The sequence below is a fragment of the Coenobita brevimanus genome, chromosome 98, assembly GCF_032717465.1.
Source record: "Coenobita brevimanus isolate Jiangsu-jjx chromosome 98, ASM3271746v2, whole genome shotgun sequence".
NCBI classification, from domain to species: domain Eukaryota; kingdom Metazoa; phylum Arthropoda; class Malacostraca; order Decapoda; family Coenobitidae; genus Coenobita; species Coenobita brevimanus.
Genome location: NC_137051.1, coordinates 5025023 through 5097111, shown reverse-complemented (window position 1 = coordinate 5097111; position 72089 = coordinate 5025023). Strand labels below are relative to the sequence as shown.

General features: G+C 41.1%; 2 protein-coding genes and 1 non-coding gene across 3 annotated transcripts in view; 2 read left to right on the top strand and 1 right to left on the bottom strand.

The window, feature by feature from the left end:
• Positions 1–24928: 24928 nt before the first annotated feature.
• On the top strand, positions 24929–50346 carry Sec63 (translocation protein Sec63). The gene is made up of 14 exons (XM_080283546.1): positions 24929–25052; positions 31102–31195; positions 32286–32400; positions 33966–34071; positions 35883–36106; positions 37620–37748; positions 38008–38195; positions 38622–38822; positions 39133–39299; positions 42545–42705; positions 44749–44899; positions 46071–46219; positions 49185–49379; positions 50047–50346. The coding sequence occupies exons 1-14, from the start codon at positions 24929–24931 to the stop codon at positions 50344–50346; spliced, it is 2304 nt and encodes a 767-aa protein (XP_080139672.1).
• LOC145414344 (5S ribosomal RNA) lies at positions 47521–47639 on the bottom strand. Its single transcript, XR_013899876.1, has one exon. It is a non-coding gene; the product is annotated as a 5S ribosomal RNA (ribosomal RNA).
• Positions 50347–71046: 20700 nt separating the features above from the next.
• LOC145414277 (anti-lipopolysaccharide factor-like) overlaps positions 71047–72089 on the top strand; it is a 2297-nt gene continuing 1254 nt past the window's right edge. The window contains exon 1 of the mRNA XM_080283879.1: positions 71047–71191. Within this exon, the coding sequence (XP_080140005.1) occupies positions 71055–71191 (137 nt within the window). The 5' untranslated portion in view covers positions 71047–71054. The remainder of the gene's footprint in view (positions 71192–72089) is intronic.

Here is a 72089-nt window from a genome sequence, read left to right as displayed (position 1 = left end):
CTGGATAGGATACGAAATAATGTGATTCGTGAAAGACGCGGAGTGAGGAAGTCTGTGGACACCAGAACTGGAGGGAGTGTACTGTGATGGTATGATCATGTGGAGAGAATGGATAACGAGAAAGTGATGAAAAGGGTACATATGAGTAAATTTGAAGGAGGGAGGAGGCAAGATAGGCCAAGCAAAAGGTGGAGGGATATGGTGGATGAGTGTGTGAGGAAGAGAGGTATGGAAGTTGGATAGGCTAAGGGACTGACAAGAAATCGAGCTGGCTGGATGAATGTTGAGAGAAGTGCACAATCGGGGATTTGACACTCCATTTTACCGTGACAGCATCTGGTTTTACTCTATCGGATACGTTTACGTGAAGCTACAGAATGTGGTGAAAGGTTATGGTATATCAGATAGAGCCAGGATCCTGGGGGGCTTGAATGATGAGTGAATGAAAGTGTGGCCCACTGGATCAGGCAAACTTCAGCTGTCTGGACATTGCTACTCCCCACCCTGCCCTAGGGTAGGAAAGGAGGTCTAGATGATGATGAAGAATGTATGGTAACCAGGGTCACTATAGTTCACTGGTTGATTAATCCAACTTTCAGTCACAATAAAACAGATCCTTCGTCATGTCTGGATATTCTATAACACCTGTTAACAAGCTATGGCTTGAAGCCAAATGCAGTTCTCTTTCAGATTCATGCAACTTGTGGCTCATGCTTTAAATTATATGAATAATAAGGTGCAATAGAGTTTGCTGGCTGATTAATCCAACTTTTAGTCACACTAACACAGATCATTTGGCAAGTCTGGATATTCTATGGCAGCTGTTGTCAAGCCAAGGCTTGAAGCCAAATCTAGTTCTTTTTCAGATTCGTGCAACTTGAGGCTCATGCTTTACATCATATGAATAATAAGGTACCTTCAGTCAATCACTCAATTCACATCCGTCGATTCTGATGCTGGAGTGTTGTCTTCACATGGTGGCACCAATACACCCCATTACACATATGTCCATAATATCCTAACTTGTCCACCAGAAGGAGGATGGAGGACTGCTTAAGAGGGGCAAATTCAGCCTGCAGTCTACCAGGTTTACATCCAGATTAGCCTGGTGCCACAGAAACAGCAACCTCAATTCTTTTGATCCCTCAACTTCCATACTTTGCATTTCTTGCACACACACTTCCTATATCCACTTACGGTAATCTATATTTTTATTTTCTACATTCAAGCTCTGGAGACAATTTTTTTTTTTCCCCCAAAAAAGAATGATTCTTATTGTCTACTTGCAGATGACTGCCCCTGGTCTAAAGCAACACAGGTGAAATAATTTATTTATTATACTGTTTGAATAACTTTTCTATTTCCCCTCACTGATCTGAGGAGTCCCCAGCAACTGGTCATGATCACTGAACCTGATATGCCGATCAGGCTCTTTTTGCTTCTCCAAACTGGCATGAGGATTAGCAGTATTTATGGGTTGCTGGGTGATGCTGGATGGAGTTTGGCTAACTGCAGAGCTTGAGTTAAAACTGGTAAGATCAGGAGGAGCCCACCCTCCATTATCATTTGCCTGAATATTGAATTTTGAAGAACTGTGAGGTACAGGGTTCTCATTCTGTGGGTTTCTACCATATGGGGCATATCTCTGTCCAGCGGTGAAATTCCTCTTCCAAGCCCCACTAGAATTCTGCCACCGACCCCGGCCACCATTGCCTCTGCTCCGAAATTCATGCCTTTTATTGCTGCCGTATGATTTTCTGGGTTCATTGTATCTGTTTGTATCCAACGGGCTACTATAGTTTGTAACAACAGGATTCTGTGAAGATGGAATCTTCCACTGCTTCCCTGAGCTTCCTCTTGAAGTATCATGTGTCCTCTGAAAATTAAATTTCTTGTCTTTATTCATTTGGTTGCCTGAAGCTCCCAATGACGGCAAATTCTCTTCTGTATCTGTAACAGACATGGAAGCCCAATTGGGAGCAAAAAAAGATAAGTCAGTAGTCATGGATGCCTCTGCAGATTTACTTACTGTTTGTTTCCCAGCAGACATCTCCCCTGCGTGAGAAGCTGAGGGGTACGAAGTAAGTACATGACTACCCCAGTGGTACTGAGGATTTCCTGTTTGAGAATAGTTTGATTCATGAGAGGCAAAACTACAAGAGGATAAGGGCTGGATAACTCTCTGGCACCCACCTTCAGATCGACTGCTGCTGTGAGCAGGAAAAGTTGACGATGAATTCTTTCCTGTGCTTGAATTGGACATTGATGCCCATCCAGGAGCAAAGGCAGACAAATTATTCCTTGTAGCTGCCTCTGTAGGACCATCTCCACTAGGCCTACTTGTTGAACCAGACACTGATGCCCATTCAGGAGCAAAGGCAGACAAATTATTCATTGTAGCTGCCTTTGTAGGACAATCTCTGCTAGGCCTACTTGTTGAACAGGATATTGATGCCCATCCAGGAGCAAAGGCAGACAAATCATTCTCTATAGCTGCCTTTGTAAGACCATCTCTGCTAGGCCTACTTGCTGAACTGGACATTGATGCCCATCCTGGAGCAAAGGCAGACAAATCATTCTCTGTAGCTGCCTTTGTAGGACCATCTCTGCTAGGCCTACTTACTGAACTGGACATTGATGCCCATCCTGGAGCAAAGGCAGACAAATCATTCACCATGGCTGAGTTTCTAGGACCATCTTGGCAAGGCCTACATTTTTCTTGGGAGAGGTGTGAGAAAGAGAAGGACGTCTGAGCGGATGAGGCTGAAGTTCCTTGATGGTGTGTTGGATTTACACTTCTTGAGGAGCTGAATCTGGAGGAAAATGCTGTTTGCGGGGCACTCCACTGTGAGCCTGCAGACTTAATACAACTAGATGCATTTGAAGCTGGGAGTAAAGTTGCTGACTGCACAGAGCCACTGGTATCCTCCTCAGTGGACTTAGCTCCTGATGCATCTTCTTCATTATCATCATCATTGTTGTCATCATCATCATCATCATTATCCCTCCTGATGAGGCATGAGAAGTGGCCCAAAAGGTGCAGAGGCAGGGACGAACGAGGAACCTGTTGTGAAAAAATTAAATATAAATTTCATCATTTCAAATATAATTCCCACTAAATGATGGAACACGGTGTGATCCAGAAACAAAGACAGAGAAAGCACAAAAGTATAAAAAAATATGAGAAATCTCAGACAACATCAAGTGAAATGGGCACAAATAAAATAATAATCTTAATTCTAATTCTCTCCTTAAAATAAAGAGTCAGGCAGGTACCAGAAACAATGAATGAGAAAGCATAAAAGCGGGATAAATACCAATGGCATACCCAATGAAATGGGTCACACAATAATTCAACCCTTTGGAATCCTGGCTCCACTTCACATGCATAGCCACGTGCATATATTTTCCTTTGCATTAACAATGCACATCACATCCACACACCGGACGGAGTCTTTCCAATGATTATCATGTTTGAAAAAAGGAGTGCCAAAACCTTGTCATGTGCTTCTCCATACTGGCACATATAACTTACCTATCTAGCTTTGTATAACCAGACAAAATAATCTTGGAGGAGGCAGTCACAAACAAATCACCTCCATGTCACCCTGTCCTCTGCCATCAAGCAACTCCTCCTCCCTCTCACACCCCTATCACTCTCACACCTGGTGTATCCCACGCCATCCCTCAACCTCACCCTCAATCTCCTCCCCCTTTTCCCTACACCTCTCTCACATAAGACTTTCATAGTCAACCTATCTCACTCGTCATGTGCTCCTTCATCAGTTAATAGAAATGCATCAATAACGAGTACTGGTACATAAGAAGATTTCACTAGAAAGAAATTATAAGACGGTACCTCAACCTCAGGTGTTAGAGGTGGAGGGTTCCGTGTAAAGGTGCGTGGGGTGGAAGGGGATATGGCCAGGGTAGTCCTCCCTCCATTTCCACCCTCCTTTCTTGACATCAACGTGGAAGGGGCTGGTGTATTTTGGTTAAGTTTCTGCTCACCACCACTCTGGTTTCTTGATACTGCTGTGGATGGGGTTGGTGCATTTTGGTTTACTTTCTCCATACTTGCACTCTGCCTATTTGCTTCCCTTGTTGGTAGTGATTGGTTTGCAGAGTAGCTTTCCATTCTTGAATTTCCATCTTCCCTGTTTTTTTGCCAAGGATTGGGAGTCAAAGTGAGAGGAGACTCTTCATTCTCTGACTTAATAATCTGAGACTTTTTCTGCTTCTGAAAGCTAGCTCGATTAACTTCAGCCAACACCATCACTTCTTCTGAGTTATCCCTCTCCACGTCAACCAAAATAGGAGCATCTGAACATGTACCAGCTTTATTGGTAATCTTGGAACCAAGATTCTTCTTGCTAATGTCATTTGAAGTAGCACTGGAGAAAGTAGCACTGAAGTTGGCAGCACTGGTGAATTTTGTCTTACAAGAGACCAAAATAACAGTACTTAAAGTACCCGATTCATCATAAGCTCTTTTTGAAGCTATGGAGGAGCCAGTCATACAGGTCCCACCAGTCCTATTCCTTGAACTTGGCCCAGTTTCTGATGTAGAACCTCCAGCTTCCAATGTACAGACTCCAGCTTCTGATGTACAAGCACCAGCTTCCAATGTAAAGGCTACAGCTTCTGAAGTAGATTGTTCTGTATCCATAAAACCTGAGTAACTGCTTGAGTCTTGAGTGCCTATTGGTGTGTTCTGTGGCTTTGGGATGAACCTGAGGGTGACGAGGACTAAATATAAGTTTAACCCCTTCCATCAAATGGCATATTTTTATTTACTTAAGCTACCTCTGGACAATTTTTTTTGACTATGGAATTACCTTTTGTAATGAAGGTATACATGATGACTTGGGGTGGGGGGGAGGGGGGGGGAGTCTGATGACAGAAAGAATAAAACACAATACGTCAACAGACAAGAGTAAATGGTTTTTCTCCCACGACTAAAATATGTTTAACTGTCAACCGTGCACATGCCTTTCTCAAAATGATTCACCCTGCAATATCATCACCATCCAAATGAAGTTTGTTACATAATTCATTACACAATATAATGCTGTACTGGTCAGTAAAGACACTGAACTCAAACTTACAGGTTGTCTTCTTCTACTCTTTAGACTGATGAAATTTCAAACAAAACTTTACATTTGGAAAAGTATTTGCTATTTTTTTTAAAGTACATGTAAATTTTGAGGAAATGCTAAAATAATAAAAGACTAGTCAATCAGAATGAAAGTCAAAGGCATACTGACCTAAGTTCCCTGTAAAGGCGATAGTGTTCTTTCTTCATGGCAGCTAGTGCAGACTCAAGGTACTCACGCTCTTCCTTAATATTCCTCAGTTGACTATTCAGTCTGAAACAGTATAAGCAGAATAAGAGGAGAAAAAAATAAATACATACGACAAAGTAACCATATACCAGTACATATATATTTATCATCACCATCATCTTAATCCTGCTTTCTATTAAATATAAGATGGGATGAATCCAGTAACAGGAAATCATAAAACTATCTACAAGAATAGGTTACATACTAATTTCCTTAGCATTCATGCCACTGAAATTCTCTCCTCCATCTCCCAGGTAAAACTATTCATGCCTTTTCTTTTCTTCTTTAGCTATATTTAACACAAACTTGTAGGGAAGTCATCCTGCCCTATGCCAAATTTAAAATGATGGGATGCAGCCCATGTCCTGTGCATATCCAAATGACAAGGGTTATATATCACTGCATTTGAAACTATATTTACAGACGCTCTTCAATTTAAGTAAGGGATGTGTTCCAAATAAATTAATCCCTCCATCCATCCATCATCCAATCCTACGTTGCCCCATGAGATGCGTAGGAGCCAGGGGCTAGACAAGTTGGTCCTGACATTTAAGATGAGTGACCTGCCTCACTCATCCCTAAGTGGCATTACAATCTCTGCTAGGAAGTCTGGACCCTCTAATTCATACCATATATTTGGTAGGGTCCAAGAAATATTGTAGGAAAATTCCTGTAGTCAGTGGATTTTTTTCTGGTGGCTTCTAGCACCTTTACAGGTTTACCACCACATGCTGTGAGATTATTAGCTCAGTGCCTGCCTGACTTTGGGTGGGAGAGCACGTCAGATTTTCTTGTCCTGCCTGGCCCTTGTTAATTTCAAAGCTCTCGTTTTCACACCCTCCTCTGCCTTAGTGAGTCATTGGAGATGGGTCCGAAGCCACTAACTGATGTAGGAAAAGCCCGAATTTTAACTATGAGAGAGGAAAATGTAAAAATTAAGGAGAGGCTTCAGTGCAGCAGTATGGCTGGGGATCTTGAAGTCTTTCTGAAGTCGATGCTGTATGGTTCTTTCAGACACATCTTTCAGCAATTCTGGGTACATATGAGGAGTCTCGTGGACAAGGGGCGAATGTGCAACGCCCATCAAAAATGAGTTATGCATGTTTTCCGATAGATGGAAGCACTGAAAATCTCGTGGTGAAGAGCGTTTTCCGATTCTGACCCATGTGGGTTCAGAATTCTCGGTTCAATCTCCCTTGTTTTGCACACGTGGAGGGGAGGAGGAGGAGGGTGGGGAGGGTCTGTGATTTCAGAGCTGTAGGGGCGAATGTCGGCATGCCCCAGCCAATGGGCGAGCGGCTCCCTCTGTCAGAGTTAAAGGGCCGCCTCTCAGCCAATCAGACGCGCGCTAGCACCCCCGCTAGTCATCCCGCCAAGCACGTGAATGAAGCCTGGCTTTGTTTACACTCCGATGACGTCCTCAACTACTAACCATTAGGCCCCCCCCCCTCTTCATCTTGGTGTGCGGTTGGAGTTGTAAATACTTGGTGAGTCTTATAACTTCATTGTGTCAGTCACTAACAATATAATGGTTATCATACACACAATAAAACAACCTGTTGCCGATAAGGAGATGAAAATATTTAATTAATAATTATAGGAAAAATATTAATTATGGGAATTTTTGGCTGAAAATTTCACAGTATCTTAGTTTCATGTACATCTAATACAGGAATGAATTTCAAGTTGATTGAACAATAATTATTCTATGCTGAAAAAACACCATCGCGTGTTTTACTGTGTGTGTGTGCGTGTGTGTGTGTGTTTTCATTTTTTCCTGCAGTATAAATTTGTCTCTTCCAGAGGATTCTAATGATATATAATAACATGCTATTCTATAATATTCTATGTCTGCCACCTATTCCTGAACTTTAAACGCTCATAAAAAAAAAAAAAAAAAATGGCGCATTCGCCCCTTGTCCACGAGACGCCTCATATCTTTCAGCTGTCTAGCAGTCAAACGTGGGTCTTTTATCACAGCTTGCTTCAGTAACCTGTCTGTAGTTGGTGATGTCTTCCTTTTAGGTCCTAACCTGTCTTTATGTTGGGGAATTGTGTTTTTTGGCAGGTGGCGGGCAGCAGCGAGGAGTGCCATAACGGTAGATTTTCCTCGCCCAGTTTGAATATAAATATCCTTAATTTTTACATTTTCCTCTCTCATAGTTAAAATTCGGGCTTTTTCTACATCAGTTAATGGCTTGGGACATATCTCCAATGATTCACTAAGGCAGAGGAGGGTGTGAAAACGAGAGCTTTGAAATTAACATGTGCCAGGCAGGACAAGAAAATCTGACGTGCTTTCCCATCCAAAGTCAGGCAGGCACTGAGCTCATAATCTCACAGCATTTGGTGGTAAGCCTATAAAGTTGCTAGAAGCCACCAGGAAAAAAATCCACCGACTATAGAAATTTTCCTACAATATTTCTTGGACCCTACCAAATATATGGTGCGAATTAGAGGGTCCAGACTTCCATTGCGCCGACTGTATATATATATATATATATATATATACCAGTATATATATATATATATATATATATATATATATATATATATATATATATATATATATATATATATATATATATATATACAGTACGAATGAAGAAGTGAAGGAACGTTGTGGGGTAGATGTGGATGTGGTTGAAAAGATTAGGAGAAATACACTGAGGTGGTTTGGACATGTGGAGAGAATGGAGAATGAAAGACTGACTAAGAGGGTGTATGTAGGTGGGGTGGAGGGAGGGAGAGGGAGGGGTAGACTGAGGATGAGGTGGAGGGATGGAGTTGAGAGGTATATGAGGGAGGGGGGGGTGAGTTGGGGGGAGGGAAGTCAAATGGTGGGTGACAGAGTGACTTGGAGGTGTTTTGTCTGCGGCCACCCGTTGCGGGATTAGGGCGTCGGGCTATAGATAGATAGATAGATAGACATATCTCATCTCATTTCATCAGCTGTTTGAGTGTCCACTGCAGGACCAGCCTATCCCGACTGAAGTGGGGATGATACAGCCTATGTATCTCTACCAAGTAGCTTAGGCTGTCCAGTAGAGATTGTACTGTATGTAGGGTGAGAAGTGCTTGGAAGTGTGACTGTAGTGTTGGACGCAAGCATACTTTATAATACGTGACACTGGTTCAACCACAGCACCCCTTATATCCGTCAAAGCAGTGCGTGGCCAAAAGAGTGCTCCCAAAGTTTATTACCCTTGCATGGTGGTGAGAGAATGGAGAGTGAAAGACTGACTAAAAGGGTGTATGTAGGTAAAGTGGAGGGAGGGAGAGGGAGGGGTAGACCGAGGATGAGGTGGAGGATTGGAGTTGAGAGGTATATGAGGGAGGGGGGGGTGAGTTGAGGGGAGGGTAGTCAAATGGTGGGTGACAGAGCGACTTGGAGGCGTTTTGTCTGCGGCCACCCTTTGCGGGATTAGGGCGTCGGGCTATAGATAGATAGATAGATAGCATGGTGGGAACCCTCTTTCTCCCATGAACGAAAATGCACACTCTACCACTGTACCGAAGAGGCACCACATACACAGTGCCATACATATATATATATATATATATATATATATATATATATATATATACATACAGTAGGTTCGCATTGTGCGTGAGTGACCAAAAATCATAACCAAAAACCCTTGAATGCGCGAGTTTACCGCACAGAACGCGAGGCAGAGGCAAGGAGTGGCTCAAAAATGCCATTTTCTATTAGTGCGCGACCACCCCTCACACAGCGCGTCACGTGTCGTCATGTTGATGCACAGAAATTCCCGGGCATTCTACTGCGAGGCTGAGGCAGCAACACTGACAGCAGTACAAGCTGTACCAGGTTTCGAGGATGTTACATTGGCAGACATACAAGAAGTGCACACTGCTACTGAGGAACAGCCTCCCGAGGAAGTGTTGCAACGGATAGACGAGGCTGACTCAGAGCCTGACGCCAGGCAGAGTCAAGTTGAGCAGCCTAGCGTGATGGAAGGCAGGACTGAGCTGTGTATGTCAAACATTAGCAAGATCCTTGCTGCCATGGATAAGCTCAAGGAAGAGGTGAAGGAACAGGAAGTGAGCAACCTAAGAACGGAACTTCTGGTTGGTATTGACAAACTCTTCCTTTTCTACACAGACAGGCACAGGGAAGAAATAAACAGGAGAAGACAGACGCTCATAACAAGCTACACACAGCGGACTCAAGTTGGTGAAATTGAGGAACCAGCGACATCGTCTGCTCCTGTTCCTGTTGAGGATGAAGAGGATGCAATGTCAGAAGTGTCAGCATTGGACTTTGAAGGGTTTATGGCCGAAGTGAGTGACTTTGATGCTCCTGGGGAAGGTGCTCAAGAGGAGTCTGTGGAGGGAAGTGTTGGTGCAGTGGGAGGTGCGGTGGGGAGTGCGGCGCTGTAAATGTTGCCGCGCCTCGGAACCCCTGTTATTTAAGGTCATCAGGCCTGTTGTCTACTGTTGTTAAGGTGACTACCCATATTTTTGTTATTGTAGCTATAGCTTTAGTACAATGTCTGAAAAATATGACCTTTATTATGTCTCTAAGGGCCAAAAAATGTCCAAGTATGAGAGGGTACCGCCCATATGCAATTATTCCCATAAGATTATGTATTCCCGGTGCGCGAGGTCGTGGACCGCCCAATCTCTCGCGCACTGTGCGAGCCTACTGTATATATATGTATATATATAAATGTATATATGGTGGTAGGTAGGGCACTCACTATCCACTCACTCGATGTAGTGCTGCTTTGGGTGTCTGCCCTTTCCTCTCTTCCTTCCTTCCTCCTTTGTCTTTCTTTCCTTCATTCTTTCCTCTTCCTTCTGCCTACGGATGACTCTACACTGAGTGATAAGCCAAATGGTTTCCTGTACACCTGGAAACCATTTACTATGCTGGGTGGTAACCATATAACCAAATTATGACACCTGGTGGTTTAGTGGGTAATTAAGGCACTCCAATTGGATTGAGCCTATGTAGCTTTATATCCATGGGGTGGTTGGGGTTTACTGCTCACATAAAGCCACTCAGGGATGTGTGAGGCAGGTCACTATCAACTTAAATGTCAGGACCAACATGTCTAACCCTGGGCTCTTACACTCTTCATGGGGCAACACAGGAATGGATGATGGGTGGATGGAATTTATATTCAGTATATCCGGTAAACACATTGTTATGTTTACAAACCATGAACTGTGTGAGCATGCATAGGTCTTTTTACATGATGGCACGTAGCTCTCCATATGTCACAATCTTCAGCCACTGCCCTTTCCCTTTTCCGAAGGTCTCCATATAACACCTCACTCTAAGCCTTTTTCTATTTACTCTGGGCAAGTGTCCCTCCAGCTTTGCAACTGTGACTTCCTCTGCTGATACTGGTACTCCTCCCTCTTCCTCTCAACATGTCCAAAGCATCTTAATCTACCAGTTCACATTCTAATCTATCTATCTATATACAGTAAATTTTTTTAATGCAGAACATTAAAACTGTTCACTTACATTAGTACCTAATAATAATTCAAATTAGCTGCTTCCTTTAACTCATCCAATTCACTGACATCTACTGTGTATTATTTTATTACTGCACTAACAGATGATTTATCTGATACAGGAGAAATGATCATGATGTAAAAAAGTCACTGCATGATAGTACTGTGATACCAACACTAACGTATGGAAGTGAAGCTTGGACCTTGTTGGGCGGACACAAGACAAGAGTGAGAGCAGTGGAAATGAGTTATTTGAGTGGAGCATATGGAGTAACATGGAGAGACAGACTGACAAATGAGGAAGTGAAGGAGCATTGTGGTGTGGATGTAACAGAAATCATTAGGAGAAATACACTGTGGTGGTTTGACCATATGGAGAGAATAGAGAATGAGGGATAACAAGGAGAGTGTATGTGAGCAAGGTGGATGGGGGAGAGGGAGGGGAAAGCCAAGGATGAGGTGGAGGTATGGAGCAGAGAGGTATATGAGAGAGGGTGGTGTGAGCTGGAAGGAGGGCAGGGAAATGGCTGGGGACAGGGCAACACTGAGGCAGTTTGTTTGTGGCCACCCCTTACGGGATTAAGGCCTCTGACAACAGATAAGTAGACAGAGAGAGAGAGAGACATTTTTCAAACTACAGGGTTAATCCTTTATTGACTCATCATTCATTGATCACCTAATTCTGTGTTGCCCCATGAGGAGCTCCCCTTAGTTTAATAAAACTGTCCCCTGATATCAAGATGAAAACAAGAATAGTAATATTTCTGCTCCACTTAAAAACTTCTCTCCAAAGCTAAACCAAGGCATCTAGAAGCAGCAAGTATAAAATAAAATGATGTCCTCAGTGAAACAGATTATGGTGCCTCTCACCCTGACCAGCTCTAAACAGGGTCTCACACATGCATTCAGAGTCAGGACCATATGACTGAAACCAAGAGCAGGGAAGTGGTGACATGCGGAGGTGTACGAGAACTACTGGGCCTTGAGATAGGCTACTGCCCCCGAGAAATTGGCCCTGAAGCCTTTGCCCAGAGTCGGACATTTAAAAAAAAAAAAAAAAAAAAAAAGTTTTGTACAATAATTTCTGAAGAACATGATGATGACAGAATAGGTCAGGCTTTTCTGTATTGCCAGTAACTGCATTCTAAATGTGGCATGCAGGCTAATCACATAACAATTACAGAAGTTCCATAAATAACCAACAAAAATTGGGCATCTGCTTAACCCCTAAAACGCGGATCGTCGCGTTTGCGACGCTCGGCCATAAGGGCAGGACGGCGGGTCGTCGCGTTTGCGATTTTAGTAAATTTTGAATAACCGCGGGCAAGCAGGCTCCAGCTGGTATTGTCTATCAGTACCACCATCCTCTAGCTACAACTAGCATACTTTACCTTTGTACTACTGACCTCAGTTGTTGCCAAATATCGCGTTTTCCCCCCGTACCCCCCCTACCACGGCCCGGCCAGCCTGGCTGTGATACATGGCAGCGCTCTGAGCGCTCAGAACTGTAAATCTGCGATCTCCTCTCACAAGCAGTTTATGCTACTAGGAAACGCTTGTTTCCCCAGTTGTAACACTAGCTTTTGCCTCTGTTTAGTGTCAGTTTACTGCAGGCTTTCAAAGTGAGATTATGGCGAGTTCTAGCTCTTCCCAGTCAGTGCAAGCGGCCGACAGGAACGAGAATAAAGTGGCGGACGTAAGGCAGAATAAAAAGCGCGCCGTGGTGATCTTTTGGGAAGTAATATGATTGAAAATAATGTAGTATACATGTTTTTAGCTGTGAAAATGGAAATGTTTGTTGAGTGATGGGAAGACCGCTGCCACAGTGCATGTCGGCCGTACGCTCCGTTGATTTTAGCCTTATTTTCAGTGCTTATTGTACAAATACGGATTCCTAACTACCTTTACGTTGTAGTATAAAGTTTACTGTGACAGAATGAGGCTGTGGTAGAGGGGAAACCGGGTTGCTGGAGGTATGAAAGTGAAAATTTGGTTACCCAACTTTGCAAGTCTCCACAAGTCCTTGGGTAGTCCACGAAGGCTCAACACCTGTCTCTGGAGAAAGCTGAATGTAAGTACTATCTGCCATACCAAGTATAATGTTCTAGGGTTAATCTCTGATTTTTGGCGAATATTTTCCTACAGGTACTCAGACCGCGATACAACCCCGCCACTCGGGGGGGATCGACTGTAAACACCCGCGTTTTAGGGGTTAAACCTTCACACTCTCAGTTTTCATAATACAGTATGGGCATCAGTCCCAAACTATAGCCTGGCATTATCAAACTAAGGAACTACAGGAGAAATACATACGTCTGAATGGGTTCAGTTGCTGATGAAGCAAGGTCATCCCTCCTAATCTGAGATGATTTTACTTGCCGTTTAAGGTCCACCTCAGTGGTCCTCATTCCCCGAAGGAGGCACTTGTTATTTTCCTGTAATTCTTGCTTCTCTTTTTGCAGCCTTGTTTGCTCCTGTTGATTATCTTTCTGCACTTTCAACTCTGGGAATAAACAAAAACATACATATACTAATACTGAGCTACTATCAAGTATCTATTCGTGCCTCATGGTCTACTGGTTACAATACTCCAGGTTGTGATGACCCAGAGTATGATGAAGCCCCAAGAGGTGACTGGAGGTTTTCAAACGTGTAATGTGATAAAAAGACCCAGCTGGTCAACTGCCTTCATCATGTGCTGGACTACAGCAATCTAGTCTTAGGCCCCAACACCTCAGTGGGGGTAATATGGAATTGATTATGACAGTACTATATACAGTTATCTGCCATTACCCCATCATGCTGATTCTTTGTACGGTTGCTTACCTCCCCTGAGTCAAAGTTTTATAACCAATGTAAACTGCATATTGGTGGCGACCATCATCCACTCACTTGACATAGTGCTGCCTACTTCTTCCCTTTTCTGTGCCTGCCCTCCTCTCCTCCTATTTCTCCCATGTTTCCCGTCACTTTTTATTGCTTTTTTTTTTCCTTTTTAGGTGGCTTTACATTGAGTGACAAGCCAAATGGTTTCCTGTAAGCCAAGAAACCATTTACAATGCTGGGTGGTAACCATATAACCAAACCATACGTGCTCCCTACATGTTAACAAGTGGGTTGGCGGGGGGTTAGTGCCCCTCCCTGTAAAACAAATAACTCAAAGTCAAATGGCCACCTCTTACAGGATTAAGGCATCTGGCAATAAACAGACAGACAGATAGTAAACTGCATCTCATATGAGGCTTGCAGCTTTACCCATCCAGACCTTCACTGTGCCTCATTTCAGGTCTGCAGCTTTACCCATGCAGACCTTCACTGTGCCTCATTTGAGGTATGCAGCTAAGCAAGGGTTAAAACTGCGATGAAAGGGGATTGCAAGCATCACCTCTTTAAAGAAAAGCTTATCCCACTGCAGATAAAGCTCTTCAGAGGAAAATAAATGAGTCCATGCTTTAACATCATCTCATACACAGTACAGTACAGTACATAATTATACAGCAGGAGGTCAATTTAATATATATCAGTTTAAAACAAAACCATAAATTAACTCACAATCAATTCTGGGCAACTTCCTTCTGTTTAAGCCAAGTCAAATTTGATGAATTATACTCCCGCCAGACACTACAAAAATGCTTCCTCCCACTCTCTTGACCCGTCTGCTGCTCTCCCTGCTGTGCATATCCTCATGTCACATAAACTAACCTGCTTAACTAAGTGGTTATATCCCCACAGCAAAGGAAAATAAGTAATTCTTCTGTCTGTCATTGTCATCAGGTGGTTCTGAGTGCTAATGAAAGTGCTTTTAACTTACAAAGACATTAAATTTTGTGTGTGTGTGTGTGTGTGTGTGTGTGTGTGTGTGTGTGTGTGTGTGTGTGTGTGTGTGTGTGTGTGTGTGTGTGTGTGTGTGTGTGTGTGTGTGTGTGTGTGTGTGTGTGTGTGTGTGTGTGTGTGTGTGTGTGTGTGTGTGTGTGTGTGTGTGTGTGTGTGTGTGTGTGTGTGTGTGTGTGTGTGTGTGTGTGTGTGTGTGTGTGTGTGTGTGTGTGTGTGTGTGTGTGTGTGTGTGTGTGTGTGTGTGTGTGTGTGTGTGTGTGTGTGTGTGTGTGTGTGTGTGTGTGTGTGTGTGTGTGTGTGTGTGTGTGTGTGTGTGTGTGTGTGTGTGTGTGTGTGTGTGTGTGTGTGTGTGTGTGTGTGTGTGTGTGTGTGTGTGTGTGTGTGTGTGTGTGTGTGTGTGTGTGTGTGTGTGTGTGTGTGTGTGTGTGTGTGTGTGTGTGTGTGTGTGTGTGTGTGTGTGTGTGTGTGTGTGTGTGTGTGTGTGTGTGTGTGTGTGTGTGTGTGTGTGTGTGTGTGTGTGTGTGTGTGTGTAGCCTACAGTAGGATGAATAAGGATGGGAGTTTGGAGGGTGAAGTGCTTGAAAGGGTACAACAAGGAAGAAAGGTGGTTGGTTCTTTGAAGGCTGTGATAAAGGCTGTGATAAGAAATGGGGAAATGGGCTTAGAAGTGAAAAAGTTACTACATGACAGTATTGCAATACCAACTCCAACGTATGGAAGTGAAGCTTGGATCTTGTTGGAGGGACAAAGTCAAGAGTGAAAGCAGTGGAAATGAGTTATTTGAGAGGAGCCTGTGGAGTCACAGGGAGAGACAGACTGACAAACGAGGATGTGAAGGAGCATTGTGGTGTGGATGTGGATGTGATAGGAAGCATTAGGAGAAACACACTGAGGTGGTTTGGCCATGTGGAGAGGATGGAGAGTGAGAGACTGACAAGGAGAGTGTATGTGAATGAGGTGGAGGGGAGTAGAAGGAGGGGGAGGCCAAGAATGAGATGGAGGGATGGAGTTGCGAGGTATGTGAGAGAGGGGGGTGTGAGCTGGGAGCAGGGCAGTGAAATGGTGGAGGACAGGGTGACATGGAGGCGATTTGTTTGTGGCCATCCCTTATGGGATTATGGCATCTGGCAATAGACAGAGAGACAGACAGATATTATCACTTCATCTCAAAGCTGGTTCTTTCCATTTATGTCTTACTTCCCTGTTCATCTCATAAATTTCCTTCTCACAGTACATCCCATACAACTACAGTATTTATCTCCATTCATAACTCTCCTTTTCCTTCAATTCCATACACTATTTTCGTTTTCTCATCTATCAACTACTCTCAATTCATCTCTTCTATCTATCCATTGCCAGATGCCTTAATCCCATAAGGGGTGGCCACAAACAAATCACCTCCATGTCACACTGTCCCCTGCTATTTCATTGCCCTGCTCCCAGCTCACACTCCCCTCTCTCATATACCTCTCCACTCCATCCTTCCATCTAATCCTTGGCCTCCCCCTCCCTTTCCCCCCATTCTACCTCACTCACATACACTCTCCTCGTCAGTTTCTCGCTCTCAGTCCTCTCCACATGTTCAAACCACCTCAATGTGTTTCTCCTAATGCCTCCTATCACATCTACATCCACACCACAATGCTCCTTCACAATACTGTCATGCAGTAGCTTTTTGACTTCCATGCTCATGTCCCTGTTTCTCATCACTGCTTTCAAGGAACCAGCAACCTTTCTTCCCTGATGCACCCTTTCAAGCACTTCACCCTCTAAACTTCCATCCTTACTCATCACACTACCCAAGTACTTTAACGCACTCACATTTTCCATTTCCTCCTCATCCAGCCTCACTGTACATTCACTGACTTCACTTCTCTCAAAGACCATCACTTTACTCTTCCCTACATTCACATTTAGATTCTGTTTCTTACACACTCTCCAAAACTCATCCTCCAAGCCTTGCAGCTCCTCTTCGTCTTCACTTAACAACACAGTATCATCTGCTAACAACGGTACAGGTAGTTTCCAAACACTGCCCTCTCTCACTAGGGCTGCTCCAACATCCACTGCCTTACCTTGTACCTCTTTTATAACCCCATCCATATACAGATTGAACAACCATGGAGACATGACACATCCTCGTTTCAATCCAACTTTCATATAGAAAAATTCACTCAGTTCACTATCCACACGTACTGCAGCCTTAGCACCCTTATACACACTCTTCATGGCCTTCAACAACTTCCCATCTACTCCATATATTCTTAACACTTTCCACAATCCTTGTCTACCCACCCTGTCATATGCTTTCCCCAAATCCATGAAGGCCACATACAATTTCTTTCTCTTCTCTAGAAACTTTTCCACTAAAGATCTAAGAATGAATATCTGATCTACACAACCTCTTCCCTTCCTAAAACCTCCCTGTTCTTCTCCAACTAATTCCTCTGTTATTTCCCAAACTCTGTCAATAAGTATCCTACCACATACTTTTCCTATTACACTAAGAAGACAAATGCCCATATGATTACCACACACTTCTTTTTCCCCTTTTCCTTTGTACACGGGAATAATTATACGGTACCTGACTTCCAATCCTCCAGGACTCTACCTTCCTCCCAGGCCAATCTGCACATCTCCCACATCCATTCTACTACTATCTCTCCTCCATGCTTCAGCATTTCACCACACACTCCATCAATTCCTGGGGCTTTCCTCATTTTAACTTTCTCCATTGCTTCCATATATTACTGTATCAAAATTCATCTTGTACAGGATAGCTAACTTTTCCAGGTTTCTCTCTGTCTACAGTATCTGTTTGGACTGACCACACAAGAGCCGAGTCTCCTCCAGTTGCAGCTGCTGCTTATCTTGACTGATGGCTTCCCTCTTGGCCAGTATATCAGGGTTGTCCAGTCGTACTTTCATATGGAAATTCTTGACCATCATCACCAGGCCATCTGTCTCAACCAAACAACTTGCTCTCTCATCCTCCTGAAATTAATATTTTACAATCACACTCAAAACTTCACCAATACTTCTCTGCTGGCTGTCGTGAGGCAAACTGTTAATTGAAATATTATGTAATATTAATACAAAGCACACAACAAAACAGCATGAAAAGGAAGGATACTCTCTGATGTTTAAAGAAGAAACAGAAATCAAGTATGGAAGTAGGGACATAATGCTGGTAGGGGCTGCTGATAACGCACACAACAAAGCCACATGAAAAGGAAGGATACTCTCCGATGTTTACGGAGGAAAGAGAAATGTAGTATGAAAGTCAGAACACAATGCTGTTAGTGGCTATTGATAAAGCACAAAACTAAACTGCATGAAAAGGAGGGACACTCTCTAATGACTAACAAGGAAATAGCAATACAATATGAAAGTCAGGATACAATGCTGACAGGGATTTTTGCTGAACCTTTGCTCATGACTGTACATAAAGCCACATCCATACCTATGATATGTTCATCCCATATATGGTACATCATTTTATTCTGACCAACCAAGATAACGAATGGGCTAAGGCCTTTGGTTCCTTCATCCTTGCATTTAAAAAAAAAAAAAAAAAGCAATGAAGCCTCAAGGAACATACAACTCCATCCATCTAATGTCATTGTGTGACAGCAGCAATCATGTTAGTAAACAACCATTCGTGCTGTCTTTTCTTGTAATTCAGTAACATACATCTTCACCTCCTCCATGGGTGGAAAAAAATAAAAAAGAGGTCTAGATGATGATAAAATTTGTACATGTCCATATTAGTGATAGGGGATGGTAACCATCATCCACTCACTTGATGTAGTGCTGCCTGCATCTTCCTTACCTTTATCAATCTATTTCTGTGGCTGCCCTCCTCTCTTCCAACTTCTTCCTTTGTCACTCTTCTTTCCACTTCAGGTGGCTCTACATAGACAAATCAAACTGCGTCCTACAACCCAGGAAACCATTTACACTGCCAGGTAGCATATAACCTACTCATGGGGTGAAGTGGAGCCTAAAGCCTACTATGGTGCCCCTGTTAACCGGGTGGAGATGCAACTGAAGCATCCACCCAGGAACCAAACCAAATCTCCACACTTCTCCCCACACCCCATTGTGGTGAGGCTCTGTCAACTGCAGGGAACATCACTGCACATGATATGGCCTTACAGGGGCCATTGCTTGCCTGTGGTTGATGGCTCCACTCTGCCATACAGACTGGGGTTAATCAACACCATGTCTGCATTCCTGATTTCAGTTAAACAAATACTTAATCCTCATGAACATCCTCATGCTTTTAACCTCTCTTCCATACCATTCCACAACTTTTCCCTTTCTCTTTCTTTTTGAACCTCCTCATCTTCCTCCCCCACCCTCTCTCTCTCTGAATCCTTACCAATTATTTCTTTCATTCTGTGAACTTAATGGCGGATTATATCTATACATATAAAAAAAATTACTAAAGAAAAAGCTGAAGAAGAGATCTATCCATGTTGTGAATGTGAGAAGCATGTGGTGAGTAGGTGTGCTGTGGTGTCTGGGGCTGCAATACAGTGAGGGCATGGTAAACCATTCGTGAGTTGTATTTTCTGTTGTAGGGGGTGAAGTGCATGAGGTGGGCAAGTTTGTTGGGGTGTGGGAGGCTGCATTATGGAGAAGGCATGGTAGACTGTGACATGTAGTTTTGTTGTTAGAATAAGGTATGAGATGAGAAGCCTAACTCTGTTGTGGTGTGAGAGGCTGCATTACAGTATGGGCAAAGTGGATTGTCTGTAAGATGCATTTGTGTTGTACTGAAAAAGTTATAACCATCATCATCACCAACATTATCATTTTCAGCTTTTTGTCTATTTTCCAGGTAGGCTAGCTGGGTCAGACCATTGCACCTGACAGCACTCCTCCACCCTGCTTTGTTCTGCATCAGCTCATAAGTCATACCCCTAGATCTAAGACCTACACACACCAAATCCTCATCAGCTACTGCCTCACCAAGTCCTCCCTGGCCTTCTTAACCTCAGCCATCCACTTATCCGCCTCAGCTTCAAGGTGTTTCTGGTGAATCTGGCTGGCCTCCAGCTGTGCCTCCAGGGTAGCCTGCTGGTTCAGGGATGCCATGAGCTCGGCCTCAATGCTGTCATTGGACTTCTGCAACTGCTGCAATTCCACGTGCTCTTTGTTTGTCCTCTCTTGAACTGTGGAAATATATAAGCTACAGCAGGTCCTCATTGCATATACCCTTTTGTTATGTCCTTTTCTACTGTAAATCCTGGCACTCTAATAATATAATTTCTGTTTTATTCTTGCTACACTGTGACAACTTTATGGAACTTAAAAAAAAAAAAATCTATTAATGACTACATTCCTGTTCAGTCTCATTAATTGAACAACACCATCTGAGGATAGCAAGTATAAAGTAAGAAATGCACCATCCAAGTGAGGTGGTTAATTCCTCAGTAAATAACATGAATACTGCCATTCACAAGTTTCACTGATATCTATACAGCTGACTTGCCAACTCCCTGTGCTGGAGAGGGAGGCCTTCATGCCTGGTTATACAGGTATCCCTCAACTTCCTCCCTAGCCTCACAAAAGGAGAATAGTGGTCTGCAGGGGAGACTAACTTCTGTCTGCAGTCCACCTTGTTCACATTCTGAGATGAGACTGAGGTTGCAGCTACTGCCAACTCTGCATTTTGATGCTTCTGCATCTAATGTATAGAAAAAGTAGTGACATTTTGGTGCACTTACCTGACACATAATGAGAGCCACCTGTATCTTCATACATTCTACTGTAGTGTGATGTGGAATGAACAAAATTAATGATAAACACTAGTATGGTAATAACACATGGACTTGGGTCCCTCTCTATTCTGACCTACCGTCGTTAAAAATGTTTCTGCCACCTTGATTGATCATTTTCTCATTACAATAAACATATGCTTTGTATTGCAATAAGCCTGTAAGCCAACATTCAGAAAAAAATATAATATACCATTGCTCATCTAACCAACCGTAAGCGTACCATGGGGCACAATACAACAGCGTTTACTGTTTTAAAGCCTTCAAAGATAATGTTCACTTTCAAATTTTGATGATTTAATGGACTTAATATCAGTCTTCATAATAATAATACCCATATTGCCATATGACTGATCATGGCTAATTAGTGGCTACCATAACTGCGTCACACTTCGAAGTTTCATGGCAGGTCTGTTCCCCCCTCCCCCGACTTTCAACCACAATATTTTTTTCTTACTCCTACATTATAATAATTCTTTCAATTTGATAACTTGTTCTTTATACGGTGATAATTATCCTTATCTATGGGAATCTTGTACTTGGAGTTCATGGTTTAATGTAAACATCTAACCCTCACCAGTTAGTAAAATCTCTCCAGCTGATTAAATTCATCTGCAGGACTGACACATAAAAACACGTCACCATACTGGTGGGATTAAGGATATCACTGACCAGTTAATCTACTACCATGACAAATTTGCAAGCACGCCACATGCAAAGTACCAGCATCATATTCAAGCATACAAATACCCCACTATTACCTTCAAATAGTTTCCGCCTATGCTGCAATAAGTACTCTTCAGATTCACGGATGTTCTTAATCATACCGTCAAGCTGAGCTCCCACCTCATCCATTGTCAAAAATCTTACAAAAATATCTCACAGCAGAATTGCCTATCTCTCAACCCGCCATCGGTGGTGTGACTGGCGTCGCAACTCTGGTGGGAGACTTCGGAGCAGTGTCTTAACAGCGATTTATTTTGTGTATTATACCTTAATACCCCCCATATGCTATTGATGTAACTCCAATATCAACATACTTTGAACCTGTGGCATACAATAAAATATTTGTTTATAACAGGAAAATAAAATCGCTTAGGAGTTGCGAAAGCCCCATAGCAAACGTGAGTGACGTTCCCCACTATCCACAGCGCAGTGCAGTCCCTGTGGATCACAGTGCAGAGACTCATCTACATCCAACAACCTACTCTTGTACCCAAGATATTGTAATGGGATATTCAAAAGATAAAGAAAAACAAGAAGCAATTAGTAATAGAGCATTACAAGTGGCAAATGTGAGAAACGCCTTGTCTCGAAATTTGCAATCGAAGAAATTTTTTTGTGAAAGTACCATCCGAGCGGCAGCAGGGTGCGGGTGTGTGTTGCAAGCCTGCAGTGCCCTCCCGCAGCCGTCGCCGTAAACGCCGAGAACCTTGCCCTTCTGACATACCTACAGGCTACAGCATTGTGGGTCAGGCTGACGCCAGTGATAGCCTCTCGACCTTGGAGACTCCTCAACGTAATATATCTTATAAAATCCATTTACATTTCACAGCACGTACTATAGCTGATATTTACTAAAGGAATTGTGGCTACACCCACGATTTTATAACCTATCTATCTATCTATCTATTGCCAGACGCCTCAATCCCGTTTGGGGTGGCCACAAACAAATCGCCTCCAAGTCGCCCTGTCCCCCGCCATTTCACTCCCCTGCTCCCAGCTCACACCTCCCTCTCTCATATACCTCTCCACCCCATCTCTCCATCTCATCCTCGGCCTCCCCCTCCCTCTTTCCCCCTCCACCTCACTCACATACACTCTCTTCGTCAGTCTTTCACCCTCCATCCTCTCTACATGGCCAAACCACCTAAGTGTGTTCCTCATAACGCTTCCTATCACATCCACATCAACACCACAACGCTCCTTTATATCCTCATTCGTCAGCCTGTCTCTCCATGTGACTCCACAGGCTCCTCTTAAATAACTCATTTCCACGGCTCTCACTCTTGACTTGTGTCCTTCCAACAACGTCCAAGCTTCACTTCCGTAAGTTAGAGGTGGTATCACAATACTGTCATGTAGTAACTTTTTCACTTCCATGCTCACTTCCCTGTTTCTTATCACTGCTTTCAAAGAACCAGCAACCTTTCTTCCCTGCTGTACCCTTTCAAGCACTTCACCCTCCAAACCTCCATCCTTACTCATCACACTACCCAAGTACTTAAACGTACTCACATTTTCCAATTCCTCACCATCCAACCTCGCTGTACATTCACTGACTTCACCTCTCTCAAAGACCATCACTTTACTCTTCCCTACATTCACCTTTAGATTCCGTTTCTTACACACTCTCTCAAACTCATCCACCAAGCCTTGCAGCTCCCCTTCGTCTTCACTCAACAACACGGTATCATCTGCAAACAACAGTACAGGGAGTTTCAAAACACTATCCTCTCTCACCAGGGCCACTCCAACATCCACTACCCTACCTTGTACCTCTTTTATTACCCCATCCATGTACAGATTGAACAACCATGGAGACATGACACATCCCTGTTTCAACCCAACTTTCAAAGAGAAAAATTCACTTAGTTCACCATCCACACGCACTGCAGCCTTCGCACCATCGTACATACTCTTCACAGCATTCAACAACTTCCCATCTATTCCATATATTCTTAACACTTTCCACAATCCTAGTCTATCCACCCTGTCATATGCTTTCTCCAAATCCATGAAAGCCGCATACAACTTCTTTCCCTTCTCTAGAAACTTTTCCACTAAAGATCTGAGAATGAATATCTGATCTACACAACCTCTTCCCTTCCTAAAGCCTCCCTGTTCTTCTCCAACTAATTTCTCTGTTCTTTCTCTAACTCTGTCAATAAGTATCCTACCATATACTTTTCCTATTATACTAAGAAGACAAATGCCCCTATGATTACCACACACTTCTTTTTCCCCTTTTCCTTTGTACACGGGAATAATTATACGGTACCTGACTTCCAATCCTCCGGGACTCTACCTTCCTCCCAGGCCAATCTGCACATCTTCCACATCCATTCTACTACTATCTCTCCCCCATGCTTCAGCATTTCACCACACACTCCATCAATTCCTGGGGCTTTCCCTGATTTAACTTTCTTCAATGCTTCCACAACTTCTATCCTACTGATTTCTTCCTGTCTTCTCACCTCCCTCCTTCTTCCAGCCATTCCCCAGCCACTTATACTCGCATTACTTCCATCCTCCACGTTCAACAATTCCTTAAAGTGTTCTCTCCATCTGCTCACTTTTTCTCCCTTCTCCACTAGTAATCTACCATTTTTATCTTTCACTCCCCTGCTAACTCCACTTCCACCCTGTCTTACTCTTTTCACCTCTTTCCAGAACATTTTCTTACAGTCCCTCCACTTTACACTCAAATTCCTTCCAAATTCCTCATCCACTCTCTTCTTACTCTCTCTTACTAATCTTTTCACCTCTCTCTTTCTTTCTACATATAACTCTTTCTTTCGCCTCTCAACTTCTTCCACGCCCCTATTTCTCATCCATTCATTGTATGCTTTCTTCTTTTGTGCCACAGCCCGTTTCACCTCTTCAGTCCACCACGCTGTTCCTTGCACCCCCCTCCGTCTTCTCTTCCTTCCACACACCACATCACATGCTGCACATATTTCTTCTGTAAATATTCTACACACACCTTCCACGTCCCCCATCTGCTCCAACTCATATTTGCCCAATCGTTCCTCCACTTCTCTTGTATACTCTGCCTTTTTCTCATCCTCTTGTAACCTTTCCACTCTCCTTGCAACTACTCCTTCCTCTCGTCTTTCCCTTCTTCTATTCCTCCATCTTACTTGAACTTTAACTCTGGCCACCACCAAGCAGTGGTCAGAAAGTCCACTCCCCCAACCTCTATAAACTCTTGCATCCAATATACATCTTCGCATCCTTTCATCCACACACACATAATCAATCATTGCCTTCCTTTCACTCAATTCACCACCCACCCTTCTCATCTTATAACCAATGACTACAAAACTATTTGCTGAAGGTGTGTGGCATGACCCACCTTTTTTTTTTTTTTTTTTTTGTACTCTGTATACCTTAAAACAGTAAATATTTAATCAGTCAATCTATTTTTCGCGGAAATTGTTAATGTTGTAACAGCAAAGTGCGCTTCCAAAGTTCCACGAAAATGTCCCGCTGCATTTTAAATCATACCGCGATGTGGTATCGCATCCCAAAATTTCCTTGAAGCGTTGTTTATCAAATAACTCCTTAATATTATTCCATATTTAATTAAAACAAAGCGACTTAACTTCCCATCCTAAAACGAACAATACTGAAGTATAGTGAAAGAAAGATTTTTTTTTAAATCTATAAAGAACGATTGTTTACCCTTTACCTTGAAGCAGACAGGCAGACGCTCATTTGGTGTAGGGTCGTCAGTTGTGATTTGGCACCATGGCTGGAATGAAGTTTGAGTACGATGAGTCCGGCTCCACGTTTTTCTACTTCCTGACCAGCTTTTTGGGACTGGTGCTTCTCCCCTGCACATTTTACTTCTGGCCAGACAGTGAAAAAGAAGGTAAACCAAGATGAGCGCCTACGTAACATCCTCTGGCTGTCTCCCAAACTTCTTCCATTATTCTCTAAACACATATTTACTCCCCTGGAATTCAGTGTCTGCACGGATGTTTATGCACAAGAGACGAAAATGAGTGTATGTGGTGTTTCTGTGTAATACCTGAGGTCTGTAACATGTAGTATGGGTGACGAGAGGCTTGGTGTGGTTACTAGGGCGACTAACGGGACCCTTGTAGACATCTGTGGGGAGGTGACCGGACTTATAAAAGCTCATTTACAACTCCATTTTTTGGGGGGTGTCATTATTTTGATGGTTTTGAATGATAGTAAGTACATTTCATTCATGTATTAATGCCAGTACATGTGGAAGATATGGTATAGTCTGTTTGTAGGCAACCCTGTTACAGTTTTCTTCATAATCTAATATCATATTGATGACACTGGAAAATAGCAATATTTTAGTTATACAGGCTCATTAGAAGCTTTTATGTATTTATGTCCACAAATCCACTCTAACAATAGCTGTAGTATTGGATGTTTGCTCACTTTCTTCATTGTCAACTGTAAAATAATTCTGATTTTAGGGGAAATTTTAATGAACTTTTGCATTATTATATATTGATATTTTCCTTGATTTTCTGGAATGCATTTACCTGTAGTTCGTAGTAAGCTAAACATGATGTTAAATACAGTATACAGTATATGAAGCATCTACCCTGTAGTCACAAGTGAGGAAGGCTTTGAATGTTGAGGAAAATGTATATGTAGTTTGAAATGGTGAAATCAGATGAATAACAAATCTGAAGAATGAATGAAACCCAAGAAACCAGAAATTTGAACCAACTTTTCAAGATCTGGAGATAAACTAAAAATCTTTTTTTTTTTTTTTTGAAAGTTGTCTCATTTGACCCATATCCCCTCAGGAGGTGAATTCAAATACAAAGTAGAATCATCCACATCAGTCTATATACAGCTCCCCTCCTCCCGATATTAGCCAGCTGTACCACCCCTAAACCTATCCTAGATAGTCACTGAAACTTCGACCGCCACTTACTTAAAGGAGAAGCATTTTCGTTATAGTATTGTCATCCAGTTCATCACTGCCAGGTCCATGTGTTGGTTTGGACTGTGGCTGGGACATTCTAGCTGTGTGTGCGAGGAAGTGGAAGTTTCTCACAGGAGGAAAACCTTCACACAAGGGAGCCATGGTTTGAAATGATCTGCCACAACTTGCCTCCTTGACCTGGTCATGGAAGTCATGCTAGTTATCTCAAGTCATCCCTGATTGGCTGCTGCCTTAGCTTGGGATGAAGTTGCTTATTAAGTGGCAGATTTAAAGTCTCCCCGGAAAAACTCGCCTAAGAAGGAAAAACATTGATAGAGGGTAGCAGCATCGTAGTGTGAGCATCTCCCGGATATCCGCACCTTACTTAGGCTACGTAATTTTTTGCAGTGGAAATATAAACCCTGTGAAAATGCATTTGCAAAAGGAATGTCAGAGAAGGCCTCCCACAATTGATGAGAAAATGTTATAGTGCACACAAAACCTACCACGGGGCCTGACAGTGTCCCTTTAAAAAGTACCGGTACCAGTTTAAAAATGTATCATGATTACAGCACTATTGATTTTGTAGGGGAAGTGTCACAGAAGAAAAGGTGTTTCCATAAGTGAAATTTATCCATAGAACTTCCCCATAAGAATCAGATTGATTGATCCGAACTGAGAATACTACCATTGGCTCATCTGATGACCTACCCATAATGCACATACAGCAGGGGAGAGTACTGGTATTAAGTGGGTGTTGAAGCATGAAGCAGTTCAAAACTGGTGGCACACCAACCATTCACATGTAGTGAAAAGAATTTTATACACAGCAGAAAGGAGGCAGAGTTTTGTGCCTTTATGGAATATGTTTTGAAATCTCTGTTGTGCAGCATTGTTATTCTATACGAAACTGGTATATTGAAAGATTATGCTGGTTCACATGGTCAAAATGTTGCTGGCTTAATTTGTGCAGTATCACAGGTCAGTGATGTATCAGGAATAGTGTAAGAAATGTAGGCCTATCTCAACATGTTAATACCAGTGTGTGGCTAAATATCCTGGGAGGGTTCTACAACTGCATTTAGTTTACCAGAGTCCCATCCATATGCTTTAAAATTCCCATGACATACTAAAGCTGTGATTTGGCATCTGCTTTCCTGCTGTCAAAGTTGTTCTGTATTGCATTTTCCATAGTTGTAAATAGCCATATGATAACTTGATATATCATCTAGTGCAGTGAAGGAGTTGAGTGGTTACCAACATTCATCCACACTGGTCTGATCAAGAGATCACAGTTTCAGTACACAAACAAAATGAATTCTGTTCAGATGATCCAAATCAGCTTCATTCCAGCTAGTTGAATTACACTTATGGAAAGTCAGGTTGAATGGAGCATTTTCATAACCACGATGTCATTGGTACACTATGGTATGTCAGGATTTTTTTTTTCCCTTATGGGATTGTGGCGTCTGGCAATAGATAGCTAGATAGTATTTGTAAATGTAATGCAATTAGACCAAAATAAAAATTACCACCTACTTTTGTCATAAGATGATCCACCAGTATACATGGAGAGTAATGAGGAGGATGGATGGTGAACTTGTTGAACGAAAGGCAATGATAGACTACATGTGTGTGGATGAGCAAATGAGAAGACAAGTGTTGGATGCAAGAGTGTGGAGAGGGTGGGTGAATGGAGTCTCGGACCATCACTTAGTGATGGCCAAGGTGGAGATGCAAAGAAAGTGGTTGAGGAGACGAAGGGGAAGACAGGATGAAGCAGCTTCTTTGAGAAGAGTGGAGAAATTGCAAGATAGTGAGAAAATGGCAGAGTATAAGAGCATAGTGGAAGAAAGATTGGGAAGGTATGAGCTAGAGCAGATGGAAGGGGTGGAAGACGTATGTAAGATATTCACGGAAGAGATAGGCACAGCATGTGAGGCGGTTTGTGGAGTGAGGAGGAGATGCAAGGGTGTGCAAGGGACAGCATGGTGGAATGATGGGGTGAAACGAGCTGTGGAACAAAGGAAGAAGGCATATAGTGAATGGTTGGTGAGTAGAGGTAGGGGAGAAAATGAGAGAGAAGAGGGAGGTATATGTGAGAAGGAGAAGGGAGGTTAAGAGACTGGTGAAGGAGAGTAAGAAGAAAGTGGATGAAGAATTTGGGAGGAATCTGAGTGTGAAATGGAGAGAGAGTAAGAAATTGTTTTGGAAGGAGGTAAAGAAAGTAAGGCAGTGTGAAAGGGGAAATAGTAGGGGAGTGAAAGATAGGAATAATAGATTGTTGGTGGAGAAGGCATCCCTACGTGTCAAGTGGGGTTGGTGGAGGATTAGTGCCCCTCCCTGTAAAACAGTTAACTCTAAGCCCTTGGCCACCCCGTGTGGGATACATGGCATCTGGCAATGGATGGATGGATGGATGGTGGAGAAGAGAGAGAAATTGAGGAGATGGAAGGAGCACTTTGAGGATTTGTTGAATGTAGAGAGTGAGAGTGTGAGTATAAGTGGTTTGGGAATGGCTGGGAGAAGAGATGAGAGGAGGGAGGAAGAGATCAGTAGGGCGGAAGTAGTGGAAGCGATGAAGAAGATTAAGTTGGGAAAGGCCCCAGGAATTGATGGAGTGTGTGGTGAAATGCTTAGGTATGGGGGTGAGATTGTTGTGGAGTGGATATGGAAGTTGTGTAGATTGGCTTGGGAAGAGGGAAGGGTTCCAGAGGACTGGAAATCAGATATACTGTAATTGTTCCTTTATATATAGGAAAAGGAGAGAGAGAAGTATGTGATAACCATAGGGGTATTTGCCTTCATAGTGTGACTGGTAAAATATATGGTAGAATACTCATTGATAGGGTTAGGCATATGACAGAGGAGCTAGTTGGAGAAGAACAAGGGGGATTTAGGAAGGGAAAAGGGTGTGTAGATCAGATATTTGTTCTAAGATGTTTAGTGGAGAAGTATCTAGAGAAGGGAAGGAAAGTGTATACTGCCTTCATGGACTTGGAGAAAGCTTATGACAGAATAGATAGGCAAGGTATGTGGAAGGTATTAAGAATATATGGAGTGGAGGGGAAATTGTTGAGTCCTGTGAAGAGTATGTACGAGGGAGCTAGGGCTACGGTGCGAGTGGATGGTGAGCTGAGTGAGTTCTTTGATCTCAATGTGGGACTGAAACAGGGTTGTGTGATGTCTCCATGGCTGTTTAATATATACATGGATGGGGTTGTAAAGGAGGTGCAAGTTAGGGCAGTGGATGTGGGGCTGGCTCTAATGAATGAGGGTGAGATTTGGAAGCTTCTGGTGTTGCTGTTTGCTGATGATACAGTATTGTTGAGTGAAGATGAATGGGAGTTGCAAGGTTTGGTGAATGAATTTGGGACAGTGTGTAGGAGGAGGAATCTGAAAGTTAATGTAAACAAAAGTAAAGTTATGGTGTTTGAGAGGAATGAAGTCACAGAGTGTGCAGTGAGGTTGGATGGTGAGGATATGGAGAATGTGAGTGCATTCAAGTACTTGGGTAGTGTGATGAGTAAGGATGGGACTTTGGGGGATGAAGTGCATGAAAGGGTACAGCAGGGAAGGAAGGTTGTTGGTACACTGAAAGCAGTGATGAGAAATAGGGAGGTGAGTATGGAAGTTAAGAAGTCACTGCATGATAGTATTGTGATCCCTACCCTGACGTATGGAAGCGAGGTGTGGACCTTGCAAGAGGGGAACAAGTCAAGAGTGAGAGCAATGGAAATGAGTTACTTGAGAGGAGCATGTGGAGTGACATGGAGGGACAGGTTGACGAATGAAGAAGTGAAGGAACGTTGTGGGGTAGATGTGGATGTGGTTGAGAAGATTAGGAGAAATACACTGAGGTGGTTTGGACATGTGGAGAGAATGGAGAATGAAAGACTGACTAAGAGGGTGTATGTAGGTGAGGTGGAGGGAGGGAGAGGGAGGGGTAGACCGAGGATGAGGTGGAGGGATGGAGTTGAGAGGTATATGAGGGAGGGGGGGGTGAGTTGGGAGGAGGGTAGTCAAATGGTGGGTGACAGAGCGACTTGGAGGCGTTTTGTCTGCGGCCACCCTTTGCAGGATTAGGGCGTCGGGCTACAGATAGATAGATACGGTACTACACCACAGTATTATCTTAGTACTGGTAATTTTTGTAGCTGTACTGTAATGATATCATTTCAGCTTCCTTTTGTGATTATGATAGAAGTTTATGGTACAGCAGTTTAGCTTCTCATGTCATATCTGAGTGAAAAGTGAAAATCTGAACTATACTGGTAGCCATAGCTTATCTGAGGAGGAAAGTTCATAAAATACCAGTATACTATACTCATATGAATTGCAAAATGTTCTTGTAGCTTCACAAATGATACCAGTACAGTACTGTACTGGTACCGGTATATGATATTGACCAGTATTCAGTTTTTGTAATTTTGTGGTAGTATTTCATGTGCAGGTGTGTAAATAGCAACTGGTACGGTACAGTAATTATTCTATTGAGTTGAATGTCATATAGTACAGATATATGGCAGTCATTAAGACAGTCAACCTACTGGTACCTTTGGTGGTTTGTGCGTTACTTTTCCAGATACGATGTTGATATACTGATTTGCCTCTTCCTAATTTGAAAAAGAGCCATTTAACTAGAAAATACTTTTCTTAAAGAACTTGGTACTGGTACTATATACAGTAGAGCTGCTGTGAACACAGATTAGGAATAAAAATACAATAGAAAAGGTCCTGTTGTAAGTTCAGGTTCCACAGGATTGTGTGTGTGTATAATTTCATTCTTACAAGAGTGTAGAGTCAGGGAAAGTTTTTAGTACCTGTATATGTCCTGTTAATAATAAGTACCGGTATTTATGAATGACTGTAACTGGTAATCCAGGATATTCAGAGCTCACAAGACAGTCAGGTAATTTGTGTCATAGAAGATTTGAAAGATTCTGTACATGTTATGCCCAAATCACCATTTAAAAGTTATTTATTTCCCATCCCTTCTACCCAGATGAAAGGGAGAAAGATTATTGCGAGGTGTTCCAGAGAAAATTTGCAAGACTCAAGAAACCAGAGAAATGGAAAGGACTGCGCAAGACTACACAGTAAGAGATCACATATTCTCTTCACTCACATGGAGATTTGTTTGTCCTAGTATAGAAGCCATTTACTGCATATTATATGAAGTAATAAAGTTAAAGAAAGTGCAGTATCACAGCACAGGGATGCTATGTTGATGCTATGTTGATAGCTGACTGATCATGAATGTTATTGTTCTTGTATCATAGCGTCATGATTATTCATACAAGATAGTACTGTGTAACACTGATGCTATACAGTATATTCGGCATGTTTGTATTACCCTTTGCCTCAGCATTTTTAATGATAGAACTTTACCTGACTGTTATGTATGGGCACATAGATTTTTCTAACAATGAGTGATGACTGTTATAAAATTATTGCATTAATTAATCATTGTTGTTGCATTAATCTTTTGGTATTCTTAAATTGTTGTGTGCCTTCATACTATACCATAAGTACTGTAGGCTGATAGAAGATGACTGTGTTGTAGAGTATATCATTTGTATGCTTCCAGGAAAGATATACAGTACTTTGTATTGGTAAATGAAATGCTTTGCAGTAGATTATAATTTCATAAAGTGGTAAAGGAAGAATAAATTTTAAATGAGACTGTAGTGAGATGTTGGACTAACAGCTGAAACAGCATGAAATTGCTGCTGCCTTTAATTTCTTGGATAATCATTATGCAGTTCAACCTAACTATCTAGCTTGTTGCTTAAGTACTGGATTAGCAGACATCATGCACAAATTGACTGGATAGTTTTATCGGTAACCCCATTAGTTTGTTGATGTATTTTCAAACTGTATTTTAGCAACTGTGTATCAAGACAGTTTCATTCAGCTTTGGAGTCTTTTCAAACTGGAGAGCTTAGATGGAGCATTCAGTTACCCCTTCACCTCTTCCTAGAGCTGAAAAACATAATTTGGAGATACCAAGAATAATTTAGTAAAACATGTCACTGGATTTAAGGGGCTAACCAGGAATGCCTGCAAAAAGAAAATGGTACAGTGCAGTACTTCTGTGATCCAGACAAGACGATGGATACACAGGCCAGTACTGTATTTCTGAAACTTGACCCCTCACCAGGCTGCTTAATTGTGTCATCCTTACAGGCGAATGTTGCTCCTCACTGGTTGGGTCCTCATGGCATTCCTCGTGTATAAGCTTCAACAGTTTGACTACGAGTATGCAAACTTTGACCCCTACGATATCTTGGGAGTTGGCATTGTAAGTATGGAAAGAATCTCTGAGTTGGATGTAGACGGTTAACTCTTTCAGCTTTTTATTTATATATTTTTTTATTCTTTATTTTTTTTAACAAACTGTTATGAGGTAATACTCACCATCCACTCACCCGATGTAGTACTGCCCTCGGGTGTCTGCCCTTTCCTCTCCTCCATCCTTCTTTCCTTCCATCCTCTTCTGTCTTTTCTTCTTTCCTCGTCCTTCTACTTACGGGTGACTTTACACTCCCTCTTCTCTTTCTTTCCTTCATTCTTTCCTCTCCCTTCTGCCTGTGGGTGACTCTACACTGAGTGACGAGCCAAATAGTTTCCTGTACACCAGGAAACCATTTACTATGCTGGGTGGTAACTATATAACCAGATTTTAGCACCTGGTGGTTTAATGGGTAATTACGGCACTCCAGTCAGATTGAGCTGGTGCAGGTTTATATCCAAGGGGTGGTTGGAGTTTATTGCTCATGTAATGCCACTCAGGGATGAGTGAGGCTGGTCACTCTCATCTTAAATGTCAGGACCAACTTGCCTATCCCCGGGCTCCTATGCTCCGCATGGGGCAACATTGGATTGGATGATGGATGGATGGATGGAAACCTGTTGTGGCAGAGGGGTTACTATACTGTACTTTCATGTTAACTATCCCTGGCATTGTAAGGGTGTGGAGTGAAAACCAGTATGTTATCATTAATTCCTACAAGATAAATTAGGAAAATGTGTAGCTTGTGTGTGTCCATGTAGTACTGTAGCAGCTGGCTTTCACATACCTGACATGGGCAAACAATTTTACAATACACAAACAGTATTTTAAGGGTCTTGAAGGGCAAGTGATCCATTAGGCCGTGGAATCCAGAGTCTGTCTGGGGAAATGACCTGTCCCCATCCAGTGCTTCATGTATGGGTATCCTGTAAGTATAGAAGGCTTTTGAAACTGTTGGTGAGAAATGGATGTTGAAATTATTTTCGAGTGATTGTGTTTGTGAATGAGTAAACAGCCTTTGTCGCTAATGGAACCTCAGCATGGTGTGAACATAGAAGAACATATGTGGCAGTTGTCACTGAGGAAACCTCAGCAAGGTGTGAAAATGTGAGAACACATGAAGGGACATACTACTTCACTCTTTTGAATGTCCCTTATTAGATGGGATTGAACCCAGCTCAGGAATACTGGTAGATGCACATTCTGTTGACCCAAGAGCTGAAGCCTCCATGCAGATTATAGAAACCTTCAGATACCATAACCCTATCTCTGAACAAGATCTCACCAGAGCTGAATACACTTGTTTGATTGGAACTAGAGATAAATAAAGAAGACATCATGGTATTGAATGCTGTACTGTATTGGTATGTAGTAGGGAAGTTCATATGCTTGGTTGTTTATGCAATTGTTTGATTGGAACTAGAATTAAATAAAGAAGACATCATGGTATTTAATGCTATACTGCATTGATATGTAATAGAGAAGTTCATATGCTTTTGTTGTTTCATTGATAAGCCATTGTGAGGTACTTTAATATGATACATTGGCTATAGAAGTTATTATTTCATTTGCAGGGATCCTCCATAGCAGAAATCAAGAAGGCATATAGGAAACAGTCTCTTATATACCATCCTGATAAACCCACTGGTGATGAGAGAAAGTTCATGAGGCTAAATAAAGGTAAGAAAGGTGGGGGCACTCACCATCCACTCACTCGATGTAGTGCAGCTTTGGGTGTCTGCCCTTTCCTCTCTTCTTTCCTTCCTCTTCTGTCTTTCTTCCCTTCCTTCTTTCCTTTTTCTTCTGCCAATTGGTGCCTTTACACTCCCTCTTCTTTCTTTCTTTCCTTCATTCTTTCCTCTTCCTTCTGCCTGTAGGTGACTCTACACTGGGTAAGAAGCCAAAGGGTTTCCTGTACACCAGGAAACCATTTATTATGCTGCATGGTAACCATATAGCCTTGGTGGTTTAGTGGGTAATTAAGGCACTCCAGTTGATTTGAGCCTGTGTAGGTTTATATCTAATGGATGGTTGGGGTTTATTGCTCATGTAATGTCACTCAGGGATGAGTGAGGCTGGTCACTCATCTTAAATGTCAGAACCAACTTGCCTAGCCCCGGGTTCCTATGCTCCCCATTGGGTGACATAGGATTGGAAGATGGCATGATAGATAAAATGGTGCCTGAGGTGTGGGTGTGTAATGGGGAGGAAATGGGGAAAAGTTACTAATAATATTGTTGCTCAGAAAAAGAACTGTAAATAGTACTATGCTGTAAGGAGTTGAAAGTAGTTGATTTGATAAAGATGTATCAAACTAGTAATGTAAGTTATGTACTATATGTTGGGGTTTTGTACAGGGAAGGAGCTGTTTCCACTGAATGGAAGCAAATTAATGTACTAATTGAAAGTATTGCAAAGAATACAGAAGATCTGTGAAAGCTTAATTTAATAAAATATAAAAATATGGTTGAGTTGAAAGGTGAGTGAGTTTATGTAGTGTTTTGAAAGGTCAAACTGTCAGGGAGCAAAGACAGGGAGATACTGTATGGAAGTTAAACCCAGGTACGGTAGTGAGTTAGAGATATTTTATGAATGTAATGAAGGAACTAGAGTTAGCTATTGTCATAAGTACAAATTTGGTAAAAGTCCTGTAATCTGAATGATTTTTTTTTTTTTTTTTTTTTTTAAGAGGGACCTTTGAAAACATTACAAGTATGTACATCATCATTAAATAAACACAGAAAATTGATATGGGTTATTGTCTTAGACACCGGAAATGCATAGAAGTGTAGCTGAATATTTGAAGGCAGGTACATCCAAGTCCAAGAGCAAGTTCAAGCCAGATAAATCCTTTGGTAAAGCCCAGAAAAAATAGAAAAAATTCGCCTTGAAAATTTTGGAGTATTGGGTTATTCGGATTATTGGTGGTCAGTTTAGGGGACTTTTGTTGTATATTGATTTTGAATGGTGTGGATAACAGAACTGTGTTTGATATACTGTAAATTGGTGACTTGAAAAAGTACTACAGGACATGTTCTCAGAACAAGCAAAACAAAAGTAATACAATCAAGATGATGTGAACACCCTAGGGAATTGGAAGAGGTGTGAATCTGCAAAGAAGCAATGGGTTTAAGACATGAGAGTGAGAAAATGCCTTTCATATGGATAAAAAGACTTTTTTAGAATGCTGAAGGAAAAGAGAAAAGGTTAGAGCTTCTAGAAGTAGGGTGGGAAGTTACTTGTGTGATACATGTTGTATACTGTATACCATTAAGTTATAAGTGGAATACAGCCTGAAGGATAACATAAAGTGCAGTGGTGATACGAAAGATGCTGTATTTGAGTGCACATTCCATACATTTTTATTTTGAAACTGGAGGAAATCAGTGTTGTACAGTATCTTGATTTAAATGACAAATTTTGTGCTAGCATTTTTCATTACTTTCGGTTATGCAGTTTAGGGTATTATCATTATTATTTTGCTTATACAGCATACTTGGCCCTCACTGATGATGATGCACGGCGCAACTTTGAGCGTTACGGTCACCCAGATGGTCCTGGCGCCATGCATTTTGGCATTGCTCTCCCTTCATGGATTGTGGAGAAAGAAAACTCCTTGTGGGTGCTTGGGCTGTATGGTCTTGTGTTTATGATTGCCCTACCCACTGTTGTAGCCATATGGTGGTACCGCTCATCCAAGTTTTCCAATGACCAGGTACGTCTTTGTACAGGCATTTTAATTATAAGCCAAGGATGTGTTCCAAAATATTACTACTTACCCCTACAGTTGGTACTTTAAGTTATGGTTAACTGGCAGTAAGCTTTAAAGGCAGTAATGGGACGGTAATACCTAAATTTTCTTTTATTTCATTTTACTTACAGTGCTAAGTATTAAGAAGAAAGGTTGCTGGTTCCTTGAAAGCAGTGATAAGAAACAGGGAAGTAAGCATGGAAGTGAAAAAGTTGCTACATGACAGTATTGTGATATCAGCTTTAACATATGGAAGTGAAGCTTGGACATTATTGGAGGGATACAAGTCAAGAGTGAAAGCAGTGGAAATGAGTTTTTTGAGAGGAGCCTGTGGAGTCACATGGAGAGACAGACTGACAAATGAGGATGTGAAGGAGCATTGTGGTGTGACTGTGGATGTGATAGGAAGTGTTAGGAGAAACACACTGAGGTGGTTTGGCCATGTGGCGAGGATGGAGAGTGAGAGGCTGACAAGGAGAGTGTACCATATTGAGTGAGGTGGAGGGGGAGGCCAAGGATGAGATGGAGGGATGGAGTGTAGAGGTATATGAGAGAGAGGGTGTGTGAATTGGGAGCAGGGCAGTGAAATGGTGGGGGACAGGGCGACGTGGAGGCGATCTGTTTCGGGCCACTCCGTATGGGATTAAGGCGTCTGGCAGTAGATAGATAGATAGTATTAAAAGCAAAAATTAATGTAAGGAAAAATTACTTTTACCCAAGACACTGTAACAGCATCAATATTCTTTCTTTGTTCTGATAATCAAAGGGTATAACAGCTGTTTTCTTTGTTATTCTTTGTAGAACATTTGTCTAATTATCAACACTTTATGAGATTGCTACACTGGGAGAGGAAATTCATAAGTATGATTAATGATTGCCTGGGGAAAATGAACGTAGTATGGTAGATAGGTATGCAACATAAATAACTTATATCAACTCCTTTCATTCTGATGAATGTTCCAACTACTTCCAGAGTATTTTATTTCAGTTTAGGAAAGATCTCTTGTATTGCAGGGGTTAATTATTGAGGGAATCTCTAACTGCTCAAATTTGGGAATTTTCTCTGAAGTGGAATAAAATTGTCTGCAGATCAGCTAGCAGTCTTAAAATAGAAGTACATCATTGGTGTGAAGGAGTTTACCCTTATCAGGTTGATTCCTTGTAAGGTAGTTTACCTCTCCTGAGTTAATGTCTTATAACCAGTGTAAATTGTGCCTCATGTGAGGCTAGCAGCGTGGCCCATGTAGACCTTCATTGTGCCTCATATGAGGTCTGCAGCTTGGTAAGAGTTAAAAGGTACCATAAACTGTAATAACAACCATACCACTGTAGCATCATCCAGTCTATTATTATCAGTACCCCATCAGTAGAGTAGGGTTCCTGGGCTAGGCTGCTCAGACCAGACGTTGAACATGAGAGTGACCAGCTTACATGTATTTAAGCAGTGCCTTTAATATAGTATATTCTTTCTTGGCAGGTACTTTTGGACACAACACAGCTGTACTATTACTTTTTCCACAAGACACCTCACATGGTCTTCAAGCGGGCTCTCATGGTCTTGGCAGCTTCACTGGAATTTGAGAAGGGCCACAACCCAGAGATTGTTGTAAGTTGGTAATTTTTTCTGTGTCATTTATTCTGAAAGCTGTATAGTAGTTATTAAAAAAAAAAAAAAAAAAATACAGCTCATTTTAGACATTAGGATTTTGGGTGAGTGAGTGCCCAATTTCACAGGGCAGACTGTTGCTAGTTCTCCTGTATTCATACTTTCTGTTTTATTATTTTGTGGATTCTACCTCTCCCAATCTTTGGATTAAAGGGGAAAAAAAATCTTGAAGAAAAACTAAATTTTCTTCCATGCACAGGAACGTCCTACAGACAACACTGAGCTTCCACAGTTGATCAAACAGCTCCCCAACCTTGGAGAAAAGAACAAGGAGCGTCCACTGTGTTTTGCTTACTCCATGAAGGCTCGATCCCTCCTGCACGCACATTTGTCACGCATGAGGCTGCCTGAAGATACTTTAGATCAAGATAGGCTGTACATTGTCAAGTAAGTCTGAGCTGTTGGATCTGATTTTGTTTTGTGAATGGGTACCAGTTATGCAGGATTTAATGGAGATTATAAAAGTTCAGGAACCAGATAATTACAAACTCAGGAATCAGATAATTGTAAATTAGGTACAGTTGGAGTCAAAAGTTTGCTTGATGCCTTACACCATTTACCAGTGCAGATTATTAAATTGGAAGTATCTTAGTGTTTTTAATTCATATTTATTTTATGGCTCCATGAAATGTGTCCCTTAATTTAGCTTCTTTGAACTCTGCCTTACTCCTCTTGTTAGATTACCAGCATAATAGCTAGCTGTGTTTAACTTTCAGTATCACTCAGGTTGTTAAAAAGTGTAGCACCTTTGTAAATGTAAGGATTTCTCTTTTTTATTTGATAGAAGGTAATTTCCCTCTCACTGTTTTATAGATGCTGCCCCATCCTGATCCAGGAGATGGTTACATGTGTGTCTCAGTTGATCATGCTTGCCCATGCTGGCCGCATCTCTCGCTTGCCCTCCCTTGACACCATAGAGGCCTGCATGAAGCTTTCCCCACACATAGTTCAAGCACTGTGGGACTCCAAGAACCCAATGCTGCAGCTTCCACACATTACAGAGGAATCATTAAGGTACAGATGTGGTGCTTAATTCTTTGACTGATAGGAATTTTATGATGAATTAAATTGCATGGTGTTTATGGAAATAAAATTCTTGCATTTGCCAGTAGCAGAGAAGGGATTAGCTACTGGAAATAGTTTGTCAAGCCACTGAGTGCTGGTAGTTAAATGAAATCACTTTGTGTTAGCATGAATAAAATACTGTACTTAAGTCCCCAACCACGGTTAAAGGGTCAGCATTTTGTTCATATGCATTTTCATGTTATGTTAACACAGCTCTTGGTCAGTAGAAGAGCCGATATCTCTCTCTTTCTCGCCACAGGCATTTTATATGCAAACGTCGTCCAATAAAGAACTTGGAGCAGCTTCTGTCCCTCACACCTGCGGAACGCACCCACATATTACGCTCACTGGAGGAGGAAGAGCTAAAAGAAGTTATACTTGTGGCCTCTAAGATGCCCAAGATAGATATGGATGTTAACTACGAAGGTAGGAGAACTTTCGAAGACAATTTGTAGGTGTGTTACACTTCCTTGACTGTCAGACAGATGAGTATGAAGCTAAGTGCAGAATGTTTTTTTGACCTATCATGTGAACCAGGATTCCAAGAGCTTCAGTAGTGAATGGGAGTTTGGCTTTTTCAATAGACATGTCTCTGGTTCTGGGCAAACATGGCAAGTACACTCTGTCATGTACTTCGAAGCTTACTGTATATGTATCTTCTGATTTACTTTATCGGTTGCACTGATCAAGACATAATTACTTTAATTCTTCGCGGATGGAGGGAAGCAGCTGCCATAGCGGCGATGATATCAGTATTCATACTGCAGATGACGCGCCAGTCCATCACACAAGACTTTACCAGTAACAGTGATAATAGTTGTCATGATATTTACTGACTTGGCCACTGTAGATCCAAACTACCCCTTTCAGTTCAGGTGTGTTGTGCAGGAATACTTTTGATGGTGTAGATGGGTGGTACCTGTTAGGTAAGTAAATTCCAATGAAATTGACTAGAAGTAGCATACAGTTACCCCATTCCCGAGCAGTGCTCGTACCTCAGGAGGTGGAAAGTGTTTAATGTGTGGCGTACAGTATCAATTGTATGAGTTTATATTGGTGTTATGCTTGTGAATTTTTCAGAAAGAATTTAAGAGAGTGACTCTGAACTTGATAGTAAAGTACCTTCAGGAGAGTGCAACGAAATACCGAGTTGGTGGTCATTTACCGAATCGGCGCTTTTAATTGGTAAGTGAGATGGAGAGATGGGGTGGAGAGGTATATGAGTGAGGGGGATGTGAGTTGGGAGCAGGGCAGTGAAATGGTGGGGGACAGGGTGATGTGGAGGCGATTTGTTTGTGGCCACCCTGAACGGGATTGAGGCGTCTGGCAATAGATAGATAGATAGATATAGATTGTATTACCATGTAGGTTCATACACACCTAATTATCTGAAATCCGGTCAAATTTTTATGTTTAATTTGTTAATAAAAAACCAGGACTCAGAGCAAAAACATGCTAAAGTTAGCAGAGGTGTTTCTCCTTTAGCTCAACTCACCTTGACTGACTTCTACTGTATATGAATATTAATTTAACATGCAAATACATTTATTTGCACTAAATCTGTATTTGTGCAAAACAGAAGTCTGACGAGGCGTGTTGGCAGTCTATGGAAGAAATATTTGCTAACTTTAGCATGTTTTTGCTCTGAATCCTAATTTTTTGTCAATAGTTAAATTAAGCACAGTTTTTTGACCGAATTTCAGATCATTAGTTGTGTAAGAATGTATGTGGTGAAGAAAACTATATTTTCACAGCGGTAAAGACTGCAGTCCAACACAGGGAACTTCCGACAAGCAGCCAGCCGCCAGTGCTTTTGTTTATTCTCTTTGGCCATTACACAGAGAAATAATTTCCCAGGTCTGCTCTAGTTTGTGCTCTTACACATTGGAGTGAAACACTAGTGATTATTCCTCTTGTCATTGGGCATTCTTGGAGATCAGAAATAAGCACAGTGTGTGCAAGCTAAATATAAATGAAGTCAACTGTGCTGCCTCAGTGTGAGTAGTGATGTCATGACCAATCAGAGGCCATTTCAGAATCACATGATTTTTCAGCCACTTTATTTTTTTATTTTTTATTTTTTTATTTTTTTTAATCTGCACAGTTTTTTGGAAAAAATGGTTGGCATAGTAATTTTCTGCGTATTTTTTTACCTGTATAAATATCTTACTTTTAAAAAAAATTTTGACCAGAAACTCGTCTATTCACCCCCCCCCCCCCACTACCTGGGAATGAGAGCTGGATGATGATGAGAATGAAGATGAGGATGTTACATTTCAATTTTAACCTTTGCATGCTGGGGAACAGTTATATCCGACAGAAAATATGTGGATTGGGGACACCGAGTGTTGGATATAACTGCTAGCATTTTTACACCATAATTTGAAGTGGCTGCCACTTGATCTCGTTACCAAAGGAAGAGTTGAGAGGTAGGATGGGACTGGAGTGTATTGGTGTTGTGATGAGGAGAGGTAGATTGAGGTGGTTTGGGCATGTGGAGAGGATGGGGGATGATAATTGGGTGCAGAAGGTGAGAAGTGTTAATATTGGGGGTGGGATTATGAGCGGTAGACCGAGAAAGACATGGGACGAGGTCATTAAGTGTGACCTCAGGGTTAAGGGACTGAACAGGGATGCTGCAATAGATCGTGCATCATGGTGAGCCACCATTAGGTGACCAAGGCCGATGCATGCAAGCATGTTGGAGCCTTCAAAAACAAAAACGTCCTGCCTCACGCACCAAAAGTTACCTATCCTCTTCACGTCCTTACTCATTGGCGCAACCACCTACAGACGTGGGGATGCTTTTATTCACAAGAAGAGTTGGTAAGTAATATGGTTTTTAATTTGTTTCCCTATTTGGTATACTTTCCAAGGTATTAAGGTTTGAAAACAAGCAATTTTGGGGAAATCAGCCGTACTGAGAGGACGATCACCGTATAAAAAGCCCGGCATCCAAGAGGTTAAACTTTACTAGATTAACCACTGTCTGTTGACTGACTTTTCTAGTTTGGTGTTGCCACTTGCAGGTGATTTTATTCGACTTAAGAAACATCTTTCTTAATGAATAAAAACGTTTAAAGTTAGCAAGAGCAAAATAAAGCTTTGTCGGAGGGAAAGGGTAAACCAGAGAGGCATGCACCTTATTCTTTATGTTCTAGACAAACGTATTCACACAGTTTCCTCCATTTTTCCATCAAATTCTCAGCAGTAACCCTCATACTGGCACAAAATTATATCAGAATGTTAAAGTGGAAACAGCCCTGCAGATACTTTCCGTTCTTTGCTAAACACCTTAAAAGTGATGACTTACAGACCACCTCCGGGCTACATTCCCCTTATATCTTTCTCTCACTTTTCTTTAAGTCACTCCTTTTCCTACTTGCTCACAAATGTCGAACTTCATTCCATTCTTCCATACCACAAATGGCCTCTCTCATCCAGTAATATAAACTCACTTCTGCCAACTTTTAATTATTCACCCTTGACAATGATGATTTTCTTTTCTACCTGTGATAGACTTTTTTAACTGAAGGAATTGGTTGCAGCTTTCATATACCCTATTAGTGCAGGGGATTTCTCCGATGCTAAATATAATCATCTGGAGGTAGCAAGAAAAAAATTACATTGCTGGATTCAAGGTCTGAGTACCTGTTCCCGTTCTTTTTAAGTGGTGGATGATGATGATAGCGGAGTGTTCACTGCTGGCGCCATTGTTACTGTAACAGTGAATCTTCGTCGAAGGCCCATGGGAGAGGTGTATGTGCAGAATCTCCAGGTTGTAGATGTCAAGCAGGATACTGTTGAGAAGGAGGAGGATCCAGCATCTGTGGTAAGTCAGGTGAAAGATATGTAAAGTTTGAAACTTAAGCTCAGGATTTGCTAATTTTGTTGTTTCAGGGCTGAGTTGTAAGCTGACATGGATTAGCAGTGCAGATACTGTACTGTACATTTTAAGGGTATAAACCCTTGGATATTTAGTAATCTTCAGAAGTGTAACATTTCAGAATGATCAAGTTTAATTTCATTGATTTTAGTGTACACATACTTTTTCAGGGTCCCAAAGTTAGAGCAAACAGAGATTCGACTTTGAGCAATAAGCATGAGTTTCAATAATAAATGCCTTGTTTGATATGCTTTAAGATTACACATTATGTTTAGTTAATCATTTAACACCTGAATAGGGAGACTGGTAGAGATTGAGCAACATGGAGAGCCACCATTAGGTGACCAAGCCCGACACATTCAAACATGTTGGAGCCTTTATAAACAATATGATACAATGACCTCTTTTGTATCTTTCCCATTCATTCAGTAGGTACTTGCTATTGTGCATTGAAGTTGGCTGTAATGCAGCAATTTGGTGCAACCATATTATTAAAAAATTCATAATTAGGATGTTGTAAGAGTATTGTGGTCATAGCTCCCATCCAAAGTTCCTCCTTTTTTTTCCCATTATCTTAGTTTAACTGCACTTACAGTAATACCTTCCCAGACATGAAAACCTCAGGAACCTAATAAACTTAAACATAACCAAAGCATTACGGTAATTTATTAAATAAGCATGGGGGAGGTGATGGTTTGGTGGGCTGAGCAGTGAGCTGCAGTTTGAAAGGACATATTATTGATCTCAGGCATAATCAGGGAGCAGGTCATAGGTTTAAATTTTGTTAAAACAGCCTTTATTGATTTTTCCACAAGACACATTAATATGTCCTGAAATCATCCCAACTAATGCCATCCCATCAGTCATGAGTAAGACAACCTAAGTTTGTATTTAATAGCGTATTAATGTTATAGTGGTGTTTTTCTCTTGATCACTCAGAACAAGGGTACTCATAATAAATAAAATTTTGGCCAGATGTGATGTAATATTTTCATAGAGAAATAGTACCAGGTAATTTTGGCTGCTTGCATGAGTACAATCTTCATGTGAAAATTATGGGAGGGTTAGTGCACAACACAATCATTTTCACATCCTACCCAGTGTAAAGCACCTTTATGCTGCAGTGCAAGCCATATGATGCAGCATATATTACTATAGTCGCGGCGCACGACTCTGAGGTTGTCATTATTGTACCCTGGTAACCTACCATTCAAAAGTGCATCCGATTTCGTATCAAAATACTGTATACATGAATCATATTATTATACACGAACATATTATACACGAATCACATGCATCTCATATTATACACAAAATCAGATGCAATTTTGAATGGTAGGTTGCTAGGGCACGATAATAACAACCTCAGAGTCGCGTGCCGCGACTATAGGAGAGTGAGTGTGAAGTCCAGAATGAGCATCTTGGCTCACTAGCCCACCTGCCATCATATTGCCATTAATGAGCCACATGTATTAGCCAGTGACCCCAGATTTCATGCATTTAACATGTTAGAAAACATGCTATTTATCTGTCTATCATCAAATCCTGCATTATTTGATCAGTAGCAGAAAAGCCTTGGGCAAGGCTACTTAGTTTAGACATATAAGGTGAAAATGACTAGTTGCACTTCCCAGAGTGGCATTTGGGAATGATAAACCCCAACTACCCCATGGATGATAACTGTTATACTTTTAATATCATATTATGCGTCATAAGTTTCAGTCAGCAGTTAACGATATGCTACATTCTGGCAAAAGATACAGCGAACTTCACTGCATTTTTAAACAACAAAAATGTGTCTGACTCATGGTTATAAGGAACATAACCCATACAGTACATGAGGACTTAATTCGTTTTTTCCCAGTTCCCTGCTGGTGTTACACAGCTATGAGTACTGCAACATTGCAACTTTTTCCCCAGGAAGACTTAACCGAGCCATTTTGTAGCCATGCATTTCTAAAATAAAATTTAAACTTCCTCAATACATAGGTAAAAAAATCAGGTTGGAGAAAACCACAGCCAAAGAAGGCAGCAAAATCCAAGTCTAAAGCCCAACCACAGAAGAAGAAGCAGCAGCAACACCAGTCACAGCCGAGTAAAAAGGAAGAAGAGCAGGAGAAGAGTAAGCGTAATAAAATTGGTTGGTTTCTCCTCTGCTTTTCTTGTTTTTTGGCATTGATATGTGACTGATAGATTGACCTTCAGTTTCTCTAAGTCTTTATTGTCATGGCTTTATATTGTGCTTGAAAACTTTACTGGTGGCTGATGGATATAAACTAATACATTGTTATATATTTTGCTGCTATATTCTGCATTTTCTTTATTAATCACTGCCTGCGCCAGTTTTCCCCCCCAAGAATTGCATGTTCCAGAGAGCATAATTATTATGCTGACTGCAGATGGTTTTTCTTTATTTTTCTTTTCTTTCTACATTATTGATTTACGGTAACGTAAAACACTCACCATGGTAGCTTCTTACTTTTGTTTCTTTGTTTTATATTGCTCTCTTTACTTCATGCATGATACAGAATGGCAAGTACAGTTAACTAGATAATAAATTGTAAGCCTGTACTTCAGCTCCTATTCATTTGGTATGCTTGTATCATTTACAGACTTCCATCTTCCATTTGTTGATTTCAGCAGATATATGCTGTGTGCATGTATGTTCATAGCTTGCATTATGAACATGTATCTGATTCTTATTGACTTTTGTACATCAAGTTTTGTGTAATAATTTATTTTATATTGTACTTTCACCAATTTCTTTTCTGTTTGCTTCCTCTCAGTTATGTTTAGTTGGTGGTAGGTTGTGATGCCCATCTTCTGCTCACTTGATGTAGTTATGTCTGTTTATTTCTTCCCTTTTCAAATTTTATGTCTGTAGCTACTATCATCTCTTACAACTTCTCCCATTCCCCATCTGTCTCTTTTTCTTACTTTTCCATCCACTTCAGGTGGCACCACACAGTGACAAGCCTAAAGGTTTCCTGTAACCTTGGGAACCATTTAAAATGCAGGTGTTAACCATATAACCAGTTAATGAGTTGAAGTGGAGCCTGCTATGGTACCCTTGTTAACTGGTTGGAGAGAGACAAATATGGCATCCATCCAGGAACAAAGCCTCGACACTTTTCCCCACGCCTCACCAAGGCATTGTCATCTGCAAGGGAACATCAGTTCACTGCACAGGACAACTTTGCAGGGACAGTTGCTTGCTTGCAGTTGATGGGTCTTCTCAGTCAGACAGACTGGGGCTGATCAACAACAACATCGATACATTCAGTTTTCCACACCTCTTTGTTTGTTTACAGCAGGTTTGCCACAGGGGCCAGACCGTGTTGAGGCAGTGACAGTGGAAGAGAAGGGAGAACAGCAAGACACAGATGAGGATGAGTCTGCCTCCCACTCTGATGAGTCAGTAGCAGAGGAGGCAGACACAGAGTCGCATAAGGAAGACAAGGTAGGCATATGGTAGGATTGGGATAAATTTTCATTAACTCCTTTAAATTAATGCTGTATTTGATTGGTCCATTCGCATTTCCTGAAGCTGTGATCCCATGGTAATCGCACTTGATAATTACCACGACAAGTGCGTGATAACAAAATTGTACAGTAACAAAAGCACAGAATTCTGGGATTTATCCCAAATGGTACCAGGCATCCCATTTGTAAACCCAGATTTTTTCATTTTTCAACAGATTAGACCCACTGACTACACGCATACCGTTATGGTATCAGAAACACACATACGCATAGTTAGGTTAACAGAAAATGATGAAAAAGGGTACAGTAAGGAAGAAATGCATACCATATTGAGACCTGAGATGGGTTTGAGTTAAGGGGTTCTGAGGCCAGGGGGTGAAGAGTTATCATAGTAGTCATCACCAGCTGGGATTAACTCTCGAATAGGACTTCATGTTTGATACCCTGAAAGCCATCAGAAGCCACATTTTGCACCATTGTCGGGAGAAACCAGCTCAGGTGCAGGTGCACGATAACAATGTTTTTTTAGCTGGAAAATGTGCAGTAACAGCAGGAGTGGAGATGTTCATTTAACAGTCATAACTAAAACCACCATAACCAAGTGTGTGATAACCAATGGATCAGTATTTATTCGTTTTAGGGGAAAATTCTCGCTAAGGGATGAATGAATGTTGTATCTGACTTAGTGGTGGAAAAAGTCGCTCCTGGGCGAGTATATCTTGTGGAGATAGAAAGAATAAATAGTAAATGCATAATTGGAGTGAGGTGGTTAAGAAAATTATGATGATGGTAGGAAATAGGTTTAGGTTGTAATGTGGGATTGAATTCAAGTTTGGATGATGATGTGCCGTTTTAATTAACAGATATTGTTGTTGATGAAAGTTGGGTTAAAACATGTAGCAGTTCGTATGGATTTGAAATCACACGAGAAAAAGAAAGTGATTATGAGAAGTACGTGTAGATGATTACAGGAGGCAGTCAGTGACATTAGGATAAGGTATGCTCACAGTGGGGTGCTTTCAAAGCTAGTATCCGATAGAGGGCACTATGGACTCTAGTTTAACACATTCCCGCACTGTTTATAAAGCCTATTTCACTTTGTTAAATATCTACACTGTTCTGTGAAACTGTGAATCACAGTAATGTCACATACCGTAATGTTTCATTCATTCATTGCCAGACGCCATGTATCCCAAACGGGGTGGCCAAGGGCTTAGAGTTAATTGTTTTACGGGGAGGGGCACTAATCCTCCACCAACCCCACTTGACACGTAGGGATGCCAACAGCATCTGGTGTTCCCAGGCGGTCACCCATCCAAGTACTAACCAGACCCAACGTTGCTTAACTTCGCTGATCGGACGGGAAGCGGTGTACTCAATGTGGTATGGCCGTTGGCACATATTACAAATAGAAAACACAATTATAATGTAGCGTGAACTGCTTTACTTACATGGAAATGAAATATTCATTGAGGGCAACCCCACCATTTCATTGGTCCTGTATTATAACACTTCAGCTACATGTATTGGAAGTGAGGTTCTTAATATATACAGTAGTTGGCTCAGACAACAAATTAAGCCTAGTGTGGGTATCTTGAGTCATTCAGTCTCTGTGTTGGCTTAAATTTAATGTTGAGTAAATACTGGTATTCAACATTTTGCCCATCCAAGTCACCCATGTGCAGCACAGGACAGTCCCCTGTTTTTTTTTAAACTTCTCACTCATTCCACAATCACTTACCTTGAACTCCTCTGCATCCAGGTATGCAGATCGTGAATATAGAACTTGACTCTGTATGTGTAGTGAAGACGTATGTCTTGGCTTGCTTTACCTTCAACTTCTGTCCTCCTCCATGTTTTTGGACTGTCTCCTAGACCGGATGAAATGCAATGATGAATGCCAGTTTACTCAGCATAAAATTTAAGCCAGTGTAGAGACTGAATGAGTCAAGATACTCACTATACTTAATTTGCAATCTGAGCCAACTATATACTAAGAACCTCACTTCCACTACATAGCAGATATGTAATATTACAGGACCAGTGAAACGGAGGAGTTGCCTTCAACAAATATTTCATTTCTGTATGCAGTATGATAAAACAATTCACGCTACGTTATAATTATGTTTTCTGTTTGTATTATTTCTATGATAGTATATGACATTACAGTGATTCACAGTTTCACACAACAGTGTTGATACTTAACAAAGAGAAATAGGCTTTTTAAACAGCACAGGAATGTGTCAAACTACAGTAGAGTCAGCAGTGCCCTCTCGGGTTGGAGTTTTTCAGAAGCACCCTATTGTACAACTGTGAACCTGGTGGAGTGCAATCTGAATGTGCCCCTTTGCAGTCCACGGTCCTTCTTTTAGGGCATAGAGTGGGAGTTAAGGGATGTTCGTAAAAGTGGGCAGTGGAGCCACCAAATTATTTTGATATCACCACATAAAGGTATCCTTCCTGAGATCAGATAGGGTGGTGAATGGGTATATGCAAACAAGTTTAAAGATGAGATGTGGTAGCCCAAGAGAAGGGTGCATACATAGAGTAAATGAGTCTGTCAGAAACCAAGGTTTGGATTGAGAATTAAATATCATGACAGCTGCTAAGGTCATTAGAAGGAAAGCTAGGAAATTGACAGGGGATGAAGTTGGCTAGATAACAAGGGTTTGGCTCCGTTTTTTCAGTGTGATAGTCAGTGGATGGAATGTCTGACAGGTAAATATAAAGCACAAATGTAATCTACAACAACAGAAAAAAAAATAATGTGCAATGGTTAGGCTTAGGTGGAGCCAGGACTTTGGAGAGATGAATGTTGAGAGGCCGATTTTACTGAGCATGCTGCTGATAGTTCTCCCACATTCATACTTTCGCTCCTTGCGGATCCTTGAAGGGTTTGTTTGAAGAGAATTCCTCTGATTGTTAGTCCTTTTCATCTACAGGGAGGTGCAATGGATGATGATGCGGAGTGGGAGCGATTCCAGAAGGGCTTAACTAAACGTGAGAAGGCCCTGGAGGGGAAGTCAAAGGTTTCCCATACAGTACATTGTCCTTACTTCCCGGAGGACAAACAAGAGTACTGGTGGACATATGTTTGTGATCGCAAGAAGCATATGCTCATAACTGCTCCATATCAGGTACTGTTCTCATATGGTGAAAGGAAATTTACAACATACAGAGAATTATTGCACAGTATTCCTTTTCAATTTTCAGCTCATTGTAGATAAGACATAGTTTACTTCGAGGTCTTCCCTTCTTGTTTGTTCGTTTATTTATTTATTTTGTCTTTAGGGTTAGGACCAAGCTTTTAACTTCATTTGGTGGATGATAAAATGTCTGCATGGTACTTTAGATCAGCAAGGCTAATTATCAGAGATAGTATGAGGTAACCTTGCCCATGGACCAGGAAATCTGTTCATAATTTTTTTACCCTTTGTTGGCTTTCTTTTGTTCAATTTTGTTCTCAAAATAAGAATATTCTTTTTCATCCATCCATCCATCATCCAATCCTACGTTGCCCCATGAGGAGTGTAATATTCTTTTTACCTGTACATTTTGTTGAAAAAAGTAAATGTACTGCATGTTGAATCACAGAGTATGTTCTCATTATATGTTGGGAATCCAAAATATCACAAATTTTGCTCTACAGCTCGTATTGTGAATTGAGGGAACTGGCAGATCAGTTTTAGAGGCTGCAGTAGACTTTTAGTAGGCAATTTTTCTGTCAAGTTCCTGTGGGCTTGATACCAAAAAAGAATGTAAAAAAAAGAAAGAAAAAACACTTACTATATCCTCGCATTTCAGATCACCAGTCTGGTGGATCATGAGGAAGTGCAGCTCAAGTTTACAGCTCCGCAACGGCCAGGGATCTACACGTACCAGGTGTGTCTACGCTCAGACTCTTACCTTGGGCTAGACCAGACCCAGGACATTAAGCTTGATGTAAAGGAGGCCCGGGAGATACCAACTGAACACCCGCAGTGGGAGGAGTTCTCAAGTGAGGAGGACGAAGATGATGATGACAATGATGCAGCGAAAGATGACGGAGACGAGTCTGAATTCACTACAGATGAGGAAGTTACGGATGACAGTGATCAGGAGTGAGTCATTTGGTCTTGTGCTTGCTGTGCTGAATCAGCGTCAAATTATTTCCAATATTTAAGGCTGGATTAGCTCGTGTATGAGCTCTCTTTGTACTTTACTAAAGGCTAGGGATTAACATTGTCACGTGTAAGTGAAAGGCTGGATTAGCTCGTGTATGAGCTCTCTTTGTACTTTACTAAAGGCTAGGGATCATTATTGCCTCATGTTGCGTAAGTGAGGATGATTCATTTCATGTTTAGGTTCACATGCTAGTGTGTAAGTGGTAGGGATAACTGTTGTATGTGACAGTTTGCCTCATCTGTGGATTGACATACTTGACATACCATGGTAAAATACAGGGTCAGGATAACTTTCCAACTAGTAGTGTTTATGACTTGGAATATCTCCTGTCTAGCATGGTTTACAGGCTAAAGTAAAAATTGGAACTAGATGCCTGCCTGAGGTAAGATACCCAAACAGATTTACGATCAATTCCCTCTCGTAACTCGGATTTTGCCAACAGGAAGAACAAATGACACTACAAGTTTCTGCACTTTTGCTTCCATGTTTTTCCTGCAGAAACATAAAACATCTCATGATAGATTCCTGTCTATAACAAAGATTTGCCATTAAAGAAGTGACAGAGAGCTGTGAGATTGCACTCTCTCTTTGTTCTTCCAGCAAAAGCAAATCATACCTATGACAGAGTAGATGATTGTAAATATGTTTGTCTCCCTCTCCCGATATGAAAAGTTTGTTCTTGTCTCTGAACTCTTGTGGCACGTAGGGTCAGGCTGTATCATTCTGTAAATATTCTGGTGCACTTTCAAGTTTGAATCAGAGGTGAAGCACCAGAAAGAATTAATAATAATAGAATGAAATGAATATATAAGAAAGGTGGTGAACTCTTGTATAGCTTGAAATTAGAGATTTAATCCCAGATAAGAATAGGAATATGTGGCACAAAGTCTTTTGAGAGATCCAGGGATGATAAAATGTCTTAGCTTAAATGTCTAGAAATGCTTTCTTTAGCATGCATAGAAAAATTGTTGCCTGTCTCCACAACAGTGAATGTTTACATATTAAAAAATGGTCATTGCTATGAAATTATTAATAATGAGTATATAAACAATGTATTTGCATTTATTTCAAGTTCATTGTCATTTTGTAAGCTCTAAGTGGTTAACATACATGACTACTGTATTTACTTTATTGTCATCATCCAGGGATTTTTCTCTGCTTTCAATTTGAAGGGGGTAGTATGGGATTGGCTGATAGTTTTTTTTTTTTTTTTTTTTTTTTTTTTTAAATGCAGAACTGGTGCATTTTACTTTTAACCTCCCTTCATGATGAACTACAGTAATTACGGTACATTATTCAGAAGTTGTCTTGTGTTCTGTGCTTATTCAAATGCAAGGTAAACTTATTATTTAAAAGAGGAATTTGTATATAAATTAATATATTACGGAGGATCCACTCAAAAATTAACATCTTATTTTAAATGAACCAAGTGTATAAAGCCAAATTACAGTAATACATTCTTTTCCTGTCACTTTAATGCTGTCACAGAGTGTCTACTTGTGAACTGAAGGTATATCTTCAAGTGTATTTTTGTACTAGCTTCTTTCTCGTCTGCCATCAAAGTCATTCCATAGCGTGTGTGAGAAGATACAAGAGAGTATGAGATTCAACCCAGGGACCAGATTCACCAACAGGCTTACCATTATCTCCCTCTCATAACCAAGATTTGTTTTGGGATGAACAAGAGACATAGGAAGCTTCCACACACTACTATTTTTTATCCTTTCCTGCAAAAACAGATCTTGGTTTTGACAGGGATTTCACCCACTGAGGCCAGGACATCTTTTTCGCTTTATTCTTGCCATTTGTATTCGGCTTAGGTTAGCCTTTTGAAATGGAGGGGTTAAGTAAAAGTTTCACAAATCCATTCAATATGAGAGGCCTTTCCTAAGTTGAATAAACCATCTGTTAGCAGTAAGAATAAAGCAAACAGGACAACATCTGGATTCAGGTGGTCAGTCATAAGTTTATTTGTGAATCAGTGTCCAGTTTTATTTCCAGGAGGGTGTGTGTGCTGCAAGTTCAGGACTTAACATTTTGTTAATAAGGAAGCGGCAGTTAATTTGTTCCAAATTGAGATACTGACAATGCAAAATTATTTATCATTTTTAATTACAGCTGGTATGTTTTCTCCTGTACAATATATTCTATCTTTATGCGAGTTCCATAAATGGGTTATCAGGTTTGGCCTGAGACTTTTTCCTGCCCAAAGGATGAAAATCACCATGCAGTCCAATTTATGCAGCCCAAGAACATCATTGATATTTAATTCTTGCCATCAACAGACAATTTATTCAGCTTGGGATATATGTTTTGATGTGGAAGGATTAGATACAGACATCATTATCCTCTGTGTGAGAGATGTGTGAGGACAAGGTCGCCTGGGGGCATTCTTGTCAATGGCCATCACGTGTTCAGGGATTCCCAGTATGGAGTAAGGCATCAGAGATAAATTGTTTAGCAGTACTGGGCATGAGCACAGAAGTACATAATTGATGTGGAGGGGTTAAAATTGATTATTTCTGGATGTAATAGGGTACATTAACTCCCAACCAGAGTACATCTTGTTTAGGTCATTTTTGCTAATGCTGAACAATTATATTCAACATGAGGGAGAACTCTTGTACTGTAAAGGATGCTGAAGGCTGTTACTGTATATAACCTGTTCAGGGAGCATCCTCATAAGCTGAAGGAAAACATCTGGTGTTTACAAGAACAGAATATAAAGTATATCCTCAGGCTGAAAGAACTTTGTGAGATATTCTTTTGACTCATGGAAGGAGCAATTTTAACAGCACAAAAAAACACACATGCCCTATCATGAAGTGAAAAACAGGTAATAATCCACCAACTTTATAATAAAAACTTTATATGAGAACTACTTATATTGTGATTTGTTTTTTAAATGTCCCTGTCTGCAACACTCGGTGCTTTAGATGTTTCTGTATGCTTTATTTGAAAGTTGTGGAATTATTATTAATATACATAACTAGGACATGTGATTATAGTCTGAATATAAATGGAATCCCAGGCAGTATATTTGTAATACAGTATAGTACTACATATTTTTCATTACTGTTTAGTTTGGCATGGACTATGATGTTTTGTCATGCATCCTTTTTTACCTGTTTTTCAAGAATTATCCACTTCATGGATTATTTGCTCTATGAGTAACTTTATACAACCTAGCATAAAGATTTTTTTTTTTTTTTTTTTTTTTTTAATACAGAAAACAAAGTTTCTGAAACCAGTTCAAAGTTAGATCTGTAACATTTTGCCATGAAATTCTATTTAAAAAAAAAAGAAAAAAAAAAGTTTTGGTGAAGTATTTGGGATTGCAGTTTGTGTCTTCCTCTACTTTGAAAATAAAGCCTGTGAGGCATTTATACATTGTAATTAGGTGGGACTTATTTAAAAAACTTGAATATAGGTGATACACTTTTTAGTTTACCCTTGCCGCAACCAGATGATTTCATTCAATACAGGAGGGGTCTGTAGCAATGAATGGAATACTGAAGGCTACATCTAAACCCCCTGGTATGAGAAGGTTCCCCCTATGCTGAGTAAAATCATCTGAAATTTGCAGGAATGTAATAAAGAGGACATCACCAAACTCAAGGAGTTAAAGCAACGGTGGGAGAGTTTGTACAGGATTCACTTGGATATAGTTTCTAAGTCTTGGTTATTAGCTGCATGGACCTTTCCTTCCCAGCCCCAGGCATTAGTTTTGTATTATTAGAACAAATGCACATGTATGGATGATTAGGAATTTCTGAAGTAAAAGCTTTGTGTACCTTGGAAGTGGCCGAATTTATATTTTGTGAAGTTAAGAATGAGAGCAGGAGGAGGAGGGTGGAAAGGCAAGTAATGCAGATAATGAAAAGCATTTACACAGTATTCTATATTTTTTTACACCACAGTATTTTTAAATTTATAGAAGTTTCAGTTTCGTAATTTAGTAATTCTCCATGTTCTCAGGATTGTCATTCAGTAGGTTTTGCCAACACATAAAGTTGTTTGTATGAAATACTGTAGTTAGTGTGGGAAAGAAAGGTCAATCCCAATTTATCATTAACTATGAATTATGAATGATAAAGGTATATGCTGTATATGTGCAATTCAGTATATCAACAAAGTACACCTTCAGAACCATAAAAATTTCACACTGCTGCTGGTAGATGATTACCTGTGTTTTGACATGTGCACTACTAATAGTCACACAGTTTATTAGTTTTGCAGGTAATAGAAAAAGTGTAAAGCATCACTTTAACATTATTAGAAGAATGTAAAGCAGTGCCCAGATCCAATGACTGTTTCAGAAAATATGCTATTAAAGTGTGTGCGGTGGTTCTTAAAAAGGTGCTTGAAACCAAATATTACATGAATACCCAGAATATGGCAAGATTTTTCTGGTTATCCAAGTATAGTTATATTATTATTTGAGGCGTATTCAGTAATTTTACTTCATTTACCACTCCTTGTAAACTTTAAGATAATATTCTGTGCAATAAACATGAACATGAAGAAATATGGAAACTGAAGGTAACATAATTGTTTTTGTAAAAGAGAAATATTAAAGGTAAAAATTGGCCTTATTATATTTATCCAGTAAAGTTCACTCTTGTCACTTTCCAGTCAAATTATAGTCTTTTTAGATTAAATTATAGTCTTTTTTTATTATAACCTAAATAATGGAAAATGTTACGCAGATTAGGAACAAAACAGAAAACATTTTAAGCCTGGAGACTAAATAGTATTCTACTGCATTACCATTATCATCTATCCCTTTTTTTTACACCTAAAGATGGAGTGAGGTGGGATCCAGAAACAGAGAGAGTGTACAATACAAAAGTGGGAGAACTGTCAACAGTGTCCCCATTGATATGAGGAACAGGCTTCTTTAATGTTATTAAATCCTCTGTGTCCTAGAATCCTGTACTGAATAAGGCACTGTATTTTGTCCAAGAATCTCTTACCTGTGTCATCCTTATTGTGATGCCATATAACATTTGCAGTGACAAAAAAACAGACAGCAAAAATGACGCTTGCTGAACCTCTTTAGCCAAAGATGTTATTTTCAATTTATTCTTCCTGTGTTACCATCAGATGATTTTGTTATATTAGGAGAACACCCAAGGACTGAAAGGGTTAATTAAGGCTGTACCTGCACTAACTTGTCCAGTTTATCCTAAGCTGAATAAAAGTCACCTGTTGATGAAAAGAATAATACAAAAAGCACATCATCTGAGTGAAGTGGTTCCTTCAATCTGTTGACATCTCTTGTATTCTTGCTACCTTCAGATGATTTAATTCACCTTAGGGAGAGTAAGTATTTGTAAGGGGTTAATGGACACTGGTACAAACCCTATCACTACAAATGGTCTTTCCAAAACTAAACTGGAAATTACAAAAATAAAACTTGATGCATGTAGTACATTGACTTACATAGGAAAACTGACTGCATAATATGAATTTTGATTAAAGAAAATGGAAGAGGTTGCTGTGAGAAGGATTACCATAGTTACTGTATGTGTATGCCACAGTACCTACTACCAATGTAACTTGCTTTATTATTATTATTATTATTTATGTGAAGCTACAGAACGTGGTGAATGTTTTTTGGCACATCCGATAGAGCCAGGATTCTGGGGGCTTGAATGATGAGTGAATGGAAACCTGGCCTATTGGATTGGGCATATATGAGCTGTCTGGACATTCCTACTCCTCACCCTGCCCTTGGGTGGGAAAGGAGGTCCGGATGATGATGATAATGAGTAGTAGTAGTAGTGGTGGCGGTGCTTACCATCCACTCATTTGATGTAGTGCTGCTCTCAGGTGTCTGCCGTTTCCTCTCCTCCATCCTTCTTTCCATCCTCTTCTGTCTTTCTTTCCTTTATTCTTTCCTCATCCTTCTGCCTATGGGTGACTTAATACTCCCACTTCTGCCTTTCCTTCATTCTTTCCTCTTCGTTCTGCCTGTGGGTGACTGTACACTGCGTGACAAGCTAAATTTGTTTCCTGTACACCAGGAAACCATTTACTAAGCTGGGTGGTAACTATATAACCAAATTATGGCACCTGGTGGTTTAGTGGGTAATTAAGGCACTCCAATCGGATTGATCCGGTGAAGGTTTATATCCAAGGGATGGTTGGGGTTTATTGCTTACGTAATGCCACTAGGTGATGAGTGAGGCTGGTCACTCTTATATTAAATGTCAGGACCAACTTGCCTAGCCCTGGGCTTCCTACACTTCTCATGGGGCAATGTAGGATTGGATGATGGATTATTATTATTATTATTTATTATTATTATTATTATTATTATTATTATTATTATTATCATCATCATCATTATTTGTACCATTTAAGGAGAATATTGATTATGTCCAAAAAACTTTCTGAGAGTGGCATATGTAGGCTTGAAAAGAGAGATAGTGTAATGTCAGTATAGAATATAGATGATGATGATTGTTATAGTTATAGTGAATGGTTTCTGAAACCCTTTCCTTTGATGATGTATTTTTTATATTTTTTGCCTCTTGCAGATGGTTTTATTTAGCTCTGAAAACTCTCATACTGGGGTAATTACTGAAACCATATCTAGCATCCTCAGTTTGAAGTCTCCAAGGCCGAATAAAACTGCATGAAGAGAGAGAGAGAGAAACTGGATTCATGGGAATAAGCTTATGAGGTCTTGTAATGTTACCTCCTTCAGTCCAAGGATTTTTATTTTTATTTACTGTAATTCTTGCTAAATTTAGATGCTTTTACTTTGCTCAGGGAGGGATCTGAGGTTGTGAAGGGGTTCGTGAAGACCATTTCTAACTGTGGCACCTACAAATGGCTTCTCCATACTTAGCAAAATTGTTGAAGCTAGCAAGAATGAAATGAAAAATTCATTGTTGGACTGAAGGGGTTTATCAAATTGATAATAGTTTACAGCCTGCATCTTTTATAGAGCTTCCATTTTATAACATGAAAATTATTTTTCATGGTTAAAAAAAAAACACTAAATGCTATAGTTTTGTATGTGCTTAATAAGATACATACCAATGAGTTAGTGTGCTACAGACACTCGTGCTCTTACTTCTGTTTTGAAGTCTGGATTGAAATCTAGATGAAATTGAATGAGTAATAACATTTTTGTTTAAGATACCAAACCAGAGTGACTCATTTATTTATATATGTGACTTTCATGATGATCCTTAGGAAGCTACAGGGCATTCAGGCTTTCAGTCTGCAGATACTAATAGGAAGATTCAAAAATACATGTACAGTTATTGTCTCATTCACAATGAGAGGCTGTTATCATAAGCTGAATAAAATCATCTGACAGTAGCAAAGTATAGAAAGATATCCTAGTAGGGAAGGGGTTAGTAGACTTCATCTCCTTTGACCCCATCATTCTCTCTCTCTCAAATGAACAGATGGATTACATATTGTACCACTTAGGAATGATGTCTAATACAGAAGAGGTTAATAAAGGGTGTACTAGATCCTCCTGTTTGGGGGGGGGGGGGAAATGAGGTGAGTAAAATCATATGGTGGTAGCAAAAAAATAAATAAATAAAAACAAGATAAATCACTGGATTAAAGGGGTTAACCTGGATGAAGTCTGTCAGCAACATGAATACAATATTGTGCATAAGGCATCTCAGTGCTGAAATTGTTAACCAGTACATTGCAGAAATTATTTTGTATTTTCATGCTCCACACAATTTTATTCAGCTTCAAAGAGATACACTGAACACAAGGGGTTAGGTTATGGCCTTCCTTATTCACTCCAGTTCAAGAGCTCTTTCATAAACTGAATAAAATTGTCTGACTAAGAAGAAATTGAACATCACTGAATTGAAGGGGTTAATTTGGGAACCTGAATGATGGAAAGAGTAACTGGATATATATAACACTCGTAGGCCCTTATGACTTACCCTTCATCTGATTAAAATTGTCTTCGGTAAGGTGGAATAAATTACCAAACTTTTCCCAGCTTTAAGAGGGTTGATAGTGTGATGTGAGCATATTATATACTGTATAAAATGAACTGCCACTTATACTTTAAACCTAAAATAATGTCACTTGGCTTATTCTATGTAGCCCCAGGTGATATAATTCTGGGTTGGATATACTTTCCAGACTAGAGGGGTTAGGATTGATATAACATTCATTATTCCGCTGAATTTGAGAGGTGTTTCCCGAATTGACTTTACTCACTCGTATGGATACTGCAAGAATAAACCAATATAATACATCACCCGAAGCAAAGGATTAACCCTATGATGCACAAGTTATTACCCTTTCTCCTCCACATATTTATATATATGTATATTTTGCAAGATATGTATATCCTTAAGTATTGTACATGTTAGTTTAGTTTGCACATGTTATATAATGATACAGTACAGTTATTTATTATTTGAGATTTTAATTTGTTCAATTAATATGGTACACCAATCAGTGGTTTTTAGCTCTTGTAGCTTTTCTTCACAGTCCTGAGGTCTGTCTTTTTATTTTTTTCGTATTTTACAATCCTTATGTTTTTACTTATTTTTAGCCTCAAGCATTCAAATTCAAATTTTTTCTCTCATTCTTGTTATTCATTCATGTTATTCATTTGGCAGATCTTGCCAATTGTAAAATGATTCAAGGGGCATCATTTAGACTTATCATCACTTTTTTTTTTTTTTTTCTCCAGGTAAAGGTATTGATTGTTTTATTTGCAAGTACAGTATTATCATCATCTTCATCCTTTGTTTATTATGCAGAACTTTATAAACAATATTGTCTTCATCCTTTGTATATTATTTAGAATTATATAAACATTATATCTCAACCCCTGGATCTACCACAGAGCAGCAGGTTGATAGCAAATATTACTAAAACGAAACCAAGTGGGTCACCATTTTTAAATTGACCCTTTTGACATTCTTTTTTTGCTTTTAAGTTTAAATTTTCAGGAAAACTGTCCGATTTAAGTTCATTGCTGCCTGAAAAGTAGATTTGTTACTTTTTCCTTCAATTTACAGTATCAGTTGTACAGAAAAAGTTATATTTTGGAAAATATCCCTGACATATAATCTGGAGTGTGTCTGCTACTATGGACAGGGCTAGAAAGTTACCTGAACCCATCCAACATAAAAAGAAAAGAAAAAAAAACTGCTTACTGTAAAAAGTCATAAGTTTGCCAAGTGAGTTGATGAGGTTGACTGGTTCTGAAAGGTGAAGGAAAGGTAAATGACTCATAAAGAATGATCATTCTGGGAATAATTGTTGCTGCTGTGCATCTGTTGCATTGGTTTTGAGTAGTAGGTGGAGTTGGTAGGTAGTTTTATATTTATTTATTTTTTTGTGTGTGGATGTGTTGTCTCCCAGCCTGTCAACCATAAACAAACTCTCCACTGTCTACTTCATGTGTACTGTAGTTAAATAAGGAACTGCAGCTGTTGTGGATTCAAGAGTGGTTGGCCTTGTGGGCACAAAAAATTATTTTGTTTATGAATAAAAGTTTATCAAGTTCTAACTCTTTTCATTAACACCAGTACTGTATTTCATCTGATGAGTAATATAGTAGAGTGCTACTCATGATATGCATAGCCAGAATGACATATTTCTAGAGACAGAGACATCATCATCATCATCATTCATTTAATGGCTCAAATGTACTTGCATCACCCTTGGTTATTTAATGGCAGCTGTCCATGCTGCTCAGTCTCTGGCAACCTTTCTATACTCAGGTTTTTTTTTATCAAGGCGAAGGTGCACGACAGGTTGGTGATGAATGGCTGAATGCAACATTACTTCATACTCTCTTTACTCGTTAGCATCATTAATTGACAACAAATATCTGAGGGTAAAGTTGGGGTTAGGAAATGTTTTTCAGACATGTTGCATTCAGCCAGTCATCACCAACCTGTCAAGTGCATCTTCGCCTCAGTAAAAGAAACTGAGTATAGTTAATCCCTTACCTCTAAGGTCATGTTCTATGATCTTATCCCAGGTCTTTTTCAGAGTGCCTTGTGAAACTCCACCCCCAACATCCACACCTCTCACCTTCCACATGAGGTTGTCATCCTCCATCCTCTCCATATGCCCAAAGAGACAGTCCGGATTAAATCAACACATTACATCACTACCACCACCACCACCACCATCACCACCACCACTGCCACCATCATCACTATCACCACCACCACCATCACTACCACTACCACCATCACTACTGTTATGCTAGGTGTTTTAGAGGCGGCTTCCCATCCCTAGAACGCCTAAAATGCAGCTGGGTTCCCTTTCTAGACTGGAGCCTAGACAAATAAGAGAGGAACAGGGCAAAAATACAGGGCGACAACCTTACACGTGTATTGACAAATTCTCTAATGTGGAACAGGACGACTCGTACACAATATGCTGATCAATACCAAAATATGGGCTGGTTGGTAGGTTTGTAGTATCGCGCAGGATACTATCCAGACAGGAGTCTCGATTTGGGTCTGGACAGCATAACACTTTTACCGTTTCTGCACAAGAGGCCCTTTTCCAATGAGGCGGAGCACAGGTTTTAGGTATTCTGGTACTAACTCTGATTCTGGTTTTTACAATAGGAATGAAAGTTATGTCACTGTTCCCCATCCTTTAGATTTACACAGGGTGGCACCGGCACTGAGTTATGGTAATAGTACTGCATGTTCACCTCTCGTCTGTTACAAAATAATTATATATGATCTCTGGTATTTTTACTTATTTCTGTTTTACATTTTTCACTTATATCACTGTATTGGCCTCTCGGTGCTCGTCTGTAAAAGTCGTATATCACTGTCACTATTAAGGAGTCTCACTGATTGGGCGAGGGGGGGGGGAGAAGGGGGGGCAGCCTAAGGACCCGCATCTGTCTGCCTGGAGTAGAAAGAGTCTCGCCAGGTGTCCCTTCGTCCCGCAGCCACGGGACCATTCTCAGGGGCGTTGTCTCTTGTCAAGGACTCGGACTGGGCGTGGTGAAAGGCCCCTCACTGTTGGGGCTGGGAACTGGGTCTAGCCCTTGGGGCTGGGGCCAAACAGGTCTCAGAAGTGCTCCCTCAAGCGTCTGGTGGAGGAAGAGCGTCACCTCTGTCGGGGAAGGGTGAGGTCTCGCCTCGGAGTTCTGGGGGCGCCCTCAGAGGTCCATGAGCTGCAGTCTCCTTCTCGTGGAGACGCCATCAGGGTGGGGCTGCGGTGTCGCTCCCGGCCGGAGGCCGTCAGGTGGTGGTCCTCCTCGGGGGCCAACTGGATGGAGAAGAGCCCTGGGGATAGCACTGGGCCCTTCCACCAGTCCTCAGAGCAGAAGTCCTCCTCCTGGAGGTTGCCTCAGTCTGGGAGAGCAGAGGGGAGGCCTGCGCTCCTGCCAGTAGGCATGGCTGACCGCAGGTCACCCTCACGTCGCGGAGTCACAGGGGGAAAGTGGCTTTGGTGTCCCTCCCCGGCGCGGCTATTGGCCATCGCTAGGTTCCCTTGGGCAACAGACGGAGGGCAGCTATGAGCCGTCCCTTTGCTGTCGGTGCGGCTATCGGTCGTCACTGGGGCCCGACTCCCTGATGGGAATGCAGATGAAGCACAGCTATTGGCCATCACTTGCCTGACGGCGCGGCTATTGGCCATCACCAAAGTCCCGTATGGAGGGTGACATACAGACAAGGAGTGGCTATGGGCCGTATCCTGCCGGCTGGCGCAGCTATTGGCCATCACCGGTGTTGTGACCTCCAAGGCAACTACAGAAGGAGAAGGGGCGTTCCTGTCTCTCCCCCGCGCGGCTATCAGCCGTCGCTGGTTCTGCAAGGGGCACTTGGCAGAGCGATTATCGGCCGTCTCCTCGTTGGTGGTCCGGCTACAGGCTGTGGCCTTTCTTTCGTGTGCGGCTATTGGCCATCACTGGTGCCTGGCTATATGCCATGGCCCTTTTATTGGAGCGGCTATTTGCCGTCTCCTTGTTAGCAGAGTGGCTATTGGCCGTCTCTGTGTTTGCGCAGCTATCTGTCATTGCTGGGGTGCTCCCTGGAGCTGTGAGGTCAGCTCCACCCCGATCCTGGCGAGGGCTAGCTCGCCCGAAAGGTAGTGCACTTGGACTGGGGTGGTCTAGTCGGGCGGCTTCCGGGGAACAGGGGCCCGCGGCCCGGGTGTACTTAGGTCCATGTAGACCGGACCTGCCGCGCGCTCTGCTTATCCCACCGTTGTGTCCTCCTGGGGGTGTGGTGGCGACCTGGATTGCCATGGCCGGTATTTCAACTACCACCACCATCATCACTACCACCACCACAAATAACACCACCACCATCATCAATGCTACGTTGTTCCATATAAAGAGAAAATAAGAAAAATGACAATAAGCTGGTTTGGAGACTTGTTTATCCTTGCAACTGGTCAAGATTCTTGATAAACACTATCCCAACCCTTTATTGATGTGCTGTAGGTGAAGATTTAGTTTTCTAGCCCATAAGTTAACTCATAATACACCACATACATACACACGCATTCGTATACGTATGCATACACACATCAGCGATGATATGGACACGTTCAGACGTAAGCAGCTACACACACACACACACACACACACACACACACACACACACTTACGCAAGCACAAATACACAAGTTACGTAATATACTTTGTCTCCCACGTGAGCAGAACACGCATTTAGCGGTTCCTTTGTGCGTGCGGATGACGGAGTTGTTATATATATATATATATATATATATATATATATATATATATATATATATATATATATATATATATATATATATATAAGAAAAAGAAGAATCGTGAATTAAAACATCCATAAGGTCACCAAAACGTTTCGTGCTTTACATACTTTCATCATGCATTGTGCTCCATCTGACCCGCACTAAAGTCGGAAATCTCATACACTTCACACTATAATCTCAACCTTGTGGGAGCGTTAGAGTCTGCACGCATCTTCAGCGGGGTGGACTTCCCTAAAATTATCCGCATGAGAGAGTTTTCCTACTTTCGAAGCTGAAGTGGGTGGGGTGGAGGGATGTGGGGGGAAGGTGGATATAATGGAGTGGGATTGATAGGAGAGGTTTGAGGTAGGGTGGAGAGATATCGGGTGAAGAGATGTGAGAGGGACTGGAGTGGGGTGGAATGGAATGGAAGGAAATGGGATTTAAGAGACTGGCAATGGTGTGAAGGTTTGGCGTGGAGTGGGGTGGAGCGGAGGAGAATGAGGAATGATGGAGAGAAGAAAGAAAGGAATGGGATGGAGGGAAACGAGGATTTAGTGAAGCCGAATTTGTTGGATAGATTCAGAGTCGAGTAAAGTGGTTTGGGGATGGGTGTGGCAGGTTCGAAGTAGGGAGCGGTAGGTCGAGGTGGGATGGGGAGAGGGAGGGTAAACGAAGGTGGATTGGGAGTATGGGGAGGTGTGGTGGGGAAGGTTGAGAAGAATAGGGTGAGGTAGAAACAGAGTCAGGTTGAAATGGATAGGGATGAGTAGAGTATGGGCAGGAGGAGGTGGAAGTTGAGACAGTGTGGACACAAGAGAAGGTGATAAAGAAGTGGGATGCAGAATTATATACCACTGTGTTTTGTTTTATCATGTGTGTCTCATGCCTGTACTGCCCGACTTTTTTTTTTTTTTTTTTTTTTTGTGCGTGAGCATGGGTGGGATAGGGGTGAGTTGGGGTGAAGGGAGATTAGAGAGGAAGGGTGGGGTCATCCACCCCCCCCCTCCCACCACTGCATGTTTCGCTGGTGATGCGAGCTTGGATAAGAACATATATGTTCGTCTGAATCACATTTCCTGTCATGTTCTCTCTCTCTCTCTCTCTCTCTCTCTCTCTCTCTCTCACACACACACACACACACACACACACACACACACACACACACACACACACACACACACACACACACACACACACACTTATGCCCTGTCTGGGAGGCGGGAAGTGGGGAGGGATGGTACCCAGCAGAAGGGATAAAGCACACAACAAGCAACATAGTCTCTTGTCAAAGGGTAACAGATCCGGTGACTGCACGAATGACAACAACAACAACAACAACAACAACAACAACAACAACGATGACGACGACGACGACGACGACGACGATACCGGGAATACGAAAAACACTGGAAAAAAATGTAATGAACATAAAGAACAATGCTAGAAACACCACCACATAAACACACACACACACACACACACACACACACACACACACACACACAAACTGCAGGAACAGTTCTCGTAAACTAAGTAAATAGGAATAATGGTGATAACAATGATAACAATAATAATAAAAATGATAATAATAATAATAATATAAACATTTTTTTTAGTGGAAGAAGACGATATTAACATCAAGAGGAGTCTAGTTCCACATCAGACAAAAATCTACCACCACCACCGACAACATTAAAACCATCAACAACAACAACATGAGCATTGAAATTTGCTTAAAACAACACACACACACACACACACACACACACAAGGAGAGAATGAGTGCTACATTTCACACGCAGTTCAATGATCGCAAGACATTACACATACATACATCCATGCACAGAGAGAGAGAGAGAGAGAGAGAGAGAGAGAGAGAGACAGACAGACAGACAGAGACAGAAAGGGGGGGTGATTCACAACAAGGAAGACAGCAAAAACAACCAAGACCAAACAAACGATAGCCTCCCAAAAAGCCAAAGCATCCCAAACAACACAAATCAAAACCAGACAGAGCACACCAAAGACAAGGCATCCAAACCATCAAACACAATAATCACATAAGAACAAAGACAACAAAAACAACCACAGCAACACGAATCAAAACAAGAAAATCGCAAACAAGAAAAACAACCAAGACAAAACGTATAAAAGCAACACAACACGAAGCAAAATAAGACCATCACAACAACGACAACCAAAACAATCATAAACCATCACAACAAAGGCAACAAAAACAACCAACACGTGTCAAAATGAGCATATCAAAACAAAGACAGCTCATCCGGCCTTAGACAGCTGTGACCTCCTGTCTTTCACGCCAAACAGACAGGATGATACACAAACGTCCGCACTATCAAGTTGCTCTATGACATTTGTCCGGGAAATCCTGAAAGAGAGAGAGAGAGAGAGAGAGAGAGAGAGAGAGAGAGGAGTGGAGGGGAAAACCAACCAGCCCTCCTAACAGTCCTATCTCAAGGTCGAAATTTAAGTCAAACTAACACGAGATGATGACCCTTACGTTCTAGGGTAGTTAACAGACCCACTATACCCGATTTAACTCGGCCTAAATTTGCTAGTCACGAAGAAGTGCAATGGTAGGGACGAAGAGTTGTAACATGATTTTTTTTCAGCCAACGAGTTACGTGAAATAAGATGGAAAAGGACGAAAATATGGGCCAAATTAAGATGAAAGGAGTATATTAATCGTTCATCTCATCTCTTTCGTTCCTTCCTCGCCAGACGATTTTCTTCAGCATAGCAGTTAGGGGAAAAAAATCGTCCGGAGATGAGAATTAAATTAGACACCCTCGTTCGGATGCGGCTGTGAAAGTGGCCGATACTATACTCCGTTCACCTTAAGTTGGCACAGATTTTCGTTCTTTTTATTTCAAGTATCCTAGTGGGAGAATAAGACAAGGCTACGACTCTACATCATTTCCATAGCACTTCTTCGTGACTTGCATCATATTCTAGTGTTAATGTGACAAGGCGGCGTTCAGTATGGAGTGATGGCAATTTTAGGCTAAGTAAACAGGGTAAAACAATAAAAACATCGGCTGACGACTTGAGAGAGAGAGAGAGAGAGAGAGAGAGAGAGAGAGAGAATATAAACAGCTGTGCATCTCAAGGTCTGTTTATGCATAAGTAACACTAGACTATGACCCTTATGTCCTTGGGCAGTTACAATCGCAACAACCTAATTATGTAACAACCTCTCAGTAAGTCTCCCGTGGTAACCAAGAGAGTGGTGGTGGTGGTGGTGGTGGTGGTGGTGACAGTGATAAGTTGATAATGATGATGATAATGACAGTTGATGATGATGATGATGATGATGATGATGATGATGATGATGATGACGACGATGATGATAAACTAAAATATACAGTATATGTAAAAGAAATAAAATGACACGTAAAGCTTCTCCAACCTCTTTTCCTCGTCCTTTCCACAAAACCAGTCTTAGTTAGGAAAGGCATTCATCTTGTTTGTGAATCCCAGTAGTTCCGTGCCACACATTCCTGGAACTGAAATAGCTGGGAAAGCCCCGGGTGTGTGTGTGTGTGTGTGTGTGTGTGTGTGTGTGTGTGTGTGTGTGTGTGTGTGTGTGTGTGTGTGTGTGTGTGTGTGTGTGTGTGTGTGTGTGTGTGTGTGTGTGAGAGAGAGAGAGAGAGAGAGAGAGAGAGTCGCCTAGAGACAGTTCAGTCACCCCCCTGTTTTCTTTTGGGCTATCTATACCGAGGCCACCGGGAAACACGCTCGAGATCATAGGTCTGTACTGAGATCAGTTTTGCTCTCTCTCTCTCTCTCTCTCTCTCTCTCTCTCTCTCTCTCTCACCAGCTATCCTATCATTCTAACACATAAAAAAAAAAAAATGGTGGCTATAGAGGAAAGGGTACCAATCTTCCATCTCCCCTTAGAATTACACCACGTTCCATATCATAGGCTTGTACTGTACTTGGATTCCCGACTTAAATTAGGGTTTTTGTCTCATCACCTCCTTCATCTAAACCAGTTGCCATTGTCACTCACCCTCCTACACAACGATTATTGACACGCTTAAATACAAACACTAATGTGGCCCAATAATTTTCTCTAGGATTTTTCCAAGTCAATAGTTTCATTATAATACTAAAAATAACATCATCATCATCTGGGCCTCCTTTCCCACCCTAGGGCAGGGTGAGGAGTAGCAACGTCCGGACAGCCCATGTTTGTCTAGAACAATGGGCCACGCTTCCATTCACTCATCATTCAAGTCCCCAGAATCCTGGATCTGTGTTATAACATATAGGTGGGTCTTGTGAAAACCAGTAGAGGCTTTCCACAACCAGCAACCCAATGCTCTCTACACTCAACCATCGCAAACCCCAGTTCACTGCATCTTAGCCCAGTCCATCCCTAAAACTAACTGTAACTTTGAGGGTCATTAGGGAAGCAAAAATGTTCACTGCGTAAGCAGTACCGATGTCCTGTGTTAGCCATTACTTATCGGTTACTTCACTAAAAATAACAACTTTAAAAATCCCGTGTTGATTATGCAGGAAGAATGGTATGCGCTGTTACCCTCCCGCCTCTGATTTGTTTACATTGTCATCACGCGCCTGTAATGGAGGTTGTGTTATGCTCCTGAAACATGGCGTCAGTTGATACTTTTAAACGATATGCAGCCATTTGTCATCCTCCTACTCTACATCCTATTTTAATCTTTAAGTTAGAGTTTTTGCAGCATCAGTTACTTCATTAAATATACTTGATATCGATGCTGGGCACATAATTTTAAGTTAGTTTTTTTGTGGCATAAGTTACATCCTCTAAAGTAGCTGATATAACTGGATATATTCTAGATCTGACGGATAAACCAGAGGGGTCATGGAGGAGATAGGGTGAATTTAGGCCCTATGTTGCTCTAGGATAAAGTACAGAAATTTCAGCCTAACACAAGCTAACAGAGCCTAGTGGGAAATCCCCGTATTGGCTGTTGGTGGCGTGGGGGAGGTAGTGCAATGGGAGGGAGGGAGGGAGGGTGAGGAGGGTAAGCACTGGCCACTCTAGCACGGCAGCATCAGTTACTATCCTGCTCCATCCTAGCCTACACGCACTTCATCAACAGGTCTGTGTCTGGAGACAACTTTGAGATTTTGGCAATGATTTTTTTTTTTTATTATTAGTTTTCTAAATATACGTTCCTGACCTTTGGCTTAGACTGAACATACACATTCCCTACGGACCAGTTCCTCTCACTCGCATTACATACCTACACATACCACCACTTCGGCGCAAATGCCCACAGTTTCATGCTGTTTTGTAGTATTAGCTTTGGTGCTTCTACATGTCGGTGGGCCTTGTGGAAAACAAGAAGAGACTCCACAACCAGCAACCCAATACTCTCTACACTCAACCATCACCTGCCCCAGTTCACTGCACCCTTAACCCAGTCCATCCCTAAAACTAACTGTAACTTTGAGGGTCATTAAGGAAGGAAAGGAGCACTGAGTAAGCAGCGTTGATGTTTTGTGTTACTGTGGTTTTATATAAATATCTGCTACCGTACTGTTCATTCCCAGTGTGTCCCCTGCCTTTAAGAATTAACTTTACTTAAAAAAAAGATTATACTCAACCTCTTCAGCTAAAAGTGAATGATGTATAATGAATTTTCTCACCATTCAGTCTAAAGATACGTGAATTGTGTCCTTTGCTGATTTAAGTCAATTGATAAGTGCATGAATATAAATAAAACAGATAAAAGGCAATAAAAACCTGTTCCATACACAACTGCTTGCACTTGACCCTGAGCCACACACACACACACACACACACACACACACACACACACACACACACACACACACACACACACACACAGCTCCCTATCACTCCACAAATGAACCAGAGTGAATATTAAGGGGAAATTACGCGACCACACCAGAAATATTTCAGATTTTCATTTCTGTGGCGACTTGTTCGTGAAAAAAAAAAAAAAAAAAAAAAAAAAAAGATCCTCCATGAACATATTTTTCCTCCTTCTCCTCTTCCCTCCTTCCCCCCCCCCTCTCTCTCTTAAGACTCTAGACTTCTCCTACTATCCCGCCTGAGGAAATGGGGCCCGAATTCTTGTAGGTTAAGTTGGCCCTCAAGCCCCTCTTCCTTGCCACTCTGTTTTTTAATATAACACATTGATTTTCTCTCTGTATTTTATTTATGTAGTGAATGTCGATTGAAAAAGAGCTTAAATAACATACAAGAGATTGAAAAAAAGGTGTAGTAATCAAAATAAATCGCCTGGGAAGAGGTGTTAAGAGGAGAATACTACCCTGTGTGACCTTCGCCTTCACTGTTCTCTGTACTTCACGGCTTCTCCCCTAGTTGTCGTTATTATTATTATTATTATTATTATTATTATTATTATTACTTTTTTATTTTTATTATTATTACTATTATCATTATTATTATTATTTTATTCTTATTATTATTATTAGTTTGCTTCGTTTAACCTCAGGCACTTATATTCATTTCTGGAAGAACCATTAAGGCTGAAATGGACAGGAAGAGTCTTAAATGAATGTAATATACTGAAGTCTACGGTCAGTCCCTCCCACCAAAAAGGAAAAAAAAATCCACTGTTAGATTATTAAATGTGAACTATATTTTCTTTTAGGATGTGCGATATTATTAAAAAAAAAAAAAAAAGATAATTAGAAAGAAGAGACCAAAGGCTGAAATAATGCATAACTCTTCCCAGCCAAAGAGGGGCAAAGAATCTAAGTGAGGTTCCAGTGACTTCTAGATGCCTGAATACACCGCAGGTAAAATAAATAAATAACTAAAATAAAAGTAAAATAAGAGGGAAAGAGAGGCTGAGGAGGAAGAGATAGCATAGAGGTAACTGTGTGTGTGTGTGTGTGTGTGTGTGTGTGTGTGTGTGTGTGTGTGTGTGTGTGTGTGTGTGTGTGTGTGTGTGTGTGTGTGTGTGGTTAGATGCACCTTAAATGGAAAGGCACGCAGGCAGAGTCCAGCAGAGCAGTGACCTGTGTAACACCGGCAGTGAATGATACAACAGTGAGGCGGACACTGAAGGAAGTAGGGGTGGGGGACATGACACTGGATTACTCTGACTACAACCTGTGTTCCTCCATCCCTCCACACACACACACACACACACACACACACACACACACACATACACACACACACACACGCCTTCTCCTCACCTCATCTCGCAAAGGTAGACTAAGAAGACGACCTTTCCAAGAAGTAGACGTAAAAAATATTAGGAAATGGCTGGAAATTAAGAAGGAAGTGGATATCTGAGCCACGAAGCATATATATATTTTTCTTTTTCTGGTGGTAATAAAAAAATAAAAAACAAAGACACCGCAAGTTACGAGTGTCATTGTCAGCCATTTTACTGTCACTATTATTGTGGACGGAAATTATTATCTACTTTACACCACTACTATTACTTTACAGCTACTCTACACTTACTTTACCCCACCATCACTACTCTCCCCCACCCATCACTTCCCCAGATTTAGCGATTATGACTTGGAATTAGATACAGGGATATTTAGCAACATTTGTACCAACATTAGCATACTTTTGTGTAATTTCCTACTGATTTATCTTTCGCTATTTTCTAACACATTTTGAAAGCAAGTTCAGTGGTCCTCAGTGCGTTTTTTTTTTTTTTTTTTTTTTTTTTTTTTTTAAAGCCTGACGATGGACAGGTGCAGACTGTAGGATCGATTTGACTAGTAACCAAGGAGACTCATTCCCACTTCAAACTGAGGCTTATCAACAACACAGCACTGATATTGTGGAAATGGTAGAGAGAGAGAGAGGGAGAATTTCTCTCAGGTTATAACAATCCGACTATAGAGAATTTTGATTTTAGAAACTATTCTCTTCCCCCCCAGGGTTCGAAATCAAAATGGTGAGTGCCACATCCCCCCGAGGTGCCACGCTGCCCCTCGCCTGCGTGGCCCTCCTCCTCCTGCTGGCACCCACTCCAGCACCGGCGTTTGATTTCTCTTCCCTTCTCACCTCCGTGGCTGACACCGCCGTCAAGTGAGTGTGCCTTCTCTCTCTCTCTCTCTCTCTCTCTCTCTCTCTCTTGCCACCTCTAGACGATTTATAGCTACCTCAAGAAAGGTCTCGTACTGAAGGGGTTAAGGAAAGCTATCTCTCACCTCTGAAAAAAGAAAATAGAGGTAATCGTAGTGCAGGGGTACATCGAAATATTCACTGTGTCAGAAAATGAAGTTATGCGGAATGCTGAAAGTCTGAAAGAGTTTGGGAATGTAAAACTCCATGGAATTATAAAGTTTGCTTAGATTTCCAAAGTTTCCTCATTCTAAATAAAAATCTACAGTTGATGAAGTTATAATTATGTAAAACGCTCGAGCCGTCAGATCCTAATGATGCAGGAATTATCGACTTCTAAGACCGCTAGAGTTGCGTGAAAATCTAAAGTTACAAGGAACATGATAATCTAAAGTTACAGGGAACATGATAATCTCAAGTTACAGGGAACATGATAATCTAAAGTTACAGGGAACATGATAATCTCAAGTTACAGGGAACATGATAATCTCAAGTTACAGGGAACATGATAATCTCAAGTTACAGGGAACATGATAATCTAAAGTTACAGGGAACATGATAATCTCAAGTTACAGGGAACATGATAATCTCAAGTTACAGGGAACATGATAATCTAAAGTTACAGGGAACATGATAATCTCAAGTTACAGGGAACATGATAATCTAAAGTTACAGGGAACATGATAATCTAAAGTTACAGGGAACATGATAATCTAAAGTTACAGGGAACATGATAATCTAAAGTTACAGGGAACATGATAATCTAAAGGTGTTGGGAAAGACAAAATGCAAACAACCTAGGCCAAAACCTTACCATTATGAGCCAAAATCTAAGTCAAAATCTAACCCCTCTAAATCAAAA

Bases quoted from the DNA above. Each gene is read 5' to 3' on its own strand.
- Sec63 (XM_080283546.1), top strand. From the start codon at position 24,929: ATGGCTGGAATGAAGTTTGAGTACGATGAGTCCGGCTCCACGTTTTTC. The intron at 25,053-31,101 runs GTAAACCAAGAT...CCTTCTACCCAG, and splicing joins GCCAGACAGTGAAAAAGAAG to ATGAAAGGGAGAAAGATTAT. The intron at 31,196-32,285 runs GTAAGAGATCAC...TCATCCTTACAG, and splicing joins GGACTGCGCAAGACTACACA to GCGAATGTTGCTCCTCACTG.